This window comes from Humulus lupulus, chromosome 9 (assembly GCF_963169125.1).
Source record: "Humulus lupulus chromosome 9, drHumLupu1.1, whole genome shotgun sequence".
Taxonomy (NCBI): Eukaryota; Viridiplantae; Streptophyta; class Magnoliopsida; order Rosales; family Cannabaceae; genus Humulus; species Humulus lupulus.
This window is the reverse complement of record NC_084801.1, coordinates 37,367,270-37,439,358: the sequence shown is the minus strand read 5'-3', so window position 1 is coordinate 37,439,358 and position 72,089 is coordinate 37,367,270. Positions and strand designations below refer to the sequence as shown.

At 40.6% G+C, this 72,089-nt stretch overlaps 1 protein-coding gene and 1 non-coding gene across 2 annotated transcripts; both read right to left on the bottom strand.

The window, feature by feature from the left end:
• Positions 1–50,339: 50,339 nt before the first annotated feature.
• On the bottom strand, positions 50,340–59,174 carry LOC133801746 (coatomer subunit epsilon-1). Its single transcript, XM_062239997.1, has 7 exons — positions 58,884–59,174; positions 58,699–58,788; positions 58,218–58,369; positions 51,937–52,072; positions 51,692–51,847; positions 51,263–51,342; positions 50,340–50,780 (listed from the first exon to the last, which is right to left on the bottom strand). The coding sequence occupies exons 1-7, from the start codon at positions 59,055–59,057 to the stop codon at positions 50,687–50,689; spliced, it is 882 nt and encodes a 293-aa protein (XP_062095981.1). The 5' UTR covers positions 59,058–59,174; the 3' UTR covers positions 50,340–50,686.
• A 4,673-nt stretch (positions 59,175–63,847) lies between these two features.
• On the bottom strand, positions 63,848–63,954 carry LOC133802699 (small nucleolar RNA R71). Its single transcript, XR_009877444.1, has one exon. It is a non-coding gene; the product is annotated as a small nucleolar RNA R71 (small nucleolar RNA).
• Positions 63,955–72,089: the final 8,135 nt, after the last annotated feature.

The following is a 72,089-nucleotide window of genomic DNA, read 5'->3' as shown; positions in this document are numbered from 1 at the left end:
TTTTAGTTTTTCATGTTTTAGAGAATCAATATTCGCTCTACCACTCGACGCTCGCTATCCAGGTGTTCTCTTTCCCTGCTCTTTTACATTTATTATCTTTTGAGACATTGAGGACACTGTCAGATTTTGGTTGGGGGTGGTGAGCATATTCATGCACGTTCATGTTGATTTTTGTCATATTAATATTTTCACAGTCAAATTTTTTTAAAAAATTACTTATTTATTTTTGCAAAATGTTACTTTTGAGTCAATTTTTGTTATCTATATTACTAAGAATTTCTCTAGAGTTACCTAATGCACATGCCAATTGTTGTGGTAAGATGGTTGTTAGCACATATTTGCTTAGAAATTTGCCATGTTTAAGTAATTCATTCTTTTGTGTGAGAAGTGACTTGAGAAAACAACTTAAATTTTTATTGATTCTTAGAGATGGTTATAATTATTTGGACAAGGTATTGTGGTATGAATGGATGATGTTTTAGGGATAATATTTTCTATAGACAAATCTTATTAGAGAGCCTTTTATTATGTTATTCATGAAAAAAAAAAAGAAGAAGAAAAGAAAAAAATATATATAAAAAAAAAGAGGGAGAAAGACACAAGAGCAATATTTTTATCATTTTTAATTATGTTGTCTCTTGTGTCCAAAAAAAAAAAGAGTATGTTTATTAATTTCATGTTTTATTTTATGGCTCTTAGAATAAATGTAAAGATTGTCTATTTAACTTAAAATCCCGAAAAATTGGTTTTGTGGTACTCTTTATGGTGGTTGTCCAAATAGTTTATTTCCTATCTTCGTTTCAATAATTATTTAAGAGTTTGTCCTAAATTTATACCCATTCGATGAGTGCTTACTTCTTTTTCCAACTCCATGAGTGAAACCCTTAAACTTTAAATATTTTCAATTACATGAGAGGTTAATGGAGTTGAGACTTTTACTTGGCATAATTTCAAAGGCTTTATGTGCTATGGTTTGTGGTAAGAAGGTTCAAGTTTGGTGCACACACTCACAACTCTAGATTTATTCGAAGTAATTTTGATAACTCTTGTTGACTTGTTACTAACATTTTGTGTTAATACTTAAGTTCTTTTATCATTTTTTACCGGAAATATATCATGTTGACATTTATCATTTCGCTTGAATTGCTAGAGACTAGCAATAAGCTGGTTGGGGGTTGTGATTAGTGCTCAAAAATATCATTTTATTAATCTTAAAGTGTAAAATTAATTAAGTTTTAATTAATATTTTCATGAATTTATTGTCATATATTTTATATTTGAAAATATTTTAATTTAATTTGTGTTTAATTTTCAGGAAATAAAATATATTTTTGACACAAAGAAAAAAAAAGGAGAAAGAAAGAATTAAAATTGAAGAAATCATGAAAAAAAAATGGCATTTTTGAAGATGAAATGGCCCAAAACTAGGCCCAAAATGGAGCCTAAACGCAGCCAGCCGCCACTGACTCCGTCTGACACGACCTGCCACGCTGACACGTTCTGACGCCGAGGGTCCCATCAGCCTGACGAGCCGCCACCTGGCGCCGCACCTACACGGACTGCCACCTGACACGTGCGCCTGACGCGCCTGCTTTGTCTCCCACGGCCCGACCTTTACTGACGCCTCCAGCCCAACAGCGAACCATAGCCCGCCACGCGTCCCACTCGTCAGCCCATGCTCCCCAGCACTCGACCACGACCAGTCTGTGTCTCCCATTTTCATCAGCTTTTTAAGCCACTTTCCCACTATTTTATACACGGTTTTGCACGTTTTTGGGTCCTATTTACACTATAAATAGAGTACCAAATGGGGTAAAATCTCATCAGATTGTGTAAGGGAGAATAGAGAGTATTGGAGAGAAAAACACTTATTTTTCATATTTTTCTTTTACATTTTTGTGAGTGAAAACAATTCCTATTTTAGGCTAAATTTTCTTGTGGAAAGGCTAGAGTGGAATTCATGTGTTACATTATATTTTTAATATATTGATTCTTTATTTTGTTCTTCATTTCTATATATTTGTTACAATTAAATTTATTTTCTTCTAATTTTTGTTCTAAATTTATTATTATCTTTTACATAAGTCTAGTCATGCTCTTCTTATGTAATTTAGGTTTTTAATTTAATTTAGAATATTTGTTATATTATATGCTTTTTACTGCATTCTGCCAATGGTATTTTGTCGCTCTAAAGTATATAATATGATAGGTTTTTAAAATTAGAAGTTAGTATAATTTAATTAAAGAACATATTTTAAGGTGAGCTTTATTATATATATTTTCCAACTATAATTAATGGTGTAGAATTATAGTTGAGTATAATGAATCAATTTTATTAAAATATATATATGTTTGCATGAATGAAACATATGCCTTCCATACTTTCTTTCTGATTCTAATCCCTCGATTTTATTCATTTAATGTTTATATTCTTTTTCAAATTCACATTTTTCCAAAGTTTATTATTTTTAATTTACTAATCTTTCTTTTAATTTTGTACTTTACCTCTCAGTAGATACGACATAGCCCGATTACTACTGTGACCGCTTAGGAATTTATTGGGCGATATCAGCTAGCTTTTAGGTTTAATATTTTTTTAAAAATTAAAATAACATTACTGGGATTCAAACAAGGGAATTATTGTATATTTTATTATTTTTAAGCCTATTAAAACTTAATTTAATCAAAATTTTGGGGCCCTGGCTCTGGTGGCCCTAGGCACAAGCCTAATTTGCCTTAGCCCAGGGCCGGAGCTGCACATATTGTTTAATACTTTGGAGTCAAAATAGTAAACCACGGTAAATAAAAATCTTTCCAAGCAAGCCCTAAAAATAAATACCTTAAAAGTTTTTAAATGAAGGTGATCTATGTGTCTACCATTGTAGTGCGACTATGGCTGACAAAGGTGTAAATGACTTTATATATAGAAGAATTTGCTAATATGTATATCTATTCTATATATAAAAAAAAAATATGTAGATAACGGAAATTTTTGGTTTAAACGGTTGTTTTTGTTAACTTTAACGGAATATTACAAATATTTAACAGAATATACCTTTAAAAGTTATTAGAAATAAAATTTATTAAATATATTAATATAAATTCAAATATTATAAAATATTATTATATTAATATTTAAAAAAAACTAGATATTTAATAATTATATTAATATAAATCCAAATATTATAAATATCATTATTATAAAAAAATATAATACATAACCTTTGTTGACGGTAAGAACTCGTCAACCAAGTTAGATTAAGGATTTTTTGAATGGTAAAAGAAGTGAACTTAAGCTAACTAAATTTTGAATAAACTTCCTAAAGATTGCAAGAACACATAACGTAAATGCTAGAACTCTAAAGTGAAAAATAGAGAGAATGTTGAGTGTCTATTAGCAATAGTTAGTTACAAGTTTTTCTCCCAAAAATCCTCCTCTTTTCAGATGAAGGGAGGTCATATTTATAGTAGAGTACTAATGACTCTTAGTACACTGTGGTCCCTGGGGACATGACCCTACGTATGCAGTTTACAGGTGGTGGTAGTGCCAGGAGTGTGGTGGTCGGTTCTAGTACATGTTGAGGGTTTGTTGGAGCACCTCAAATATAGTACTTGGATGTACCTCCACCACTTGTTTAGTACAATTGTTAGAGATTGGCTAATGAGGACCACACCAGGTACCTTACTCGTACGACCACTACTTGTCCGACATGGGTGCCTAGTTCGTACCATGTGTTCTCCTGGACACATACGTACCTGGCCTAACATACTCTGTGCTCCGGCATTCCCCTCCTCTGTTATTTTGGGCCAGTTTGGCCTTGTCTTTGTTTCTCCTAACACTTGACAAGGCATATGTGTGACTTCCTTCTTAGGAGCTAATCGTAAGCAAGTTATCATGCTCTAGCAAGTGGGCCAAGGTGCCTTAATTGAATGATAGGCAAAGGATGCCTCACTGGTGGAATGAGGCTCAAGTAACACGCCATGCAAGATGCCACGGGGTGCGAGGTGCTGGTGGGCGTGCGAGGCAACGCACGCCAGAATGTGGCCCTTCGGACCTTCATCTGGGCGAGGCAAGGCGAGGCGAGGCATTCAGCAAGGCCCAAGGTGTCTAGCGAGGCGCAAGGGGTTCAGTGAGGCGAGATGCACCAGGGGTCACAGCTTCGCAAGGGCCTCGTGTGAGGCATGGGTCTCACGTAGGGCAAGACGAAGGGGCTTTGCAAGGTTGCTAGGCAGGTGAGGCGAGGTGAGGCATTCAGCAAGGCGCAAAGTGTCCAGCAAGGCATAAGGGGTTCAGCGAGGCGAGATGCAACAGGGGTCACAACCTCGCAAGGGCCTCGGGTGAGGCATGGGTCTCGCGTAGGGCGAGACGGAGCGGCTTCGCGAGGTTGCTAGGCGGGTGAGGCAAGGCGCAAAGTCACAGCTTTGCGAGGGCCTCGCGTGGTGCGAGATAGGGCAGTTTTGCGAAGGCCTCGCGTGGGGCGAGATGGGGCAGCTTCGCAAAGGCCTTACGTGAGGTATGTGCTCACGTGGGGTGAGACACGAGGTTGCTTGGCATGCCCGAGGTTACTAGGGGGAAGCCTCACCTTTTCTCCCATCTATTGACTGAGGCCCTCTCGGGATTATGTCTGATTTTCGGCATTCACACTTGCCCCCCGGTCTACGAGAGGGTCTTCAGGCTCTCTAGTAGACTTCAAGGTTCGATGTTTTTGGGCTGCACGAGAGGTATTAGTTTACTTCTTCATTTTTGCATTATAGAGAAACACACTTTGGAGTTAAGGACTATTATGAGATTTTTAGAGTGAATGTGAGCCTATCATTGTGCTTCGTGGATCCCAAGGCGAGTGCCAAGCCTCTTTCTTGACCATTGATCAAGCATTGGATTCAACGACTAAGATGAGTTTGAGCTTCTTATAAATAGACCCTCACCTCAAACCTAATATTTACACTTTCTTTTCTTAGCTTGGTGGTATTTGTGTCTTCACATCCTCCAAGAGGTAAGGGGTTCCATTCCTCACAAGGTCATTTTGGCTTTCTTTCCTCTTTATTATTCAAATTCCTTTTTTATGCAAACGTCTATATAGGTGCTAGGAGACTAAAACTCCTTCCTTCTTTCTTTTTGCAGACGTGTACTTTCGACTCTTTGCATTCCTTTGACTGTGACAGTGCTTTCGACCCTTTGATTTCCTCTGACCGTGACAGTGCTTTCAACCCTTTGTATTCCTTCGACCGCGACGGTGCTCAATTTTACCTGCTCAAGGTATACTTTCTTCCTTTCTTATGTTCAATGGGTTTAAATTAGCATTACTTGGGATGGGTTGCCTTGGCCGAAGCTCCTTGTGAGATAATCCACACACATGCCCTTGCTTGCACATATACCCGTCCTTGTACCCCGTAGTTGGTCATTTCGAGCACTTGTGTCTAGAGGTTTTAAGCTTACTCCTTTGTTTTGTAGCACCCTTTCCACCTACACTTGCACCCATATTACCAGCAAGGCGAGGTTTCATGGCATGTGAGGGATCGTCTAGCGTTCCTCCGGGGGTCAAGTTTGTAGACTTATCTTCAGACTCGGGGTCCCCCGAGAACAACCCTTACCAAGACTATGACACCTTGAGGAGGGCTTGTATATGCCACCTTGAGTGCATGGCCTAGCTTAGGCGTAAAATATGGGTGGTGGATAGTGAGATAGATTCGGTTTTGGGGGCTGATGGAGTCCCTTTCCCCTTTGACCTTAATGACCACATTGCAAACCTTAGAATGAGCATTTTTTATCTGCAAATGGAGTTGGAGTTCATGGAGGGAAATCTCCCTCCTGAACCTCCTGCCACATTCTCTCCCTATAGTGACCCTAAGGTCACCCCGAGTTCCCCTCAACCCTTATCTTCAATCCACCCATGTTCGATGCTTCCACACTCAACGCCTCGGTGGAAAACTCTCGCAAGAAGGAAAAAATGGAGGGTAAAGTGCCCTGTTTCGACCTCACATTTTTCCTTGGGTTTTGTAGATATGTCAAAGGGAATGCGACGACAGGTGGCTCCCGAGAAGCCAGATTATGGTCCTCTGTTGGCGTCCACTATCGTGTCCGACATGTCGGAAAACTGATTGCTAGAATTATCCAAAAAGTATCATATTGGCAAAGAGTAGCTATACGTACCCTCCAACAAGTGTCGGGTCAATAATCCCCCAAAGGGCTATGTGACCATGAGCGAGCACATCTTGAAAGGGGGTGGGACCATTCCCTTACACCTATTTTTTGTCATGGTCCTCAACCACTTTGACCTTGCTCCGCTTCAGCTGGCACCTAATAGCTAGCTGACTTTGAGCTACCTATTTATGGCGTTTGTGGAGCTTAACGGCCGTGCTCCTACGGCCCAAGAGGTGAATTTTATGTACAATCTCATGCCTACCCCTAAATCCAAAGGCTTCTACTTCCTGCAAAAAGCCAATTCTCAGGTCTTCCTGATAGAGGGTTCCGTGTCTAACCCAGGTTCTTGGAAGCAGGACTTTTTCTTTTTGAAAGGTCCCATTTCCGTCCGTGAACATTTTCGCTCATCCCCAAGTAAGTACTTCAAGCTTTTTCCTTTTACATTGAATTTTCTATTTCGGAACTTATACTCATATTGATAATTGTGTTGATTGTTCAGAGAGCTTCAGTATCTCCGTCGTTCCTGAGTCGGAGGCAGCACCAGTAGACATCTTTCTCGATGTTGACCCTGCTAAAAAAATGGTCGCCCGTCTCTTCACTGTGGCCAACCTTAACCACTATGGTTTATCCATGGTTTCAGAGCCCGATCTGCTGTGGCATATTTCCAAGCGAAAGAAGAGGGTGAATCTAGTCGAGCCTCACTTGGATGGGGGTGATACGGAATGGGTGCCTGGGGAGATTTCTCCAAACTCTAAGCGTCAAACCCAATCATCTCTGTCCTCCAGGGGGTGCCCTCCTTTTGTCCTTACAGACTACGACACGGTCTCTAATTTCTGCGGTCCACAGACCATGCCAGGGTGCTTCGTTGTGCCTTTCTCTGAGGACTATGAAAATCTTCCTTGCGCTCCCACTAATCATGACCATTCAAGGCACCCTTTTTCTGATGTTCCTACGCCTCCTCCTCCCTCGATGAGTGGGTCATATGTCCCCGCTCACCCGGGCGCTCCTGATTTGGAGGGGTCATCTTGGGTGAGTCGCACATCAGCTCCTTACGTGCAAAGGTATAATCGAGTCTCCAAAGGTATTCCCGAGACCGAGTAGAAAGGTCTCAGGAGTTTTTCCATGGCGGAGCTTGGGGAGACCCTTGTGCACTCCACCACTTAGGTGAGTTCATGTGTCTTACATTGGTCTTTCGTTTTTTTTTTTTTGGGGGGGGGGGGGGGGGGGTTCTTTGTTTGCTCACATTTTTTTTTCTTTTGCTTCCTTGCAGGCCTCTCTGGTGGCTCAACACTTCGCAGACTCGGCACAGGACCTCTCTTCATCAAACGCTGAAAGGGACCGTCTAGCGGCCAAAGTTCAGGAGCTCGAGGGACATCTTTCTGACACCAAGCTTAAGCTAGAGAAGGCCCTGGCGAAGGCCTCTTCGAAAAAGAGGAGGAGAGCAAAAGCCAAGGACGCGATGTTGCAGGGGAGGGTCACCCTCCTGGAAGCTGATTTGGGGAGAGCAGAAGCCAAGGCTGCGATGTTGCAAGAGAGGGTCACTCTCTTGGAGGCTAATTTGGCTGAGGTCGAGTACAAGTCCATAGAGCGCACCCTATATGGAATGTGGAGGCAAAATCCTAGCTTCGATTTCTCCTCCTTTGGTGACCATGTCATTGTCAATGTGGCTGAATGGAATGCTCGTGGCGGAAGGCCCTGAGATTTTGCTACTACAACTTTTACCTTTTAATTCAATTTGGTTGTATGCTCATTTGAACCTCATTTTTTTGGGAACTTTTTTAAGTCCAGCTGTGCTGATGCTGATTTTATCTTGCAATGTTATCGCAACTTTCTTTTCTTTTATATATATATATGATCATTTGCTTTTTCTTCTTTATGCTTGAGGTCCTTTTGAGCCCACCCCTGTATACAGGAGCCGAATGGGTTCGATAGGTCTCTCTTTTTCCTAATAACTCGTCAATTTTTTATTTGGACAAGTAGTGATGGTCTCTTTGGTGCACCTTAGTAGTATTTGTAAGGATATGTTGGCCCTTTGGGTTCTAGCCATCATTTTATATATTTTTGCGCGTTCTTGTTATTTCTTGCGAGAAGTGTCCTTCTCGTCGTTATGCATAGTACTATTTTTGCAAGGGTCTCTTTTATGACCCTTTTTGGCTAGACGTCTTGGTGGCCGCTCTAGGCTTATTGGTGGATGCTCTTCCTGAGGTCTTTCCTCTTGTGGAGGTATCATCCTTTATTAGGAGGCTCTTTCTGTAGGACCTTTTGACGGGTCTCTTTTAGGTCCCTTTTTGGCTAGATGGCTTGGTGGCCATTCTAGGCTTATTGGTGGATGCTCTTCCTGAGGCCTTTCCTCTCATGGAGGTATCAGCCTTTATTAGGAGGCTCTTCCTGTAGGACCTTTTGACCCTCTTGATGTTCATAAGGGTAGTTAACCCTTGTTAACCCAAGAGATGCCTTGCAAGGTTTTCTTCCTTATTTCCTCTTTTTTTTATAAGGGTCTCTCTTAGGACCCTTTTTTGCTTTGTACTCTGCCCCCCAAGTGGTTGGTGAGATTTATCTCGTCGGGCATTTTGATCATTTTGCTCATGCACTTTGATAATTCTAATTGGTGATAGGTACACAAGAGTTAGATATGTGCTCATGTAAATGAGAAGGGTATCATGCCAATAAAAAACATATTCATTAGAAATAATTAGAGTACATAGGCAACATTGTTTTTACTTCATATCAGGGCATCTAGGTTACCCCTCCAATCTATAGTTGCTTTTGAGGGGAGGACTCACAACTATGTTAGAGGGCTAACTATGGTAACCCTTTTGATTTATCACACTAAAAGCGGAGCTTTACCTAATGCTCTCTCCTAGGCACGTACGCACACCATCGCTTTTGATCTCCTTAGTAACTTTGGGATTGAACTCACGCGGGTTTGTGTTCCCATGTACTCCCATCGCCATTGGTTCTGGCGGTTTCATGACTGTGCGGAGGGACATGTTATAACATTCCCTTACTTCTTTCTGTTCCCCTTTCATGCTCGCTACTTCCCCAGGAGTTGGGAATTTTATGGCCAAGTGGTATACCAAGGTTATTGCCTTCAATTCTCTCAGGGAGGGTCTCCCTAATACTGCGTTGAAGGCCGAGGAACAACTTACTACAACAAAGTTTGTCATTACAGTGGTCTGTGTGGGCAGTTCTCCCATGGTGAGGGCCAACTCAATTGTACCCAAGGGTTGTATCAAGTCTCCTGTAAATCCATATAGGGAGGTATTGCAGGGCTTCAGGTGCCTGATGTTCAGTCCCATCTTTTCTAAAGCTGGGTGGTACAGGATGTCTACGGAGCTTCCATTGTCAACCAAGACCCGGTGCACCCTCATGTTAGCAAGTTGTACCGTCAACACCAAGGGATCGTTGTGAGGAAAATGCACACCTCGTGCGTCTTCTTCGGTGAAGGTTATCGAGTCGTTCTCCCCCTTAAAATTCTTTGGGGGGCGTTGCTTCAAACTTAAGACGCACGGAGGTGGACTTCACCTGGCCTCCCTTGCATACTTGTCTCGCCCCTTCCTCGAGTCTCCTCCGAACCCTGGCCCTCCAAAGATGGTCCCAACTTCTCCTTGCACCTCTGGGGCTACATCTCGTGCCCGTGGTGAGTGTACTCCTTCCTCCAGTCTTTGGTTTTCTTTGCGGACGTACTTACCCAAGTGTCCCCTGTGTATAAGCTCTTCGATTTCTATCTTCAAATGAGTGCATTTTGCGGTGGTGTGGCCAATGTCTTTATGATAGTGATAGTACTTTATGGGGTCTCTCTTTGACCTATCTCTCTTCATTGGTGGGGGTCTCCTGAAGAGAACCTGATTCTCGTTTGCTACGAAGATATGCTCCCTAGTATGTGTTAGGTCATTGTAGAAGGTGTGGGACGTTTGCCTAGGATCAGCTCCATGCTTGTGCTTCCTCTGGTGGTCATCCCTTGGGCCTTCATACACCCTTTTCTTTTTTGCGTCATTCGAACCCTCAAAGGCTGAGGACTTGACAAGTGATGCCTTCAGGTTCTCATGGCCATCTTTGACGCGAATGTACTTTTGTGCTCGTTCGTAGAAATTGTCTAAATCAATGACCTCCCTTTTGAGCATATTATCCCAAAGCTTACTACCTGGGCGCACTCCAGCCGTGATTGCCATCTTGAGTTCTCCCCTGGTCAGGCTTCTCACTTTAGTCGCCTCCATGTTGAACCTATGGATGTAGATCTTCAAGCTCTCTCTTTCACCTTGCTTTATATTAGCGAGGCTAGCACCTGGCAGGGTATAATCGCGTACGACATGATGTTGTTGGAAAAATTCGTCGGAAAATTTTTGCCATGACCTAATGGTCCACGGCCTCAGCCTCTTGAACCACTTGTATGCATGACCCTTCAGCGTGACTGCGAAACAGTGACACCTTGCTCTGCTATTGATTCCTCTCAGCTTCATTAAATCGTTAAAGGCATCCAAGTGGTACTTGGGGTCCGAGGTGCCCTCATATGGGGTCATATGAGGTTCTTTAAAGTTAGCCGGGAGCTGTTCCAACTGAATTTCTCGCGTGAAGGGTGACTCGTAGTCAAACTCTTCATCGGTAACGTGCCCCCCCGAACCCGTGATGATCTTGCTCTGAAGGCTCCTCATCTCGGTGTCTATCTCCTGTCGCCTCCTATTCAAAGAGTCCCTCAACTCGGTAGGGTTGGCCTTTCTCTTCTCTCTACCCTTCGGAGGGGCCACAATAGGTGTCTTCCTTAATTCTGACCTCCTTCTATTGAGCTTTTCTCTTAGGTCAGGTGGTGCCTCCTTAGAGGTGACTTCGGCTTCGTTATGAGGGTTAGCGCTATTCTTCTGCTCTGGCCTCTGGGGCTGCTTCGCCCGAGGGGTGTTACTAGTGGAGATTCGAGTCCTCCCATCATCGACATGGATGGTGGTTTCTACACCCTCTTGGCCTTTCTCCTTTCGTTTAGGAAGAGTCATGCTTGATTTTCCCTGCTGCAGGCCATTCAACACCTCTTGCATATTCTCCAAGGTGGTTTCTAGCCTTTGGTTCTTCCGTTGTAATTCTCATATCTCTACTTCGTAAAATCGAGACTTAAAGCTCGAGCTTATGGAATGTACTCGGGGACTCTCGTCTAGCCTGCGCGTTAATGGACCTCGATTTTTCCTGCTGAAGTTCGGGGCCTGCGGTGGCCTCGGGGGGGCGGGGGGAAATCTTTGGCATCTCTCGCGGGAGCAGCCGATGGTCTCGTATGGTTCTCATCAGGCTGGAAAACTGGGGACGAAGCCTCCCTTTCATCTCTAGGAACCATGGGCTCCTTTGGTTCACCCACATTTTCGAGTGGCAGAGGATTCTTCATGGATGCCTTCAGCTGATCTCCGTCGAGGTGGACCTCCACCTCTCATGGTTCTCTCAGTCGCTTAGAGCAGCTTGGCATCTTTCTCTGTCGGAATCAATGGAAGAACAGTGGCTTGGCACTTATCCTTCCCACAGACGGCGCCAAACTGTTGACGGTAAGAACTCGTTAACCAAGTTAGATTAAGGACTTTTTGAATCGTAAAAGAAGTGAACTTAAGCTGACTAAATTTCGAATAAACTTCCTAAAGATTGCAAGAGCACAGAACGTAAATGCTAGAACTCTAAAGTGAAAATAGAGAGAATGTTGAGTGTCTATTAGCAATAGTTAGTTACAAGTTTTTCTCCCAAGGGGTTCAGCGAGGTGAGATGCACCAGGGGTCACGGCTTTGCAAGGGCCTCGCGTGAGGCATGGGTCTCGCATAGGGCGAGACGGAGCGGCTTCGTGAGGTTGCTAGGCGGGTGAGGCAAGGTTAGGCGAGGTGAGGCATTCAGCGAGGCGCAAGGGGTTCAGCGAGGCGAGATGCACCAGGGGTCACGGCCTCGCAAGGGCCTCGCGTGAGGCAGGGGTCTCGCATAGGGAAAGACGGAGCGTCTTCACGAGGTTGCTAGGCAGGTGAGGCAAGGTGCGAAGTCACAACTTCGCGAGGGCCTCGCATAGGGCGCGACAGGGCAGCTTCACGAAGGCCTCGTGTGTGGCAAGATGGGGCAGCTTTGCGAAGGCCTAGCGTGGGGCATGGGTCTCGCATGGGGTGAGACACAAGGTTGCTTGGCGTGCCCGAGGCTACTAAGGGGAAAGCCTCCCTTTTTCTCCCGTCTGTTGACTGAGGTCCTCTCGGGATTATGTCCGATTTTTGGCATTCACAACCTTAATTTTATAATAATATGTAATACATAATCTTAATTTTTATTAAAAATTTATTATTTATATTTGGGATAATTGCGGCATAAGTACCCAATGTTTGGATTTTGTACGCGGCATAGACCCAATGTTTATTTATAGTGACAATAGTACCCAAAGTTAGTAAAAGTGTCATTCCGTTAGTCTCCTCCGTTAAGTCTGTTAATGAGCTGATTAGGCAAACACGTGTCACGTTTTTATTGGTCAAAATTATAATTATTTTTAAAATATTATTGAGCTGGACCAATCACGGAGTGACATGTGTTGGTTCAATCATCACAAAACGGAGACCTAACGGAGGATACTAACAGAATTATACTTTTACTGACTTTGGGTACTATTGCCACTAAAAATAAACATTGGGTCTATGCCGCGTACAAAATCCAAACATTGGGTACTTATGCCGCAAATATCCCTTTATATTTATAAAGAAAACATGTTTTTTATTAGTTAATGTAACTTAACTAAATATATATTCATATTAAATAACAAAAAATATTATAAATATATTATATATAGGTGTCGTGTGTACAAATAGTATGACTATGTAATTACATAAGAAATTATAATAATATTTATCTTCTATCAAGAATAAACAAGCTTCTTCTCCAACTATAAATGTGTGATTTGAATAATATCATGAATGTTTTATACAATAAATAGTGTAGTTTATGATTTAAAATGTTATCATATATATATATATATATATATTTGAAAAAAAAACCATAAACAATATTTAGATTTAGCTTTTCTTTTAAGGGTTTATACTTTTTTGAACCCTGTGTTTTGTCTCATTACCTGTTTGGACCCTGTGTTTTGACAAATTACTTTTTGGATCCTATGTTTTGTAAAATTGTTAAAATAGAACCCTAAACTCTATTTTGGTCAATGTTTTCTCAACTAAAATCACAAATAATTTACCAAACTAACAATTTAGAACAAAAATAAAATTATTCTGCTTAAAAATTGTGTTGTTATATTCAATTTTTTCTTCATCAAAATTGAGTTTAGGGTTCTATTTTAACCATTTTACAAAACATAGGGTCCAAAAAATAATTTGTCAAAACACAGGGTCCAAACAGGTAATGGGACAAAATACAGGATCCAAAAAAGTATAAACTTTTTTTTAATATGTATAAGTCATTCTTTTATATATATAATATTATTTTTTATTTAAAATTTATATGATAATCATAAAAATTTAATAAATTTTAAAATTTATATATATTTTTTTACAAAAGAATTTGCTAATATATAAAAAACAATAATGTGACAGAAAATTATTGACAAATTAATTCGCAAAAGATACATAGAGAGTTGTGGGAATCACCAGAGGTCTTACATGGAGAAACGAGAGGCTAATTTACCAATTTATTGTTCCTAGTATCAAAATTGAAAGATGTAGTTAATAATTTAAAATAATAAAAAAAAAAAAAAGATGGCTATGAAAGAATGATGTCTTTGGCTATATTATTTCTCCTCAATGAATACAATATCCAACGTTACAATTTATACAGCAGAATTGAATATTCTAGAATGGGAATATACTAGAATTTTGTACCAGAGTGTCCTTGCAAGGACAACACAACAAATAGCAAATCATTATAGGTGTACAAAAAGATAAGATAGTATAACAAAAATAAAAGATGCAGATATATAAAAAAGAGAGCAGCAGCAATATTGTTGAATTCTTGTCCTATTCTGACTTCTCAAAAACAGCTGAATATTGTTGAATTCTTGTCCTATTCTGACTTCTCAAAAACAGCTGAATATTGTTGAATTCTTGTCCTATTCTGACTTCTCAAAAACAGCTGATTCACTCTCAATGTCAACATTCTCTTCAACACGCCCCCTTAAGCTCAAGTTTGCTAAGGCCAAAACTGGAAGCTTGATCTTCAAATAATTGTGTTGAGCAATGGATAATGCTTTTGTAAGTATATCGGCAGTTTGTTCTTCAATAGGTACATAACCTATCTCCAGCTATTTGTTTTCTATTTTTTCTCTAATGAAGTGCACATCTATGTGTTTAGTGCGAGCATGGAAGACGACATTCACAGCCAGCTGCTTTGCACCTGAATTGTCACACCACAACATTGGTTTGTTCTGAATTTTGGCCCCAATTTCAGTATATAATGACTGTAAACATGCTAATTCTGCTGCACATTGAGCAAGTGCTTTGTATTCTGCTTCAGTGCTAGACCTTGCTATGGCTTTTTGTTTCTTTGAGCTCTAGGAAATTAAATTTCCACTTATGTAGACAACATACCCTGTTGTGGAGCGACAATCGTCCAAAGAACCAGCCCAATCTGAGTCACAGTATGCCTCAACTTTCAGAAATTTTGCTGGTGTGAATAATATGCCATGTTCAATAGTCCCTTTTACATATCTCAAATTCCTCTTACATGCAAAGGTTATGCCAGGACGACTTAATGTTAGATATTGCAGCCCCCCAATTGTACTCCAAAATAAGGTGAGATCACCAAAGGGATTGCTGTCTTGCAAGCACAATTTTGGACCTTGGCACATCGGTGTGGCAGATGGCTTGCAGTGTAGCATGTTACTTCATTGAAGCAAATCAAGGGTATACTTGGTTTGGGATAGATGAAGAGATTGAGGCCCCCTCACTATCTCAAAACCAAGGAAATAAGTAACGGAACCAAGGGATTTCAAAGTAAATTTAGCATTAAGAGAAGCAATGATTTTGGACACTTCACTTTGATGACTGTCAGTGAGGATAATATCGTCGACATAGAAAAGTAAATAGAGAACAGCAGGACCTTGCTTGTAAATAAACAAAGATGTGTCAGCTTGGGAGCTAACAAAGCCGAGATGAAGCAAGGTGTTACGCAGTGTAGCAAACCAGGCATGAGGAGCTTGTTTGAGGCCATAAAGAGCATGGTTGAGTTTCCAAATAGTGAGAGGATTGATAGGATCAACATACCCCTCAGGTTGGTGCATATACACATCTTCAGATAGAGTGCCATTAATTTCATTGTTGACATCCACTTGCTGAATGTCCCACCCATATGTGGCAGCTAGTGTGAGTATCAAGTGAATTGTAGAGGGCTTGACAACAGGACTGAATGTTTCAAAAAAAAATTGATGCCAGGAGCTTGTTGGAAGCCTTTAGCAACAAGACCTGCTTTGTATCGTTGCACTGAGCCATCAGAGTTGTGTTTAATCCTGAAAATCCATTGTTAGCAACAATATTCATATAGGGGGAACAAGAATCCAAGTGTTGTTGTTAGTAAGAGCAAGAAACTCATCTTCCATGGCTGCTTTCCATTTGGGGACAGTCAGAGCTTGAGAGACTGAATGAGGTTCAATATCATCTGTTAAAGTTGTTGATATCATGGGAAAATAGGTGTATATTTCGGGTTTGAAAATTCCAGCTTTGGAGCGAATGATCATGGGGTGAGTGGAGAGGGTGTTGAAGGTTGATGTGTGGGAATGGGCAGGTTAAATTGAAGAGGAATGGGTTCAGGTGAATCAGGAAAAGAGGAAGGTGAGGCAGAAGAAAAAAAGGGAGAGGAAGAAGTAGACGACTTACCAGTTTCAGGTTGATGGCGGTTAAGGACACCATTCGATGGAGATGCTACAGCAGGGGACATAGTAGAAGGCATGGAGTCTGCAATAGGAGATGAGGTACTAGTGTTGAACACTGGAATAGCAAACCAAGAGTTGGAATGAGATGAGGTAGATGAAGAGGAAGGACGGCTAGACTCAAGAAAAGGACCATGAGAGAAAGGAAAAACACCTTCATGGAAAGTAACACTATGAGCAATAAATACACGTCCAGAAGAGTGCAAGCACAAGTAGCCCTTGTGATTGGGATTGTATCCAATAAAGACACAAGGGACAGCTCTAAAATCAAGTTTATATTGATTGTATGCACGAGTGTGAGGAAAGCATAGAGAACCAAAGACCTTTAAATGAGAGTAATTCGGAATTAGATGAAACATTTTTTCAAAGGGGGACTGATTTGACAAAGTTGGAGTAGGCAGCAAGTTAATCAAGTAAGTGGCAGTGGAGAAAGCTTCCCACCAAAAAGAGGTAGGAATGTGAGCTTGGGACAACAAAGTGAGCCCTATTTCGACAATGTGTCGATGCTTACGTTCAGCGGTACCATTTTGGGGATGGTCATGTAGACAGGGATGCCGAAAGTGGATGCCTAGTTCTTTGAGAAAACTAGCTAGACTCCTGTATTCCCCACCCCAATCAGACTGAATAGTCTTGATTTTGGTGTTAAATTTTCTTTCGACCATTCTCTGAAAGTGTAGGAAGATGGTCCTAACTTCAGACTTGAGTTTCATGGGGAAAATCCAAGCGAAGCCTGTATGATGATCAATAAAGTGAACATAATAGCGAAAACCATCAAGAGATGAAATGGGAGCTGGCCCCCATACATCGGTATGGATAAGAACTAAAACAGAGTTGGCATGGTTAGTGGAACTAGGGTAATGCATACGTTTGGATTCGCCAATTGCACAAGCAGCACAATAATCAATAAAAACAGAAATGGGAGAATTTGATTTCATTGAAACTTGCTTCATTACATTTAAGCTTGGATGATCAAGACGCAAGGGCCATAGGCAACTAGGACTGACTTTTGGACTATGACCACCTAGAGTAGGACGATAGCTAGATGACACACTAGAACTACAAGCAACAAATGGTGAAGAAGAAGCAACGCAACAAACAGAGGAAGAGAACTCGGACGGAGGCAGGGTGAGACGATAGAAGCCCTCATGCGTGGTCCCTTGAAGTAGAACCCTCTTAAAAGTGATGTCCTTAACAAAACAAACATCAACAAAAAAAAAACTCAATGTAAATAGGATTGTCACGTATAAGTTGATATACATTAAGTAAGTTTTTTTTAATGGCATGTACTAATAAAACATTGGTTAAAAGAAGAGACGAAGAAGTATCAGCAAGGTTAACAAGTGTAGATCAAGAGAGACTGACCATTTCCAATAATATGACGTTGGTTACCTTTGTACTCAGACTTTTGAGACAGAGAGCTACAATCATTAGTTACATGGTGAGAAGCCCCACTGTCAAGGAACCAAGAAGCATCATGAGTAGTAGAGGGGGAGGCAAAGAGAGATTGTTGAGATGAGTGTGCAGGAGCAGATACGGCCTCAGTGGATGTGGTAGAAACTAAGGTAGTAGAAGAGCCCTAGAAAGATACATCAAACCGATGGTAACATTTGAGAGCCACATGACCAGGACGACCACATAACTGGCAAAAAGAGCGATTAGAAGAACCACGACCCCCAAAGAATCAACCACGACCTCGGCCACAAGAGATACTAGGCGAGCATCCAGAGGAAGAGCCAGTATAATTGTTCAGTGGAAACGGGCGAAGAGAGCCTTGAGCGACATTGGCCGAGGGAGCCGAAAGGTCAGGCGAAGGATTATTAAGCTGATCAAGACGAAGCTCCTGACTTTGGAGCAAAAACTGTACCTCTTGGATAGATATAGAGTCATGACAGGAAGTAATATTAACCACAACAGGGTCATACTCGTGACGAAGGCCAGCAAGAATGTATAACAATAACTCATCATCAGATATAAGCTACCCAGCAACAGTGAGACTTTCGGTAAGATTCTTCATCTTGAGCATATAGTCATGAATGGAGAGGAATCCTTTTTTAAGAGTCTGCATTTGAAGTCGTAGCTGCAGAGACCTAGATTTAGATTGGATGGTAAACATAGATTCAAAACAAACCCATATTTGGTTGGAGGTGAGACACCGACAACATGCCCCATCATAGTCTCTGTGATAGAGTTGAACAACCAGCTCATTAGAGCTTGGTCAGTGCGAATCCAAGTAGCATACGCTGGATTAGGGATTTGAGTGGGACTAGGCAACAAGGATTGAGGAGGGCCAAAGGTTTCAAGAAATCGAGAAGGGCAAGGGGTAGTGCCCAGTATGTAGCCATCAAGATCAAAAGCACGGACTGTGTTGAGGACTAGGGAGCGCCAGTAGGAGTAGTTTTGGCGGTCAAGTTTAATCGTAAGAGGAACCAAATGTTGAAAGAATTGAAGTTGAGGTGGTAAGGCAGGGATTGGAGTAGAGATGGGAGCAGGGACAATAGATTGTGGAGCAGAGACTTGAGGACGAAGACGGTGGGGAGTGTGAACTGGGGGAGGTGGAACGAGAGGAGAGGGAGGAGTGGAAGTAACAGGGGTGCCAGTGGAAGTAGTGGAGGAGTGAGTCGAAGGATCCATGGACGGAGGTCAGAGAAGGCTCGTGATACCAAATTTAAAAGAATAAAAACAATAAAGATGGCTATGAAAGAATGATATGTCTTTGGCTATATTATTTCTCCTCAATGAATACACTATCCAACGTTACAATTTATACAGAATTGAATATTCTAAAATGGGAATATACTAGAATTTTGTACCAGAGTGTCCTTGCAAGGACAGCACAACAAATAGCAAATCATTATAGGTGTACAAAAAAACAAGATAGTATAAGAGAAATAAAAGATGCATATATAAAATAGAGAGCAACAACAATATTGTTGAATTCTAGTCCTATTCTGAATTCTCAAAAACAGCTGTGTCACTCTCCATGTCAGCATTCTCTTCAACATTAATCAATCATGGGTTCAGATTCAGTGCACTATCAACATAAGTAGTTATATTAGTATTGAGCAAGAAACGGTTCACTTTCTTTTGAATCTGACCCTCAATTGCTTTGTGTTTCTTTTCAAGAGTAATTGGATGTGGACGTGGATTGGGATGAAAAAATATGTCTCGCAAGAGTAATGTAATTTGCTACTGCAAAGTTAATATTTTTTTGTCTTGAGAAGTAGTAAGTTGATCGTGAGTAGCATAACTATGCAAGATTCTCAAGACATTCAAATAACCCTTATTTTTTTCACAAAAATTAATACATTATTACAATTTGAAACTAATAAGAAAAGAATCCTTCAGATTGGCTCAGTTCTCTCTATATAAAAATATCAAAATTAATTTTTCTTAATTATCATAGCTCAAATTTTCTATTGCCAAAATCTTCATTTTTATTATACTTGCCAATATATGCAACAAATACTCGCAATATCAAATTGCTAACCTTGATGGGAAGGTATCACATTTTTGTAAACTTTCATCGAATAAGAGAAAATTCAAGTCAACAAATATTTTGACTACTTAAAATTATTAGAACTTCTGCTAATTAATTAGAATTATTTGGTACGCGCGTTGAGAATATTATGGTACTTTTTATGTCTTAAATTTTTTTGTTATGCTTAGCTTGGAATAATGCATACATACACTGTGAGGTCAAATCAAATCAAATGTGAAAATAATTAAGCAGGAAAAAAGATAATCTTTGCTTCTAATTAATCATAAAAGAAAAAGTAAGATATTGCTGATATCGAATTTAATTTAGAACCAAATTAAGGAGTCGTTTCAGAATATATTCACAATTAAGATCCTTAGAAGCTGAGATACATTTAAAGCAAATATAAAAGAGCAAATCTACGTACCAATTCAAATAGTAAAGCTCTAACGCGTGTTTAACCAAAACCAAAAACATTTTTCTCTACTGATCTATTAGACGAAAAATGAAAAAGAAATTAATGTGAAGAAAGACGAGAATAATTGTTGATCCAAGGCTGCTGCATTGTTGGTATAAAGAAAGATCACCACCGCACCACCAGTACCTCATAACCGTTGATCTCTTCATTGAATTGATGCAACTTGATTATACATCAAAGTACTGAAAAGACCAGAAAAATAAAAATTTATATTATAATCAAGAATACCTAAAAGAAATTAAAATAGCTAGGAATTAAAATTTATATATATCTCATCTCCAAGAAACCTTATACCACAATTGCCACAATTGATCACTGAAGAACTCCAATCGATCACCATTCATTAAAAACTGAAAATATACATACAAATATATTTATATATATATTTAAAGATGATAGAATGAATTGGTATATCTATATATATATATATATATAAATAGATATATTATATATTATATATATTTATTTATTTACCCATTAAATAAATTAATTTTTATTTTCTAACCCATATCCACACACATCCTCAAATATTATTTTAATGTTACCATTTTTTTTGTTGTACAAAACTAGTTAATATATATACAAAAATTAATTAATTAATTAAGAGGGTTAGATATTTCAATCTATCCTCCTTAAAAAAAATCGTACACAAAATAATACTGGCTAGCGCTCCTTCATGTGACATATATATGTTGTACTTGAATATTAGTGGAGACTTTGGATGTAGTCCCTCAGAGTCCTCGTTTGATATCAAAGATTAATTTTGTTTCTTATACTTAAAATAATGAAACGAAATTATCAAAAATTAACTTGTGACAGTGGCAAACACACATAATTTAGGAAAAAAATTATGATAAATAATAATATTTTATAGAATAATATAATAAATAAGGAAATTAATGAGAAAATTACAAATAAATTTAGATAACATATAAAATATAAAATAAAACAAACCTTCTTTAATGGTTAAAATTACTTCTAAATGAAGATTAGAGACTCCAAAAACTTATAGTTAATGAATACATTATATATTTTAAAAATTACAAGTAAATTCGGAATAATGTAAAATCAAAAATTAAAAAAATTAAACAAATAAAAATTTAGTGATCCATACTTATTTGGAAGTTCAAGAACACCTTTGAATGCTAAAAATCCAATTAAAATCACCCATGGTCGACCCTCTCTTAAACCCATGGCCAAACTCTATATTTTTATCTAAAATATGAAAATAAACTAGTTCCTATGATCTACTTCAACTTTTTTGATAACAAAAATAGATGAAAATGATAAAAGAGGAGAAAAAATAGTGGAAAATAGTGAAACTCTTGTTAATTAGTTTAACTAAAGAACATAAATCATAGTGACTTTGACAAAAGCCCATAAACTTGTTTGGAATTCCTAGTTAATGATACCCAGTGTTGACCTGTGAAATTGTCCAACGGTCGTGTGAACAATATACGACACCTTTTGAACGAAATAAATGACAGAGTACGATTATCTTAAATAAACACACAAGAATTTATAGTGATTCAGCCCTGTTCAGATGAACGGTAATAACCTAATCCACTTAGCTTTTAGTATTAATTGAGTCATTCGACAATTACAATGATGAACAAAAGTGTTCACTCGTTTCTCACTTGCCCAAAATTCCAGCAAAAAAGCTCTCTGAAACCAAGCTCCCTTTAATGAAGTCCTGGGTCATTTATTTATAGTACCCAAGAGCTGTTACACGACCAGTGATACTAGGATCGTGGTTTGGCACACGATTATCAGGTAATGGAGATACGTGTCTACCTTCCCATGATTATGAGATCATGGGTCTTCTTGTTGTCTTCTCTGGATCGTGGTTGATAATGCACGATAAACTTCTGGGAGATGTAAAGTCTCTGTTATTATATTAGACTTAGATGCTAGGCCCGACGACCACAACTTGGGTGCTAGACATGTGACCTTCTGGGTGCTGGACCTGTTGACCCTTTGGGTACTAGGCCTATTGATCTCAGTTTGAACGAGAATGATTATTTCTCAGTGAAGTGTACTTGGGGGTTTAGGCCGACCACCCTATGGAGGATAGGGTTAGGCCGACCACCCTAGGGGGTACAGGGCTTGCCTGGGCCGACCACCCCTAGGGGTATAGGGCGTGCTTGGGCCGCCCAACCCTAGGGGGTATAGGGCCTGCTTGGGCGATTTTCCTATAAATCCTGGACCTATTCTTTTTGCCCGTCGTTCTTTCCTCAACACTTTGTCGTTTTCCTTGATTTGTGATGTCACATGTCACATTCTCATTTGACACATCATCCTTGTATTTTTTATGGATAACACCCAGGTTGTTGTAGCATTCCCGTACCATTGATGTCAGTTTTTGCATATTCAAAGGTATTGACGCCGTTTTTCGTCAAACAGTGAAAGAAGAGCACATAAACAATAGTTGATAATGGCCAATTGAAATAAAACAATGTAAACACACGATTTTTACGTGGTTCAGCAGTTAAATCTGCCTAGTCCATGAGTCTTTGTTATTAAACTCAAGATTATCTCTAGGAATTCTTCAAGAATGAATTCTCCAGAGTTTTCTCGCAAGGATCAGAATTTCGGTCCTTTACAATGGTGCATGGCCTCTCTATTTATAGAGAAGGCTGCAGAATACTATCCCACATATTTTGGGTAGTTACTCTTTTTGTATAAATAAAATAAATGGCTTTAAATGCCTATAATCAGATATAAAAGGAAACGTCCCCTGAAGACCAGGAGACGTATAACTGACCAAATAATATCCCACGATTCTAGGGGATTTACAATAATAAATGAGGATTACATCTCATATTTATAACACTTGTAGATATTCAAGGTGGTTATCACGTATCTCTAAGGCTTTAGCTTCCCAGGTTTCCCGTCATCTATCGAGCTAGAAACATCTCCCGAGGCCACATGGCTTTCGAGATCGTACGTGCGTCGAGCTCGGGACCCCTGATCCGAAGTCGTCCCTGAAAATGAGTGTGTTCCCGGAGCTATCTTTCGAGATCATGAATACTTCGAGGTCACCATACTCGAGGTCGTCTATATCCTGCAAGCTCGACATACAATCCTGGAGCATGTTTCCAACCTTATGAGTCCACTTATTTGCGAATCCAACTTTCGAGGTCATAAATAACATAGCTCGAAATCTGGGTGTAACATCTTACCCCCTCAAAAGTATTTGTTCGAATCCTAAGAGAAGGAAACTTTTGAAATACTTTCTTTGAGAACTGTACCGTCATACACTCTTGAAAATGGACACGCGTCAATTGGGTATTGCTCATTTCTGGTACTTGAGTACCTTGGAAACACACCCACAATCGTCCGTCTGACACCTTTTCGGCGCCATCTTGTCATTGATCCCTGACCGTTGGATTTTGCAAGGATTTTGTTCAACGTTCCAAATTAATTCCTTTTTCCCACCTATATATACAAGACCCCACTCTTCATCTTCTTTTTCACTTTTGTTCACCATAAGCAAGAAAAGAAGAAAAAAAGAAAACCAGAGACCTTCCTAAAAAGCTTCTGTCCCGCGTATGTTTTCTCGGCCAAAGAAACAAAGAAATCCTGGTCTGTTCGAGTCAGTGAGTTCTTATTTGCTACCTCTTCTTCAATCGACAATCTCTCTGTCGTCGCCATTATTGTGTAAGTAAGCAATCTTTGTTTCCCATTTTGTCAGTTTTTATTCAAACTGTTCTTGCTGTGTATGTGTATATACTAGTTACATCCTTAGCATAATACGATAGGAGGTTTTGATCTGATAGACTCTTATGCTTTTTAGACTTCCGTACTGGATTTACATCACTGGCTTATACCCAGTTTTCATATTTGAGTGAGGTTCCAATTTTCTGGGTTTTGAAAATTTTTTAGGCGACGTTTCTTGTACACTAAGTTTTCGGGTAAAAAACATGGGCCTTGATAAATGCACGAAACCCAAGGTTGCCTTTCCTGGTTAACCGCCACTTTCTTTTCCCTTGACTTTCGGGATTTTCAAAAAATTATCCACACTCCTTTCTTTTTTCGTGGAACGCACACCCTGACTCTTCAATAAGGGTCTTGATATTTAGCTTGTTTCGCTCCTAAACCCCGAGCTCGGAACTCTTGCATGCCTGGCCCTCACCATTTTTTCTTTCTCGCTAGATGTCACAGAATCTGGAAAGACGGTGGGGGTCATTGCTGGCACTCCCTTACGAGCCAAAATCTCCGAGCCCAGAATCGTTATTCGCCCGTAATCAACGTCGGATAAGAGAATACGAGCTTGCGCGCGAGCAAGAGGACATTCGAGCTCACTACCGCCGCCAGATTGACGAGGTCATAGAGGGGAAGAGGAGAGTTCTTCGAGAGGCCCTCTATCCGGAATCCAATTCAGGACCTAGGCCGATTCCTCTCGATCCTTCGTTAAAGGTTACTGTCGCGTACCATCCGGGAGAGCTCAAATTCTCACTAATGGGGGAACCTTCCTCCTCGCAGCTGGGGAGAGAAATGTTTGAGGCCGAGCACTACTGGAGCTCGATTACCACAACTAGCCAGATAAGTGACATCCTGGCTTTCCACGGCCTTAGCCTGTCAGGCTCCTTGAAGTGTCGACCTCCAGCCAACCATGAACGAAGCTGCTTCGCCCCTGGGGGCCGCGACACCAGTGTGAAATACGCGGCCTGGAGCCAGGAACATATGAGGGCAGGAGCTCTGTTGCCCTTGAAGTCTTTTTTCAAGGACTTCACGGATTTCGTTGGGTTGGCTCCATTCCAACTCAACACCAACTCTTACAGGGTACTGTCTGTCCTGAGGTCCTTATACCACGAGATGGGGTGGAAAGGACCTTCGCCTCAAGAGATCTTGTATCTCTTTTGTCTGAAAAGTAACCCCTCCCGAGCTCGGGGAGGGGATGGCTTTTATTACCTTTCGAGCTATCCCAAGGAGAAGAAGGTCTTTGAAGATCTTCACAATCATCTGCCCGATTTCAAAAGGGCCTTCTTCTGGACAGATGGTCTGTCCCCGTCTCGACACTATTCGTTCAGGCGAATTCGTAAGTAGTTTTGTTATCTTTATTTCTGTGCTCGTGACTTTAGCTCTTAGACCCGTACTTAGTAGAAATATGTTGTCTTTCAGCCAATTTTCAGCGTCCCACTCTCGACGATACAATGAAGGAGCATAGAGAGACCCTGCTCCAACTCCCACATGGCAGGAGGTCCCTCTTATACCTTCTACACGAGGATTAGCTCTGAAAGTGCGGACTTTTGGGGGAGGGCCAGTCCACCTTTGACTGGTCCAATATAAAATATGAAAACTGGGAGCAGGTGCCACTGCCCACAGGCGCCCTTCCTTCGAGGAGAGAAACGAGGCCGCCACTTCCAGTTCGCCCAAGGAGCCCGCTGTCTAGGAATGAGGCTAATGATGAAGCCTCGAGCTCGGATTTGGATGAAGGTAAAGTCCTTCCTACCTCGAGAATGTGGTCCCCGACCTTACTAAAACACAGGCCCAATAGGTTAGTCTCGTGCCCACAGGATAGATACCACTTCTACATATGGAGTTGGGTAGATGACTGTGTCCATAGGTTTGATAGTGGGCTTGGGAAATACGACACCATGTACACCACGGACGAGATGTGGAATGGGATAGCCGTTCAGTATGGGACCAACGATTATAGGGACCTCTCGAGGTTATCACCCACATATAGGGAAGGCACTCCCCCGCCTCCTCTGAAGACGGGGGAATTTCATGGTCCCCAAGTTCGAGCTCGGGGGAGAGTTCCAGTTAGGTTTTTTCTTTACCTGGTTTCCCTCTCTTTCCAAACTTATTATCATTGTCTAACTTATTGGAACTGCGCAGGTGCCATGAATCCCGACCTCGACGCTGTGCTCTTTAGCGATGGGGGAGCTGGCGCCCAGAAGAGCAAACGTCCGAGAATACCACGGAGGTCCGACCGACCATCCAAGGTACCCAGACGCCACGAGACGACCCCCACGGCCCAAACTACTGCGAGCACAGCCACGGAACCGAATGTCTAGGTTGATGCGTCTGGCTCGACCGCGCCCATCTCGCTTCCTCCGACCGAAACTCAAATAACAGTTGTTCGGCCCCCGAAGAAACCTTCTATCTCCAAGGTTCAGCTGCCGACGGCCCGAACTCATATTGAGGAGTTTGTGCTCGATGGCGCCGCCTGGACAGAAGGGGTTGTGCTCAGCTCGGATGTCCTTTCTCGAGTGGGTCAGAGCTTTTCTGGCTTCGGCGCCGACCACTGGGACCTCGTGCGCAAGGCCTCGGACTGCAATACTCTTTATGATAAGAGTATCGAACTCACCGCCGCGGTAGCCTTTGCAACTCTATTTTAAATATTTGTGCCTCAGTTCGCAATTCTGATTCGTTCTTTGTGTTTCAGGCCCTTGTCGTTTCAGCACAGCTCAACTATAAACTGACCAACGAGGTGCAAACGAGCATGTCTCTGGCCCAGAAGTCGAAGGATCTCGAGCTTAAGATGGCTGACGAGCTCAAAGACTCGAAGTCTGAACTTGAAAAAATGAAGACCCGTCTCGAGGAGCTGGAGAAGTCGAATGCCGAGCTTGAGCAGGCGAGGACTTGTCTCGAGAAGGCCAATGCCAAGCTTGAAGAGGAGAAATCTGCCACCTTCGACTTCATGGAGAGCGAGAAGGCCCGCCTCCTGGATGAGTATAAGGAGCAGAAGGAGAAAGCGGTCGACCAAGCCACATACAAACTTTGGGCTGATAATGCCGACCTCGATACCAGCTTCCTGGGCCCTCTCGAGGCCACATATGTTGAGCGGTGGAATGCCCGTCTTGAGGCAAGTGAAGCTGCTAGAGAGGCAGCTCAGAAGGATAGTCATGCTATTCGTCCTGGGGGGTCCGGTGCTACTGATGCTAAGAAGGCCAAGGAGACTCCTCTTCCTTAAATCTGATCTCGGGGAAATCATTTATTGGGGCTGCGTCCCCCTATTTTTGTAACTATCTTAATTTATGCCCACGGGGCTGATACAATTTCTTTAAATATTACTTACATGTGCTTTACATTTCTTGGCTCGAAATATTTTGCACATTTTTTATGGATGAATCATTTATGTTTATTTATTCATACAAACATATCGTGGATTTAGGTGCGAAGCTCAATGCATTCATGCATAGTTTGTTCAAATTATCCGCTTTCGACCTCGTTATTTTTCAAAGTCGGGTATTACTTTAACCATGAACCCAAAAGTACTTATATGGTATGTAATGTGAATGATTTGGTTATATCTTTTTTTGTTTAGTCACTTTTACTCATCCTCAGTTTTTGTTCCGAGGTTAAGAGTTCGAAACTATTTTTCTTTAAGATATTCCAGCCTCGATCTCGACTTGTTTCGCAATAGGTTTAGGTTCCTACTTATCATCGATTAATTTTTTGGCTGGTTTGTTCCAAACCTGTTAAGTTTGCACATCTGGTTAACTCCAAATGTTTTAGGTTTTTGGTAGTTCGGTTATGTCCGAACTATCTAAGCTCGCATACTTGGTTATCTCCAAATACTTTATGTTTTTGATAATTCGGTTATGTCCGAACTATCTCAGCTCGTGTATTTGGTTATATCCAAATACTTTATATATTTTTGATAATTCAGTTATGTCCGAACTATCTAGGCTCACGTATTTGGTTATATCCAAATACTTTATATATTTTTTTTTTGCATATGTTATTTTATTTTTTAAGCTGATGGTATATGTACCAATGATGCCCCCTTAATATCCTATGAGTGTGACCATAGGTTATTAAATTAAGAGAGATTGCAAAAATGAAAAGAAATAACATATTTGAATGAAATGGAACTTTTATTTGATGACATTCAAAAACAAATAAGCTAATACAAATAGAAACTCATGGTTATAGGCAACACTTTTCCTATACTACTGATAGTAAGGTCTAAGGTGTTCGCCATTCCATGCTCGCGGTACTAGGCTCCCGTCCAATCTCGCAAGTTTGTACACACCAGGTCGGATGACTGACTCTATCTGGTATGGTCCTTCCCAGTTCGGCCCGAGCACTCCAGCTTCCGGATCTCGAGTAGCCAAGAATACGCGTCTTAACACCAGATCTCCCATTCCGAATTTTCGATCTCGAACCCTCTTGTTGAAATATCTGGTAGTTTGTTGCTGGTAGGCAGCATTTCTCAGCTGGGCCTCTTCTCTTTTTTCTTCGATCAAGTCTAAGGTTTCCTCGAGCTGAGTATGGTTTGAACTTTGGTCGTAGGTCTGAGTTCGGATCGTTGGGATTTCGACTTCTATGGGCAACATTGCCTCGCAGCCGTATGTTAGAGAGAACGGGGTATGTCCTGTCGAGGTTCGAGCCGTTGTCCTATATCCCCAAAGGACTTGGGGCAATTCTTCGGGCCATCGTCCCTTCGCTTCGTCCAACTTTTTCTTTAGTGAACTCTTGAGAGTTTTGTTCACAGCTTCGATCTGGCCATTCGCTTGAGGGTGGGCCACTGATGAAAAACTCTTTATTATACCGTTCTTCTCACAAAAATTGGTGAATAGGTCGCAATCGAACTGAGTTTCGTTGTTGGATACGATCTTCCTCGGTACTCCATATCGGCACACGATGCTCTTTACAACGAAATCAAGGATTTTCTTTGAAGTTATAGTTGCCAATGGTTCAGCCTCCGTCCATTTTGTGAAGTAATCCACGGTGACTACAGCATATTTTACTCCGCCTTTGCCAGTCGGGAGAGAGCCTATGAGGTCGATGCCCCATACTGCAAAAGGCCATGGGGATGTCAACATGGTCAACTCGGATGGTGGAGCTCGGGGTATCATGGCGAATCTCTGGCATTTGTCGCATTTCTTCACATACTCGAAAGAATCCGCTTTAATGGTTGGCCAGAAATATCCCTGGCGTATGATCTTCTTGGACAGGCTGTGCCCCCCAGTGTGATCTCCGCAGAACCCTTCATGAATTTCTTCGATGATTTTCTTAGCCTCGGGAGGGGTTACGCACCTGAGTAACGGCATGGAATATCCCCTTCGGTACAGCCTTCCATCCAAAATTGTGTAACGGGGAAGTTGGTACATCAACTTTCGAGCTTGGTTCCGATCTTTTGGAAGAACTCCGTTTTTGAGATAATCAACTATCGGGGTCATCCAAGTCGGCTTTGTTTCGATCATACACACATCATCCTCTTCTGGCTCGTTTATGCTAGGTGCTGATAGGTGTTCTATGGGTACAACATTCAGCTCTTCGTTTTCGGTGGATGTGGCGAGTCGAGCTAAGGTATCTGCATTTGAGTTCCGTTCTCGGGGGACTTGTTCGATTGCATAAAACTCAAAATACTCTAATGCAGATTTTGCCTTCTCCAGGTAAGCTGCCATTCTTGTGCCTCGAGCCTGGTATTCTCCCAAGATTTGATTAACCACGAGTTGGGAGTCACTGTAGCAATGTATAGCTTTAGCCTTGAGCTCTTTTGCTATTCGTAGTCCCGCGAGTAGAGCCTCGTACTCGGCCTCATTATTCGATGCTTTAAAGCCAAATCTTAAAGCGGAGTGAAATTTACTCCCTGCGGGGGTGATCAGAATAACCCCTGCCCCTGCTCCATTTTCATTTGACGAGCCGTCGACGTAAAGTTTCCATAGCTCGTGGGCCGTGGTTATTACCTCATCGTCGGCTATTCCAGTACATTCCACTATAAAGTCCGCCAGTGCCTGTGCCTTAATGGTCGTCCTTGGGTGGTAGGTGATCTCGAACTGTCCGAGCTCAACAGCACATTTAAGAAGTCGACCTGAAGCCTCTGGTTTGGATAGGACTTGCCTAAGTGGCTGATCAGTCAGTACATGAATGGGATGTGCCTGAAAGTAAGGGCGGAGTTTACGGGATGAATGAACTAAACTGAGCTCGAGTTTCTCCATCAGTGGATACCTTGACTCTGCCCCCAGTAATCTTTTACTGATGTAGTAAACGGGTCTCTGTACCCTCTCTTCTTCTCGAATGAGCACTGCGCTTATCGCGTGTTCGGTGGTTGAGAGGTATAGGTACAATACTTCTCCCGTTTCAAGTTTTGATAGGATGGGCGGTTCCGCTAGGTGCTTTTTGAGCTCCTAAAAGGCCAGCTCGCATTCCTCTGTCCATTCAAATTTCTTACCTCCTCTCAGTAAGTTGAAAAATGGAAGACCACGATCCGTAGATTTCGAGATGAATCTGCTTAGGGCCGCCATCCTGCCAGTCAGACTTTGGACATCCTTGTGCCTTCGAGACGAGGGCATGTCAATCAGGGCCTTGATCTTGTCGGGATTAGCCTCGATTCCACGGGAGTTCACAATAAAGCCCATAAATTTTCCTGAAGATACCCCAAAAGTGCACTTCTGAGGATTTAGCTTCATGTTATACTTTCTGAGCACGCCGAAGCACTCTTCGAGGTCATCAACATGGTTCTTGTTGAGTTGAGACTTTACAAGCATGTCATCAACATAAACCTCCATGTTGTTCCCAATTTTTTTCAAAAACATCATGTTTACGAGCCGCTGGTATGTGGCTCCGGCATTCTTGAGCCCGAATGGCATGACATTATAACAATATAGCCCTTTATCCGTGATGAAGCTCGTATGTTCTTGGTCTGGGGCGTGCATGGGAATCTGGTTATATCCAGAATAGGCATCCATGAACGACATCAGGCCATGCCCCGCTGTGGCATCCACGAGCTGGTCAATCCTTGGTAACGGAAAACAGTCTTTTGGGCAAGCTTTGTTGAGATCTGAGTAGTCAATACAGGTTCTCCACGTCCCATTGGGCTTTGGGACCAACACCGGATTGGCTACCCAGTCAGGGTAAAAGGTGTCCCTAGTGAAATGGTTTGCCTTTAACCTGTCAACCTCCTCCTTCAGTGCTTTCTTTCTGTTTTCGTCCAGTTGCCTTTGCTTTTGTTGCTTTGGGGGAAAGCTTTTGTCTATGTTTAGAGCATGGCTTGCTACATTCGGGCTTATCCCCACCATGTCGGAATGCGACCATGCGAAGACATCCTGGTTTTTCTTCAGAAAGCAAATTAATTGCTATTTTGTCTCATCTGGGAGGTGTTTCCCGACCTTCACCTTTCTCAAGGGTTCAGCTTCCTCGAGCTGAATTTCTTCGAGCTCCTCTATAGGTTCGAGGTCAACTTTCTCCTCAATCCTCGGATCAATCTCCTCGTCGATTTCTAAGACCGTTCCATCTTTATTTTTTATGATAACGAGTGCCTGAGCGCTCGTTTGCTTCTTTCCCCTCAAAGAGATGCTATAGCACTCCCTCCCTGCCAGTTGGTCCCCTTTTAATGTCCCGACTCCGCTAGGGGTCGGGAACATAAGGGCCAGATGCCTTACTGATGAAACTGCCCCCAGCCCGACCAGGGCGGGTCTCCCGAGCAGCACATTGTAGGCAGATGGCAAGTCTACCACCACGAACTCCATTATCTTGGTCACCGAGACTGGATAGTCTCCCAAGGTCACGGGGAGATCAATGGATCTCATGCAGGCAGTTCCTTCTCCTGAAAAGCCGTACAAAGTAGTTGCACATGCCTTCAGGTCGCGAAGGGAGAGTCCCATTTTCTCGAGGGTTGCTTTGTAAAGAATGTTGACTGAGCTCCCATTATCTATGAGAACTCGGTGGACTCTTTTGTTGGCGAGCTGAAGAGTAATAACCAGCGGATCATGATGTGGGAACTGAACATGGGAGGCGTCCTCCTCAGTGAAGGTTATGGGTTGTGATTCAATCCTCTGGTTTTTAGGTGCCCTAGGTTCGGGTTCATAAGGAGACCTGTCCCCTGTCTTAAGCTCGTTAACATATCTCTTTTGGGCATTCCTGCCCCCTCCTGCGAGATGAGGCCCTCCCGAGATGGTTATTACGTCCTCTCCATCTATCGGGGGGGGCCTATCCTCTTCCCGAGATCGGGAGTTATTATTTTGTGTCGTCGGAGGCGCGGCTACTCTCTGGCTTGCGGCCGTCTGACCAGTATTCTGGTTTTTGACATACTGCCGGAAGTAACCTCTCGAGATCAACCCTTCAATCTCGTCCTTCAATTGTCGACATTCATCAGTTGTGTGCCCGATGTCTCTGTGGAACCGGCAATACTTACTGGAATCCCTCTTGGACTTTTGATTTTTCATTGGGTCCGGACGCCTGAAGGGGACCTGGTTTTCATTAGCCAGGTATATGTTTTCCCGAGACTCATTGAGCTCGGTGTGCACTTTATACACGGAGAAATACCTCTCTCCTTTCTTTTTCTTTCCTCCCTCAGCTTCGGGATTACTTCCTTCGTTCTTTTTCCTCTTGGATGGGTTCTCCGAGGCAGGCTTTGGTGCCACTGGGTCCGCCGAGGTTGAGGCAGAGTTGATGTTTATCGTTGTAGTTTCGGACTGGGAGGTCGCTTTGAGCGTCGACCTCGCTTCCTCTACATTGACAAACCTCTGCGCTCGTCTGTTAAACTCGGTTATTGACCTTACCGGTTTCCCTTGCATGTCGTCCCAAAGGGCACTTCCCGGTAATACGCCAGCTCGGATTGCCATTAGGTGTCCACTGTCATCCACATCCCGAGCTCGGGCTACTTCCAGATTGAATCTTGTTAAGTAACTCTTCAATGTTTCACCTGGTTGCTGCCGGACGTTAGTTAAGGTGGATGCTTCTGGTCTGACCCCTACCATTGCTCTGAACTGCTTCTTAAAGTCTTTAGACAACTGCTCCCATGAGGTTATTGAGTGTCTCTTGTACTTTTCAAACCAACTTTTGGCGGGTCCTGCCAATGATGTTGGAAACAACATGCACCTAAGCTCATAACCCACGTTACTGGCTCTCATGATAGTGTTGAACGTGCTCAGGTGACTACATGGATCGGTCTTTCCTTCAAACGTTGGGACGTGAGGAATCCGAAACCCTTGAGGAAATTGAGTGTCAGAAATATGGGGAGCAAACGGTTCGAGCTCCTCATCAGAGTCCTCATATCGACTCAATCCTCGTTCATTCTTCAAAAGCCTAAAGGCTCTTTCGAGCTGATCGATTCTTTCTTGGACTGGGTCAGTAGGAGGTGCTGTCTGGAATTGACTGTCATTGATCGTGATTCCAGGCTTGTGTCTCCGCGAGGGATCTCTACGCCTATTCAAGCGATCCCTCAGGTCTGGATTTGTTTGATCTCCATTCCCCCGACTCTGATTCAGATGATTGCGCAGGTCGGGACGATTCTTGCGACTTCCAGTATTCTTACGACCTTGGTCGTGTTTGCTGACGGACCTGGTCTCTCCGGATTCGTCACTGGTGAGACTCATTGCTCGGTTGTTTCGCGATGGATTCTTTCCACGTCGCCTTGTCTCCGCGGTGCGAGACCGAGACGTCTGATTTCTCTCAGATGGAGCGCCTCTCCGCTCCTGGAAAGTCTCCCTGTTTCCTTGTCCATCCCCTGCACGCCCTTGATCCTGATCTCGAACAGGTTGAGCGTTTCTGCGGGGTGGCGAAGGATATCTTATGGGTGACGGAGGGAACCGTATAGGCGACGGTGGCTGCCACCCTTGTCGCGGCCTAGAGGGTCCAGAATTTGCCCAAGATGGGTCAGTCGCGTTCGGTACGCTCCCAGGTACCTGAGTCCGAGCCTCTGCATGGGTTCGGTTATTCTCAATTCCTGCAGGCACTTCCACAGGCGGGTTAGGCGGGACCTGAGCTCGGGTACTCCTCTGGGGCCTAGGAGGAGCAGATGGCTCTGCTGGCGCCGAAGGTTGAGTCGGCCTCCTTGTGGCAGCATCCTTTCGTGGACGCCCACGGGGCCTCCGGGGAGGAACATGCACGTCCCTTGGAGGAGGGACTTGGTTTTCGCGCGGAGGCGGGGGCTGAGCCACCTGCGCCTCTGCGGCTATCCTAGTCAACTCCTCATTCTGTTTGTTGGCCTCTGCCAATAGCTGTTTCAACTGCCGGTTTTCCAGTTCTACAATAGGAACGTAACGCTCAGGATTGTAGTACATATCCTCATCCCTTGGTGGAGGCGGTGGTCCCCAGGAATCAAAAGACCCACTCCTCTCCTCAACATCTGGGTTCTCCATTGGTTGTTTTCCAGGACGTCTTGGGTAATTTTCTTCAAGCGTGTTCTGATTGTTTGTGGCCATGATTTTCTCAGGGATGAATGGTTAAGGCTCTCAATGAAAGCACCAAACTGTTGACGCCGTTTTTCATCAAACAGTGAAAGAAGAGCACATAAACAATAGTTGATAATGGCCAATTGAAATAAAACAATGTAAACACACGATTTTTACGTGGTTCAGCAGTTAAATCTGCCTAGTCCACGAGTCTTTGTTATTAAACTCAAGATTATCTCTAGGAATTCTTCAAGAATGAATTCTCCAGAGTTTTCTCTCAAGGATCAGAATTTCGGTCCTTTACAATGGTGCATGGCCTCTCTATTTATAGAGAAGGCTGCAGAATACTATCCCACATATTTTGGGTAGTTACTCTTTTTGTATAAATAAAATAAATGGCTTTAAATGCCTATAATCAGATATAAAAGGAAACGTCCCCTGAAGACCAGGAGACGTATAACTGACCAAATAATATCCCACGATTCTAGGGGATTTACAATAATAAATGAGGATTACATCTCATATTTATAACGCTTGTAGATATTCAAGGTGGTTATCACGTATCTCTAAGGCTTTAGCTTCCCAGGTTTCCCGTCATCTATCGAGCTAGAAACATCTCCCGAGGCCACATGGCTTTCGAGATCGTACGTGCGTCGAGCTCGGGACCCCTGATCCGAAGTCGTCCCTGAAAATGAGTGTGTTCCCGGAGCTATCTTTCGAGATCATGAATACTTCGAGGTCACCATACTCGAGGTCGTCTATATCCTGCAAGCTCGACATACAATCCTGGAGCATGTTTCCAACCTTATGAGTCCACTTATTTGCGAATCCAACTTTCGAGGTCATAATTAACATTGCTCGAAATCTGGGTGTAACAAAAGGAATTAGTTATTCTAGCTTATTGCATTCTCTATCTTATTTTTTTTGTTTATTTTATTTACTTTATTGATTAGTTTTTAGGATCAACCAAATTTATTTTCACTTGTTTTGTTCCAAGTTGTTTAGTATTGAATTTTGCATAATTAATTTATAATTTAATCACTGTGGAGACGATACTCATTCTTATCATTTTATTATTTGTTGTATGTGTACACTTGCGCATCATTCTATAATTTTATCACAATAGTATATCTAGCAATAATAATTAAAATGTGAAATAATTAAAACAACTAATAACATATGTTAAATCTTGTACCAAAGAAGAAGTCTTGAGCATTTCAATGCAAAAATACTTAGAGAGTGAGAATTAGCGTAGATAACATAATAATGACAATGTACTCAAATATTTAGCTTATGTAAGAGCATCTTCAATGGAGATGCAAATTTGTGATGCATTGCTAAAATATAGCACACTTCAAATAAAAGTTTCTCCAATGATGTGCTAAAAGTTGTGTCATATTTGGCACATACTAAAAGTTTATCTAAATTTGGATCAAAATATAACATGATCCAAATTTGGATCACTAATAAATGTTCGCTTTTTTATTTACTTTTTTGCCATTACTTATTATTTTAAATATTTTTTGATATCTTATTTATTGTTGGCATTAACTGTTCATTTTTTTTAGGGAAAATATCAGTTTGGCCCATGTATTTTTTCCAAATACGCGATCGGCCCCTGTGTTTTGTTAAATGACAATTCGGACCTTGTGTTTTACAAAATGGATCAAAATAGTACCATATATCCAATTTTGGTAAAAAAAAAAATTAAATATTATCTTTCATTCTCAGCTCCTCCACCACTTTCACCGCTTCTCTGAACTCATCGCATCACTAACGACCCGAGAATTGATCTTATAATTGAAAATATATTTTGAACAAAATCGTGTCTAGGGTACTTTTTTGATCCATTTTGTAAAACACAGGGTCCAAAGTGTCATTTAACAAAACACAGGGGCTGATTGCGTATTCGGAAAAAACACAGGGGCCAAAATGATATTTTTCTTTTTTTTATTTACTTTTTTGTCATTACTTATTATTATTGGTATCTTACTTATTATTAGCATTAAATGTAGACTTTTTTACAACAATTTTACATCTATGTATATTAGACCATCTCCAATGCATTGTGTATAATTTGTGCCAATTTTGGCCCAAAATATGTGTCAATGATATATTTGACCCACCTTTTGTATTTGTACTACAATGCATAAGGTGCAAACTAGCTAAAAAAAGTCAATATAACTATTAATGTTTATTGAAAATATACAGAAACAATTAATTTTTTTATAAAAAGCCAGATTAAAAATTAATAATTTGTATTAATGAGTGGCAGAGAAGTAATTAAAAAAAATGATATTTATTGTAGACCAAATTTAGCCCATACTATATTTTGTGCCAAATTTGGCACATATTTTAGACCATCATTGGAGTTCAACTTTATGAAGACGGGCTAAAAAATGGATATATATCACTTTTATAACACTCCGTTGGAGATGCTCTAGAGCACAATTGTAAAAGTTGTGCCAAATATGTCATTTATTAACTTTTTGTGCTAAATTTAGTACTAATTTTTCTTCTTCCATTAGAGATGGTCTAATATAGAAGGGAAATTTCATTATTTCTGCATAATAGTGTGTCTAATTACTAAATAATACCAACACTATTAACTTTTTCAAATTGGTACTAAACTTTCACCAAGTATCAAAAATACTCCTCTCATTTTTTCCCCCACAAACTCTCTCACTCTCTCTCTATCTCTTTGTTGCCCTCAAACCCCGAAAACCCAAACCGAAAGACAAACCCCCCAAAACTAAAACCCACCCAGAATCGATCTCACCCTCAATCTTTCTCTTCTACGACGTCGGCCACCGTCGCAACCCACGAAGCTTGAAAACCCACGGCGGCCACGAAGCTCGAAACCCACGAACCCTTCGAACCTGTCGAAGCCATCAATCGAACCCATCAATTTTAAGGTAAATTCTTGAACCCTCGTGATGATTATTGTTGTTTTGATCCCTTTGAATCTGGTGGTGTGGAATGGTTATGGAAGTTCTTGGGTTTTTCTCTGGTTTTTCTGATGGGCTCGATGGGTTCGATGCAACCTCGATATGAGCTCTATGGGATGAAACATTAGCCTAACATTCGGTTAGATTAGAGCTCGATAGAGATCGATAGGGATCGATAGAAGTTCGAGATAAGCTCAATAGGTGCCAAAGATGATTTCTTGATGGGGTATGGTTAGGCTCGATAATTGCTCGATATTAAGCTCGATGGGTAGGTGGTTAGGCTCGATAGGAGCTCACTATAAGCTCGACGTGAAACTAATTGGTTAGGCTCGATAAGCTCGATAGTTGCTCGATTTTTCTTATTAAGGCAGATTAGAATTTGTTATATAAGTTAGCTCGATATGAGCTCGATAGTGACTCAATACTAGTACTCGATAAGCTCAATAGAACTCAACAGAAGTTCGATGACCCTATTTATTACAGATGCTTGATGAATTTTTTTTGAATTTTTTCCAGATTCTGTTTGACATTCTGTTTTCTTACCAATTTTTTTTTCATGTGTTGTTGCAGATGCCTAAGTTGCTTGTTCCGTTTAGTGATCGCTTTCCTGGTCAAGTTACATATTGGGGTAGTAGCACTTTAAATCACATTAAGACTAGGTTTGTGGACCTCGAGCTGATAGAAAGGGCTAAGGACTCCCCTTTCAAGCAGTTCTTTTTGGCTTCAGAGTTTAATTCCTTCGGAGTTTTGGTGCATCAACTGCTTTTGAGGAAAATCGCTAGCAACAATGAAGATGAGGTGCATTTATTCTTGGGGTCGAAGTCTTATAGATTTGGCATGGGAGAGTTTGCCCTAGTGACGGGGTTGAATTTCAGTACCTTCCCGTCACTAGAATAGTTGGAAGAGCGCAATCTCAACGACCGCTTGATAAAGGAGTATTTCAATGATGCTGAGAAAGTAAAGCTCTCACAGGTGGACCATGCTTTCAAGACTTGTACTGTTGTGGAAGATGTGTACCAGCTTGGTCTATGTTTGTTGGTTGAGGGGGTTTTGGATGCCATAGAGGGCAAGTTGCATATATGGAGAGATATTCTAAAGATGGTTGAGGTCGTAGACTACTTCTTCAACTATCCATGGGGGAAGTACTCTTATGGGAGGCTATTGCAGTCTTGTAAGAAGGACATGGGGAAGCAAAAGGCCAACTATGACAACAAGAAGGATGCCAAGGTGCAGCAAGATTCCAAGTACAATATGTATGGTTAAGCCCTGGCCTTACAGTGTTGGGCATATGAGGCTATCTAGCAACTTGTGACGGAGTTCGTTGTGAGCTCGGGAAACATGGTCCCGAGGATGCTTAGTTGGTCGCATCGGAAGAACAAGGATTTTGTAACGCCTTACTACCCAAGGACTGTTATGTTGTGCATTTTAAACAGTGCTAAACTCCCTAACTAAGTCATTTGGCCATAATCGTGTAACTAAGTATGACTAACGGTTTAGGGTTAAAAAATTTGGTCAAAGATACAACATTTCACTAAAACGTTTACTATATATACATTGGGATCCCAAATATATATTTTAAAGGTTAATTACAATAAAATATTTAGAATCAGCCGACCTAAGCGGAAAAATAGGGTTTAACCCTAGTTCTTCTTTAAACCATCGGCCGTGGTGGTGGAGAAGCCGCATATGTACACATCGTCACCTAAGCTCTCCAACTCAAGGATGGTCCAGCTTTCTTTTGACTTTACATGCACCACATAGCACCGTGAGCCGGGGCTCAGCAAGAAAACTCAATATGCTCATGAACAGGTAATAACATGTCACTGAATCATAATAGGCATGCCTAGCAATAATAGTCCTATTCATGCAGGCAAGCAAGTCCAAATAAATGATTATGGGCCCTGCCCCCCTATATAGATGACTATCAAGTCAATCTGGGAATAGATGGCTAATGTGTCCATCTTTGAATAGGTGACTAATGAGGCACACACTTGGGCTCCACACCCTAATCGAATACGTGACAAATAAGTCACGCACTTGGGCTCTGCACCCTAATCAGATAAGTGACAAATAAGTCATGCACTTGGGAAATTCCACCCCATTTTTCTCATCCTTCCTTCGTTTTGGGAAATTCCTCTTACGGTGCCCAACCATTCCACAAAAGAAACATACCCTTGCTCGGCATTCTCCCCGATGACGCCTCTTACACCTAGTGCATTCTGGGTAGACTTTCCAATCCTTTTCCTCGCCCGATTCAATAAATGGAGGTATCACTGTCTGAGCTCCGCGCTCTCCAGCACTCTCCTTCTCAATCTCATTTCATGTCCTCTCAACAGTAAGAGCCTTCCCTACCACTTGAGCGTAGGTAGAGATTTCATGCACTGGGGCAACTCTGATTCCCTGAGCTATCCTGGGATTCAATCCCTGGATAAACCTTTCCTTCCAAGCTACATCCATGGGTATCATATCAAAAGCAAACATGGCCAACCCATCGAATCTGTTAACATACTCGATTACTGTTGCATTCCCTTGAACGAGCTTTAGAAACTCATTCATCTTAGAAGTCTTGACTGCATCACAGTAATATCTTTCATTAAACAACTGCCTAAATTCTTTCCAAACCATCACAGTTGTATCTCGTGTCTAGGATACTACTTCCCACCATGTCCAGGCATCATCCCGCAATACATATGTAGCATAGATCACCCTATCGTGACCTACCGCCCCCATATTGTCGAGGATGGAACTGATCATGTCCATCCATTGCTTAGCTCTGAATGGATCTAGGCCTCCCTCAAAAACTGGAGGGTAATACTCCTGGAATCTTCCACAAAGAAATTCCCACCTGATCTCAACCCTAGGCTGAGTCAATACTGGTGCCACTCCTGACAACTCAAACCTTGGCTGTAATTCTCAGCCTCGGTATAACCACCACCAGGTCTCATTGACTGCCTTAGATACATACATGCTGATTGAATCTGCAGTCAATAACTTGACCCATTAAACATGATGAGCATATTAAAAAACCTTCCCCACGGGAACAATCTTATCATACCACATTCACAACCCACTGCAGTGCTAAAAACATGCACATGGCATTCATACATCAATTCATAATCCCTGCTCTTCCAACATACTTACCATGCCTCCAACTCCAGCATGCAAATAACACATTTATATAATCACGGAGCAGCTAATCACATAATCATATAAATATTCAAGGGCTAAGCCCTAACAAATCTCATGCTCCCTAATACAATATGCAAGTAAAGCATTTACATTCTATTTAAGCAGTTAAGCACATAACCACATAAATAGTTACCATACCCTGAGTGAAGCTTGTCTTTAGTGACGAGTGTACATGCCCATCTTGTCTACAGGCACCCTTAACCTTGGCACGCTCTGATACCAAGTTTGTAACACCCAACTACCCAGGGACCGTTACGTTGTGCATTTTAAACAGTGCTAAACTCACTAACCGAGCCATTTGGCCATAATCGTGTAACTACGTATGATTAACGGTTTAGGGTTAAAAAAATTGGTCAAAGATACAACGTTTCACTAAAACTTTTATTGTATACATTGGGATCCCAAATATATATTTTAAAGGTTAATTACAATAAAATATTTAGAACCAGCCGACCTAAGCGGCAAAATAGGGTTTAACTCAAGTTCCTCTTTAAACCCTCGACCATGGTGGTGGAGCAGCCACATATATACACATCGTCACCTAAGCTCTCTAACTCAAGGATGGTCCAGCTTTTTTTTGCCTTTACCTACACCACATAGCACCGTGAGCCGAGGCTCAGCAAGAAAACTCAATATGTTCATGAACAGGTAATAACATGTCACTGAATCATAATAGGAATGTCTAGCAATAATAGCCCTATTTATGCAGGCAAGCAAGTCCAAATAAATGATTATGGGCCATGCCCCCCTATATAGATGACTATCAAGTCAATCTGGGAATAGATGGCTAATGTGTCCATCTTTGAATAGGTGACTAATGAGTCACACACTTGGGCTCCACACCTTAATCGGATACGTGACAAATAAGTCATGCACTTGGGCTCTGCACCCTAACCAGATAAGTGACAAATAAGTCATGCACTTGGGCTTCGCACCTTAATTAGATAAGTGACAAATAAGTCACACACTTGGGCTCCGCGCCCTAATCAGATAAGTGACAAGTAAGTCATGCACTTGGGCTCCACACCCTAAGCCATGTGACGTTATAGTCACTTGAGCCTTTTGGCCCTGGCTCTAAGTAACTAGCCTTTAGACTAGACAAGCGCTTTTAGTTTTCATCGAACTTGGGGTCAATCAAGCATTTAATGCTTATGTTGATTAGATCTAATCATTTCAGCTCTGTGTTCAATACGCTTATGCCGCTCTTGACTCATAGGTCAATTCCATACGACTCATGTCGTTTCTGACTAATGAGTCAATACCACTCACAAATAAGCAATGCACCCGGGCATATATCATATGTCAAATATCCAAATATAAGGCATTCAACATGCTACTCAACATTCCCTAGCATAACTATGATCATGCACATTTATAGAGACTCAAGCTCTGATCAATATCATATTCAACATTCATGCCATGCCCTAATCACATGTATCTTATGCATCACATGCATCGCATACTAGGTGCAGTTTTCTTACCTTTGGTCCAAGCACAGGTTACCAATAAACGACCCACAAGCACGACCTGTTTCCAAGCCCCTAGCGATAACCTAGTCACAACCATAATATAAAACCTCATCAAAATGAGTAAATAAATACTTCCGGACCAAGTCCTAGCCTCCAAGACATCGAATCCTATCCAACTGGGTAGTAGGATTGATCCAGAGCCCTTAGAGTTAAATTCCCACGACTAAAAACCAAATATGGGCAAAACTTCCCTTAAGCGTCGCGGCCCTCCCCTAGCTTTGAGCCGCATCCCGCCTCCAAATAGAGGTCAAGCTCTTCTCTGCTTGTGCCTAGCGTCGTGGTGCGCCACCTTGCATCGCGGCCCTAACTGCCCATCAGCCAACTTCACCTTCTTCGTCAAGCCTGGGCGGCAGCGCCCAAGAATAGGGTCGCAGCCCGACCTCAACCCAACCATTTTTTCCTCGTTTTCTTCATTTAAAAACCTTCCAAAAACCTATCCAAACATATCCAAATCCCAAAATCAAAGTTCCCAAACATCCTAATTATCCAAAACCATCAAAACCCAAATCTCAAATCATCCAAATACTCATCAAAACATCAAAATCCAATCAAAGCTTAAAAACTTGAAAACTTAGAACTTAAAACTCGGATTACCTCCAATTAAGTCATTTCCCAACTAAATCCTCCGGCTAATAAGTATCTAATCTTTCCTATAATCGCTATGCCTCGATCCTTGCTTGAATCCGAGTCCTAAAACTCGAGTTTCCTCTGAAAATACGATCGGTGTCAAAAAGGTAACAGGAGAGAGAGAGAGAGAGAGAGAGAACGTTCTAAACGTTCTTTTTATAACTCTGACAGGTTACTTCGAGCTTAAGTAACCTCAAGCAAATCCTAATGCTCGGGGTCCCGTAAACGCCCCCTTGGGGTAAGATAGTCAAAATTCCCATAATTTCTCCTTGATCTCACTAACTACTAATTTATCATCAACTATTTATTCACATTACCCAATATCCCGGTAATGTGCTCAATACCCAAAATACCCCTTGACTCACTCCGAGTCAAGTATGGATCCCGTTGTGACTTTCCCACTGGCTTGCCTCCTAGGATTGCCTCGTACTGAGTAACCCTAGCATAACCAAATAATAATGAAGTACCACACACATACCACATATATGCCAAATATACCCATAACGGGCCAAATTATGAAAATTACCCAATTAAACAGAAATGGTTCCACATGCATATTTAATACACCTAAACATGCATATCAAATCATATTATGATATAACTCACATAATCACATAATGATGGACATAAATATTGTATAATCACATAATTCCACAATTTGTCATCTTGGCCCCCTAATCAAGGCCCTAAGCCTTATTAGGAAATTTGGGTATTTACAGATTTCCCCAAGTCTGTCCTCTCATCGATGTTATCGAAGAAGAATGTAAGTTATATTTGATTGAAATTAAACAATTATTTTTTATCTATATGCTTATCTTTTATGATTATTTGAGTTAACCAAATGTTTTATGTTGTTTGCAGTTGATCGTCCTTCTAATGTTGAAGCCTCGACTAGTAGAAAAGGACTATTATTTATCGTTGATAGAGGGAGATCTTCCCCTTTATCCCGGGCTTGACCAGGATCCTGGGGACGCTGATGAGGAGGAGGATGTGACTTTTGATAAAGTCGCCAAGATAATTTCTCAGGCAACGAAGATATTTGTTGATGTTGTCCCAGAGGAGGAGGAGGAGGAGGTTGCAAGTCCCATCCCTCCTGTTGCCCCAGCTACAGCCCCAGCCTCAGCCTCAGCCCCAGCCTCTGTGCTCGCTGAGTTGGTCAAGCGGTTGGACAAAGTCGAGGGTCGACAGGAGACCCTCCTGAAGAATCAGTCAGTGATCCTAGACGCAGTCAGTCAGATCCTGACGTTTATTGAGGAGAGACCGAGGGGCTCCAAGGAAGATTCAGACTCAGAGTCACTGGATATTCCTCTGGACTATGTTAATGATCCAACCATGCCTCCCACCATCATTGTGACACCTGATGCTGGGACTCCGAGAGTCGTTATTGTTAACCCTAAGGATGTTGCTGGGGTTCGGTTTCAAAGTACTAGACGCCAAATACGCAAGCCAGATTGGTTTGAGGACTACATGGATCCCATGAGGAAAAGACCTTGCACTAATGCAGCTATACTAGAAAAGGAGGCTACACAGGTGAAAACCCCTCTCAAGAAGCCAGATCGCAAACAGTATAGGATAGTGTCTAAGTGGTTGCTTGGAGACATCCCCAACAAGACCCTGAGGGATGTAAAGACTGGGAATCATGGTCCAGCGTGGTTTCTGACGTGGAAGACACCCCAGTCGTGGCTCAATGATGGGATAAGCCATTTATACCTAATGGTAAGAAATTATGTTTTGTTTTCAATTTTACAAGTTATGTTTTAATTGAATCGATGGGAGCTCGATAGGAGCTTGATATGGGGTTACATTGGATCGATAGGGGTGTTAAACTATGGTTGTTGCTTACTGTTTGAGATTAGCTCGATAGGCGCTCGATGGAGCTTGATAGTAGATCAATGGGGGTGTTGTAGGGCTGTTGTTTACTATCTGAGATTAGCTCGATAGGAGCTCGATGGAGCTCGATAATAGATCAATATGGGTGTTAAACTAGGGTTGTTGTTTACTGTTTGAGATTAGCTCAATGGGAACTCGATGGAGCTCAATAGTAGATCGATGGGGGTGTTGTAGGGTTATTGTTTACTGTCTGAGAATAGCTCGATATGAGCTCGATGGGGCTCGATATGGTAGTTCGATGAGCTCGATGTTTAGTTCGATGTAAGCTTGATAGTGCTCGATTATAACTCAATTTATTCGTTTATGCACTATTTTTTAGCCATTTATGATGGTCTTTGCTAACTTTTTATACCGTACTCTCTTTGTAGCATATTGATGCAGCACAACGCATGCTTCATATGTGTCGCAAGTATTTTCCCAACACATATCGCTAGAATGCTGTTGTGATGAACATTTATTTCTCACAAGTGATACCTACCCGATATGATCAGTACAAGAAAATTTCCGACAAAACAAAGTACACGTGGGATTCTGACGTTATGTCCATGTTGACCGGCATCGAGTAGCATCATCTGGCATCTTGGGGAGGAGTTGAGGATGTATATTGGTGCCAGAACTATGAACAACAATATTGGTTTGCCATTGAGGCTTTTATTTCTAGTTGGAATCTCACTGTTTATGATTCAGACATCTCGGTGATTAGTGCAAAGATAGAGGAAATTATGAATCCATGGTGTTTTTTTTTTCCTTCTCTGTTGATGTAGAGTAAATTATTCACTGATAGCTTGATGTTGAAGATTCCTGCAGCAGGAAAGAGGTCGCATCAATTCACATGGCGTCGCAAATAGAAACACGAGCTCACTTAGTCAAAGAGAAGGCAACAAACATCATCTTCATACTATATTTGTTTCTAAGTAAAATTATAGTATTGTACACTTAATGTTTATATTTTTTTTTACATTGGGGATTGTGGTGTGTATGATGTCAAGCATATTGAGCATCTCATGGCCGGTCTTCCATTGGAAACCATCTGCGATGAAAATATAGAGGTGTTCAGGAACAAGTGGACCATAGACTTGTGGTATCGAAATTTGTTACCTTGGTGATTGTATATTTACAAGGATTTACATGTGCAGTTTTTTGTTCACATTTTTTTGTAACTTTCACTTCCCTGTATTGTTATATCGAACATTATCGAACTAATATCGAGCTATATCGAACTGTTATTGAACTAATATCGAACTTTAATCGAGGAATATCATTTTCATATCCATTATCGAGCTGTTATCGAACTAATATCGAGCCATATCGAACCATTATCGAACTACTATCGAGCTATATCGAACCATTATCAAACTAATATCGAGCTAAGATTTGAAGTCAATTTAGAAGCTAAGTTAACAACCATATTATCGAGTTCATATTGAGCTACTATCGAGTTAGCATCAAGTTCATGTCGAGCTACAATTGAGCTCATCGAGTTTACATCGAGCATAACATAACTTTTAAGAAAAATAAAAGAAAAAAGAAGGGAAAACAAGCTAGGTTATTAATACAACAAGTCCAAATGGGAAAAAAAGGTTTATTGCCTAGCTTTGCATGTAGCCCTGTTGTGGCCAATACCACCACACATACTACACTTGCGCTCTTTGCAGTGAGTAAATGTTGACATCGCGTAGGATGGCCGCAGCCACACCATGAACACAAGGATAACCCATTATCAACTTTAAGTTCCTTGTGCAATATGTCAAGAAGTTGCAAGTACGTTACATATCCTCCATCGGTATCACCATGCATTGAGGGTCCTTGAAAATCCACTTATTCCCTTGTAATTCGCAAACACCATTGTAAGATACAAAAACGTAGACAATGGAACCTGTGTTGGAAAAAAATATATATTAAAATTGTTAAAAAAACTCTCAATTTTTCACAAAAGTCGTGAAAAAAAGAATATTATCGAGCTTCAATCCAACTCTATCGAGTTATCATCAAGCCCTCAACGAGATCTTATCGAGTTCTTATCGAGCTAAAAGTTCTTAAACCGAACATAAAACCTAACCAAAACCTTCATCGAACCCCTATCTAGCACATATCGAGAAAACAAGTGTAACGACCCAAATTCGCTAATAAGGCTTAAGGGCCTTGATTAGTGTGCCTGGAGGGCATAATGGGACTTATGTGTGACTTTAATGAGTAAGATGCATGATTATAATTTAAAGCATGTTATATGACTATTTGAATATTTGAAATGCATGACTATGTGTATTAGTATGCATGTCGGCCCTGACTAGGTTAGAAGGGCATAATCGTAATTTTGGCCAGTATGGGCATAACTGTATTGATATATGTGATAATTGTTGAGACCACATTATTATGTGGATATATCTGTGATCTGTGACTCGAGACGATCCTAGTGAGTAAGTAGCGAAAAAGTCATGGCAGGGATTTATACCCGGCTCGGGGTGAGCCTAGGGGTATAAATGGGAATTTAGTGAGTATATTGGAGTCTATTTTGACATCGAGGAATATTATTGGTGATTAGTTAGGTATCGGGAATTAAGCGGTAAATATTTGAGACACTCGAGGAATTAGCGGGAATTGGGTAAAATGACTAGAATGCCCTTAAGTGGATTAAAGGGTTAGAAATAAAGGGGAGGACATTAAGGTCATTTGGCTTGCAAGGGATAAATATGCTGAGGCTTTATGTTAGTGGAAGTTGTAGAAAAATATAGAAGTCTGAAAGAAAGGAAAGAAGGAAAAGAAAGAAAAGAGAAAAGAAAGGGAAAACAGAGTTGTATTCTCTAGGGTCGGTTTGTGGTTCTCTCATCACTTTTCTTGGGTTTTCTTGGAGCAAAGCTAAGAGGAGAGCTGGGTTAGGCTGAGCATCAAGAATCCTAAGCTAGGCTTGGAGAATTGGCAGAGGTTTAGCAAGAACACGCTAACATTTGAGGTAAGGTTTTGTAGTTTCCTCAGTTGCTGGTTTTGGTTTTTGAACTATGTGTATAAGCTGAGTTTGATGGGAACTTTAGGGAATTCAGGCCAAAGGGTGAGGAAGAGCAAGCTAAGGAGATGTAGAGGTTGTCTTGAAATCGGATTCCCATTAAAGGTATGAAGTTCTGAGCTTTAACTTTGATGTTTAACTGATTTCTGCTGGGTTTTGATGTCTAGAGGTGGCCATGGTGAATTTTGGGATTAGGGATGCATGTGATTGGGTTTTGAGTATTCGGGGTACTTGGGATGAGTGGAGTATGTTCATAAGGTTGTTTTTGAGTTTGGTGAAGGTTTGGAGAAGTTTTGGTTGAGTTTGGTTCGAGGAAATCGCAGGAAGAAAAACTGAGGCGGTGCCTGTCTGTGACTAGCGCTACAGCGCTAGTCTTTGGGCGCTGTAGCGCTAGGCCATGCCTGCTGAGGGGATTTTGCTTCTGTTTGTAGCGCTGTAGTGCCCTCCTAAGAGTGTTGTAGCGCTGCCCTGTTTTCAGGAGGGGATTTTAGGGTTGTTTGCAAGGGTTTTTGACCAAGGGTTTGGGGTTTGATTCCACCACCTTGTTTGGTGGAACTAGGACTTCCCGGGGGCTCGGGATTGTCCTCGAGGCTAGGTTTTGGACTTGAGGATTGATGATGACTTTGACCTATGATTATGTTTAGGTGAGCGCTAGGGCTCGGGAGGGATCGTGCTCAAGGAGTCAAGTGATCAAAGCTAGCGAATCGAAAGGTAAGAAAACTGCACCCGGTCATATGTTTGTGATGGGACTAAGTGCTCCCGAAGTTGTATTATGTCAATGATGGAATTACGCCATGGGACATGTGATAGCGGCCTAAGGGTGCCGTACACTATATTTGCGCACAGGGCGCGGCTCGGCCACTGGTAGCCGAGGACAGCTTAATATTCACTGAGCTCGGTTTAAGCGGGCCGGAGTCAGTGGGATAACGGAGGGAGCGGCCCGAGGGCACTAGCCCTAGTTATCATTTGTGAACTGTTATATGATATGAGTTAATATGTTAGTATGTTGAATACTTGATTATACTGTATGATCATATGGTTGAGAATATGTGATGCAATATGAGATATTGATTTGTCTGTTGATTGCTTATGCTCTGCTGTTGTGTTTTCTTGCTGGGCCTTGGCTCACGGGTGCTACGTGGTGCAGGTAAAGGCAAGGGGAAGTTGGACCAATCCTGAGATGGAGAGCTGCGGGGTTGAATGTACATAGCCAGCTGTTCGATCGCCATGGTCGAGGAGTGGATCAGGACAGGGATTGCCTAACTGTCTGTTTTGCCTTAATATGGCTTGATATTGTATTTAAACCTTACGTCTTTTGTAAACGGTCTTTAATCTTAATGATTTTGGGATCCCATGTTAACAGGAAACATTTCTTAATGAAAAATATGACTTTTGAGACCAAAACATTTTAACCCTAGTTCCTTTAGAGTTTCAATAACACGTTTTTAATTAAATGACTTGATTAGCAAGTCTAGCACTTAATAAACACACAGTGTAGCGGTCTTGGCTATCCAGGGCGTTACAACAACTACACCAAATATTTTATGGTCCAATCAAACCCTTATTGAGTTTCCATCGAGCACAATCGAGCAACAAAGCCTAAAACCATCGAGCTATAATTGAACTATATCTAGTAGCATCGAGCCCATAAAAGAACCTTCGTCTACATACTATCGAGCCCTTATCGAACCGTTATCGAGCTCCTATCGAGCAAAAAAGTTGCAGAAAACCCAGAAAAATGCAGATCGCGAATTCTCTCTAAAAACCAAAAAAACACACTAATATAGGCTCATATCAATTCGAAATGGGCAAAAAAATGTAAATAAATAATACCCAACACATAAAATGAACAATCTTCTTACCCGTGTTTTTTCTCCTCCAAAAACCCTCAAAATGGATGTTGCCTTTGATATTAGCAACTTCACAGAGACAATGGAAATGGCTAACAATGATTTCAACAAGAAAATAATACAAATCTGTGGGTTTTAGGGAGGATTTCTTGAGAATGAAAGAGAGAGAGGGAGAGAGAGAGAGAAGAGATGGGAAGATAAGGTTTTAAGATTCTTGATATAATGGAAGGGGTATTTTGAGTATGAGAAGAATGTTTAGCATCAAATTGAAAAGATTAATAGTATTATAATTTTTTGGTAATATTAGGCACTATTAAGTATGAATAGTGAAATTTCCCATATAGAATGATTTCCATATAAAATGCACAAATAACATGACATAATGCCATCCAATCATGTAATTATTGGCCTTCATGACTATTTTAGAAATTGGAATGTTCGCACGGACGGATTACTCTTTTGTCTCAGCCCCAGTGCACTATCGAAAACCTGAAAAAGTCTTTGTTTATTGCTCAAGTAAAAATCTTTTGATTGAATTAAATAAAAGTAATCTTTTTTATTAAGCCACACCACAACTCGGAGCCGGGGGCGTGCGTGTGGTGGTCTTCTCTCTCTCCTATACAAGTGGATATCCCCTTTAGGTACACCTCCAGGTTGGCTCTGTAAACACACCACCAAAGAAGTGTTAAAAAGCAATGTGAGACTGTTATAACTAAGGAGACTCAAAAAACTATTCATCATTTTTTTTAATAATTCATATAAAGTCCAACATATTTTAGAGGAAAGAAAATTGGAAATGAACCTAAATAGAAGTGAATTAGGGATCGATGGATTTATTTATAGTCTCGTAGAAAATTAATTTTGTAAGTGTTTGTTGGATCGAATAGAAAAATAAGTTGGTTTCCAAGATACACTTGTTCATTTGTTTTTGTATGAATAGGCAGAATCATACAGTGGTATCTGGTGTAGTGGTATCAAGTGCATCTGGTGTAGTGGTATCATAGTACCCTCCCTTGGTACTGACCATTGACCAAGATGCGCATTACTTTTTACTATATTGTTTTAATTGGCTATGAATTATAAATCTCATTGGGATTCAATAAATTGAAAAATATCCGACAATGAAATTATGAAAAAAAAAAAAAACTTAATAATGTAAATTTTAACAACAATATCGCCAAGAAATATTGTGAAAAAAAAATGTCGTGTTGGACTTTCTGGAATTAGCTAAATTTTTCTAACTCGCAAATTAAAAGAAAAAACAATGAAGTTGTGTAATTTCAATTCTCAATAGCATTGAAATGTGAAAGGGGTACAGAATTTGGTCACATACTATTTAATACTTTGAAGTCGAAATAGTAAACCATTGTGAAAGAGAGAGATCATGAATTTACTGGGGTATATTATATGAAGCACATCACCCAATATTGAGAGAAAAAATAATACTTGGGATTGGGTAAAATTTTGAATCTTTCACAAACATGTCAAATTTATTATTCTAAGCTACAAAACCAAAACGAAAAATGCCCACAAAGGATAAAGGACAACGCAATGACAAAGGTCCTCTCTTCTTCCATCTCTTCTTCCATGAGAATGAAACCATCTTTACCTTGGTCTTCAAGCAACTGTCTGAACTGCTCTGTCAAAGCTCTCTTCGGCCGATGCCGACCTTTTAATAAGGATGTGATCAGGATGTGCAAGTTTCAATTGGCTGCAAAAACAACATACTCTTTATTAAACAAAAAATCAACTCTCTGAACAATTACTTCGGTAAGTGGTGGAATTGTAATTCTGATGGGTCACATCAGAATGAATATAAAGTGGGCAAGAAAAAGCAATTGAAACACACTGAAATCAATAGCCAGTAAAATGGGATTTATGTGGATTTTCTCAAGCATCTTGATGAAAACTTAAACTTCTAAATCAGCAAATAAAAAATAAAAATATTTCCAAGCAAGCACTACAAAATAAATACTTTAAAAGTTTATAGATGAAGATGATCTATGTGTCTACCATTGTAGTATGACGACAGATGACAAAGGTGTAAATGACCATATATTTATAAATATATGTGTATATATTTTGACAAAAGAATTTACTAATATATAAAAACCAATAATGTGGCAGAAAATTCTTAACAAATTAATTCCCAAAAGATACATAGGCAGTTGTGGGAATCAGCAGAGGTCTTACGTGAGGAAACGAGAGGCCGATTTACCAAGGTGAAGACAGCACACAATTAGATTGGCAAGAGTTTCTGGATCCTTAGCATCCTGTCAAATAAAGGAATAGCACCATACAATATTTAAACTTCGTGCATTATTCATGTTTTCAGTACCATTTTGTCATGTTTTAAAAGCGTCGTTTGAAACATATAGTAATTTCTTTTAGAGGTATGAATAAAATTTCAAAGGGAAAAAAGGCCATAAAAGCAACAAGGAAAATAGAAAGAATAAAACACTAAGTTGGCTTGAAGTATAAAAGAAGTTTCATTCTTAAAGCATTTTTTTAAAGACAGAGAGGAAGTAATCACATGTTATTGTAAAATATCATCTAAAGAAACAAAAATTGTGAAGGGGGCATGGGAAACAACTCCAGAAAAATGACTAATTAGATACTTGCCTTGTTAAGTGCTTCAAGCAGCAGAGTTTCAGCTTCATCAAAGTTATTCATGTGCATGCAGCAAACGGCTTTCCCATTAAGAACCAAACTGGTCATCTGATATTTCTCAGAGAAATCTTGGAAGATAAGATATGCTTCTTGTATTTTAGAGCCACCCTGTTTGACATGCATGAAATATGAATATTGGCAACATCCCATTCATTCAGAGGGAAATTATAAAACAATAAAGCTATGTATATACATACCACGGCCAGATTGAGCCACGATGTTGCAAGTTGTGTTAGTGTGTGATCCTCATCTATCTGTTGCATGACTCTAAGCTGTCTCTCTGCATAATCTGCCCTGTGCATCTTGATGAATATTTGGACATTCAATGCATTGCTGCAAAAGCAGGAGCAGCAATAATTAGGCTCGAGAAACTGACAACTTCTAGTAAGAGCTTTCATGCCTTCTGCCTCAGTATCATGGTTTTTAAAATCGTTTGCAGCGTACACCTCGAGGTGAGGCAGTGAAAATAACGCCTCTGAGGCTTACCCTCAGCAGTCTGGGACGAGGCATAACACAATTTTTTTTTTTTTTGAAACAAAGCACCACAACTTGTATTATTACTGAAAAGGATAATACAAACAGAATAATGTGTACAAAGATTGTACAACCATCTTACCAAGAAAACATAAAACAGTGTTAATAAAATACAGGAAACACAAAACTTACAGGAAGACAGAGAAAGGCACATCTCTAAACTCTTTCGTATTGAAAAGCCAAATAGCTACCCAATATTTTATTTTATCCCGTAAAGCTTCTGCACTATTTTCTACCCATTCAAACAGTCTAATAGGCTCGAGATACGCTTCACCTATGCTAGGAGAGGTAGGAGGGTGAGTGGCCAAGAGTAGTGTGGTATAGGCCTTACTTGTGTGGGAAGGGTATTTTTGTAATTGTTGAGTTAGTTATGGGGTGAGCTGATATAGGGTGTGGGATAAGTGAGAGAGGTATGCTTGAGCTAGTATTTGTTCATTGCATCTGCAGAGTCCCAGTCTCTCAAATCCCTGTGGAATTTGTAACCCGAGACTCTATTTTCCCTAATTCAATAATAGCTTCCTACCTTCCAGTTCATCTTTACTACTGTGTGTACAGTTCTATTGGTTACTTACTCTTCTGCAGATGATCAGGGCACATCAATTGGTATCAGACCAGTCGTGCTTATTGACAGTGGGGCCACCCACAACTTCATCATTTCCGAGCTGGCGTCTAAGTTGGCTCTTCCAATTTCCTCCACCGAGGCTTACAGGGTGCAAATGGGCACAGGTCAGGCAGTAAACGGAGGGGGCATTTGCCGAGCAGTACCTCTAGTCTTGCAAGAGCTGGAAATCGTGGACGATTTCCTTCCGTTTCCCCTCGGCAGTACAGATATTATCCTCGGTATACAATGGCTAGAGAGGTTGGGCAGCACCTATCACCACCGGAAGGATCACATCATGAAGCACAATGTCAATAGCAAATCGATCACCCTCCAAAGCGACCCTTCCTTACATAAGACTAGGGTGTCCCTCAAGTCTATGATGCGGCTCCTCCATGTACGACAAGGGGTTTGGGACAAGTTGTGTACTACGATGGATTCTGAGACCTCTGCACTACCCGCACCCATGGCAGGTCTCTTGCAACAATTTTACTCCGCCTTTGAGGTGCCCACAACATTGCTGCCCATTAGAAGCCATGATCATGCTATTCCTTCGCGAGATGGCGCATCCTCGATGAGCGTAAGGCCATACAGATATGCCCAAATTTAGAAAGATGAGATCAAGCACTTGGTTGGCAAGATGTTGGCAAACAGCTTTATACAACCAAGTACCAATCCTTTTTCGAGCCTAGTGCTATTGGTCAAAAAGAAAGATGACAGTCGGCACTTTTGTGTTGACTATCGCGCTCTCAACTGGGAAACGGTGGCAGATAAGTTTCCATCCATGTCATAGATGAGCTCCTCAATGAGTTGCATGGGGCACTAGTGTTTTCGAAGCAGGATTTGAGGTCGGGTTATCACCAAATCATAGTTTCAAGCCTTATCTACATCGTTTTGTGTTGGTTTTCTTAATGACATACTGGTCTGTAGCCCCGACGAAGCTACACATGAAAAGCATCGTTCGACAGTGCTTCACACCTTGGCCACCCATCAGTTGTACACTAACCTGAAGAAATGTTGTTTTGCACAGCGCAAATTGGAGTGTTTGGGGCATATTATCTCGGGTGAGGGAGTGGCGGTGGACTCTTCCAAGATTCAAGCTATGATTGACTGGCTACTGCCCACTTCGATCAAGGAACTTCAGGGGTTCTTGCGGCTTATGGGTCACTATCGGAAATCTGTCGCCGGTTACGTGGCCATTGCTCGGCCCCTCACGAACCAGCTCTCAAGACGAACCACTTTGGGTGGACAGAGGCTTCCACTACCACATTCAATGCCCTTAAGTGACCATCATTCCCGTCCTAGCTCTTTCGGATTTCTCCAAGACGTTTGTAGTGGAAATCGATGCTTTGGGCTATGGGATTGGCACGGTTCTGATGCAAGATGGGAGGCCACTTGCATATTTCAGTCAAGTGTTGAAGCCACACGCCCAACTCAAGTTCATCTATGAAAAGGAATTGAAGGCCATCGTCCTAGCCATTCTTAAATGGCGGTCGTACTTGTTGGGTCAGAAATTTGTGGTGCCTACCGATCAGAAGAGTGTGAAGCTCCTGCTGGAACAACGCCTTGTGACTCCAAAAAACCAAAAGTGGTTGGTTAAGCTACTTAGTTATGACTTTGAGATACATTATTGACCTGGAGAGGGCAATCAGGCAGCTCATGTGCTGTCGCGAGTGGGGTCCATCGAGTGTTCTATGCTCACTTCGACCTCTTGGTTAGATTGGGATACTGTGGCCAATGAAGTTCGACAGGATACTTTCCTTTCACGTATTCTCGTCGACTTGGAAGTCGGCAAGGAAGTAGTGGGCTTTGCTGTTGAACATGGTCGCTTAGCGTATTATGGCAGGTTGGTCTTGGCTACGACATCTACCCTCATTCCTCATTTCTTGCGGGACTATCATTGTTCTTCGATTGGGGGTCACTCTAGGGAGTCATGGACTTACCAACGACTGTGTGGAGATGTGTTTTGGACGGGGATGAAACACATGGTGAGTGAGTTTGTGCGGCAATGCGAAGTGTGCCAACCCAATAAGCACATGGCTATGTCACCCGCGGGCCTCTTGCAACCTTTGGCGCTACTTGAGCAAGTGTGGTAGGATTTGACAATGGATTTTATAGAGGGGTTGCCTAAATCGAAGAACGTGGATACTATTTTTGTGGTGGTGGATCTGCTGAGTAAGTACAACCACTTTATTCCTCTCAAGCATCCCTTCAATGCTCAAATTGTGGCTGAAGCATTCCTTCAACATGTGGTCAAGTTGCATGGAGTACCTCGCTCCATTTCTGACCAAGACTGAGTTTTCCTTGGTCACTTTTGGTCAGAACTTTTTTGGCCACTTTTGGTCAGAACTTTTTTGCTTACAAGACACGGAGTTATGGGACAGCATAACCTCCGCAAACTGATGGTCAATCTGAGGTGGTCAACCATTTCCTTGAGACATATCTTTGTTGCTTTGCTTCTGACTGACCTCGAGTGTGGGCCAAATGTTTGGCTTGTGCAAAGTATTAGTACAAAACATCCTTCCATTTGTCCTTGGGATGCACCCCATTTAAGGTTTTGTATGGTCGAGACCCTCCTTTGGTTCGCCATTCGGCAGGGTCTACAACCATCTTAGGCATGGACCAATGGTGGGAAGAACAAGATGCCTTCCTTGATGATTTGAAAATGCACCTGCTGCGGGCCCAACAACAAATGAAGACCACCGCTGACTCTTCCCACCGCCATGTAGAATTCCAGGAAGGTGACCAAGTTTTTGTGAAACTCAGGCCATATCGTAAGAAAACATTGGCAGTCGCAAGAATGAGAAACTCGCAGCTCGCTACTATGGGCGTTTCAAGGTGTTGCGTCGTATTGGTGTCGTGGCCTATTGCTTGGATCTTCCCGCGTCTTCAGCTGTTCACCCCGTGTTCCATGTGTCTCAACTCTGAGCTGTTGTGGGCTCTGTTCATTCTTCTCCGACCTTGCCTCCCACTTTGACTGCTGATCTAGAATTAATTGTGGAACCCGCTGAAGTTTTGAACGCGCCTCGTAGTACCATAGGGTCTGGACAACACTTGGAGGAAATTATCAAATGGAAGAACTTGCCCCTTGTTTGAGGCTACTTGAGCTGATATAGTGTCTATGGGATGAGTGAGAGAGGTCTGCCTGAGCTAGTATTTGTTCATTGCATCTGGAGAGTCCCAAGCTCTCGAATCCAGTGGAATTTGTAACCCAAGACTATTTTCCCTAATTCAATGAACTCCCTACCTTCCAGTGCATCTTTACTATTGTGTGTACTGTTTTATTGGTTACTTACTCTTCCTCAGGTGATCGGGGCACATCACAGTCTTTCATTTCTTTCCAACCAGACAGCCAGTCCCTAACCACCATAACAATTTTTTAGCTTCAATTCCTCATGCAAGATGAACAATAAACTTCCCACAACTATTAGGCACACACCGTTGGCTATTGAAGGACTTAAAAAATCTTGACCATATGTCCATAGTAAAAGCACAATGGATAAAAATATGATTAGAATCTTCCTCACTATTCTTGCATAGAACACACTTTCCAGGTGAGAGTGAAACATAAGGCTTCCTCCTCTGAAGAGTGCCATGAACGCTTAGATGATCTAAGCAAAGTAGCCACCAAAACACCCGAACCTTTGAGGGCATCGGACTCTTCCATATCACTTAAGCCCATAAGAACCGATAATTAGGGACATCTCCTACAACCATTTTGAAAGTTGACTTACATGAAAACATCCAGTTGAATCACCCAACCAAACTCTTCTATCTTTCAAAACTAGGCAAAACATATGATGTTTCAGCCTATGAGTTAACTCGATACAATGGGGAACTTCTCTCTCACTAAGGTTGCATTTGAAGTTAAAATTCCAATCCACAAAATGGGAATGCAAGAGTTCCTCTTCGTCGAAAGACTAGCCAGACTAGGAAAATCAGTTCTAAAATTGTTATCCCACACCAAATTCCTTCCCAAAACTGAACCAACCTCCCGTTCCCAATTTTAAGCGTAACACGTCTGAGGCGTAACACATCTAAAGCGTAACACATGAGGCTTAAGCCTTATACAATAATAGTCATGCCTGTGTTTTACTAAAGTTTCATGGGCTTTTTTTTTCTAGTACTTTTTTTGCACTTTTTAAAACCTAATTTGAACACATTAAAAAGCCTGGTAAAATCTGAAGAAAAAAAAAGTAAAACCCTATCTTCCCTCTCTCATGGCAGCTCTCTTTCTCACTCACGGCAGCCCCTCTCATTCTTCTCTTCCTCCCCTCATCTCTCTCCCTCCTCTCATATTATTCACTCACATACTCTCTCTCCCTTTCCTCACCTCAAACACTCTTTCTCAGCCCCCATCTCTCAAGTGGCAGCCCCTCTCTTGTTTAGTTCTACTCTTCATGTTTAGAAGGTCTCCATTAATTAGGATTTTTCACTTGAACCTTTAATGAATTTAGTTTATGATTTTAAGATTTATAACTAGTAATTTCATGAATTTTATGCCTTTGTTATGGAATTATGTGTTGCTTGTTATGGATTTTATGATATCTTATGAAGTGTTTTTCTTATTGTTGAGGCTTACGTCTCGTGGAGCTATGGGAAGACACTTCTATTCCCAATTTAGCCTTTTAATACCTAGCTCAGCATGCTGCCAGCACAAATAATAGAGAAAAGGAAGAAAGACAGGTAGTAAGAAGAGTATGAAATCCAGGTATAATTATCTAGGGTCCTTACCGACTCCAAGAAGTACTCATTACTATGTTTTGCTACATATTCTAGACGAGATGCTTTGCAGATTGATATTTCTTGGGTGTGTTTTGCAAAAGAACCTATGTGAAAAAAGAAAAAAAAAAATCTTGTAGTCGAGGTACACCAAAAGCTAGTGGTCCATTAATCCACTTCGACTTCTAAAAATGTAGGGCCGTCCATAAGAATGTAATTGGGAAACAATATTCTACTAAAGGATGATTTTGCCAAACTCGATAAATGGGACAACCATACTATAAACACTTAAATTATGGTTCAAACAGAAAAGCAGTAATATGTATCCTGGCAGTTCAACAGGACACATAAAGCACTACAATATGGCATAAAAATCTTGTATCTCACATTGTATTCTCTCTCTCCGAAACAAAAACCCACCCAGAGCCCAGCCCACCCTACTACAAACTTCAGCAACATTAACAGATCTACATTTCAAAACTCAAATATATTTGGCATCCCTCAGAAGTGGCAGGAAAAATTAAGGTAGCCCTAAACTTGGTCAGACTTCCATTTAGGAAAGGTGGAAAATAATGCAAATACCTTCAAACATAAAAAAAAAATTGAAGGTAAGATTAAACTCACAGTTCCATGGTCCCTCCAACATTAGTATGTTTAAGGGCCTCATTATAGTCCTGTTCATGAAAGAATATAGTCCCAGCAATCAGTCTGAGGATAGGGTTGTTTCCAATAGCCGGATCTGCCAACCACTCCTTCAGACTTGAGATTGTAGATTCCTGCACAATTTGGTGCAATACAATTAACCATCATTACAATACCATTGCAATTTATTGGTTCTTCTACAACCTAAATGTATACAACACTTGAAGAAATAACAGATCTAATGAATTTAAATCAAATTCAGAAACCTTGCATTCTAAATTGAAATTTTTTACATATTATTACAAAGCACTAGTCACACAAATCAAGCACGAAACGTTACCAAAGGGAATGTAAAATAAAAACAAAGAAATCTCAGATCAGAGGCCCAAAATCAACCATTAGTATCCAATCAAAAATGGAAAAATTCAAGATCAAGCTGAGAGAGAAATTGAGGGAAAAAAACCTTGCTCTCGGGACTAGAGAGGTACATAGCAAGCAACTTCACAGCTTGGAGAGGCGTAGCCGCAGAGGAATCGATCTCAGTGATCACAAGCTGAGATAATCGCAAGAATCGAAATTCATCAAATTCCGGGAAAGATGATCAGATATTAAATCGAGTGCTATAGAAAGAATGAGAGAAAGAGATACCTGGTAGCTTCCGAGAGCGATGTAAGATCGGTAGACGAGGCAATCGCGCTCGATGGCATCTTCAGGGGAGAGATTGGGGAGGTCGCTGTTGTTTATGGCAGCCTGGTAAGCTCCCAAGTAGAAATGGTTTCTCAAATTGAACAAGTAGTCAGGCGTTGCTGCTGCTGCCGCCATTGCTGTTTCGAACTTTTTCTTTAGCTTTTGCAGTTACAGATCTCAAACCCAAACCAAACCAAAATGAACTCACCAACAGTGATGACGATGAATGAATAATAATAATAAAAAAAAATATAATTTCTCTTCTGTCAGTTTGGTTCTTCATCCTAACAGGGTCTCGGACTGGGCTGGATCCATTCTACGCTTGGATTCGGCCCAATTTTTGGCTCGTAGCCCATTACGCGCACACACCAAATTCATTTTGATTCTTATTATTGTGGAAATTAGATCCACAATTATTTGAAATGATTCACTTTAATTTATATTCACTATTTTTAATTTTTATTTTAGTACTCAAATTTTCAATTAATATACTCATTATACTCCTTCAATTACATTTTTTTTCCTCCTTAAACACGCTACAATTAGAATGCATTTCCAATTTAACTATAACATGACACATATAATACACATTACAACAACACTTAGAACTATGTGCTCAAATAAAAGTAATTTGGGAAGTCTCATCATAATAATGGGTAAAGTTCAACTAAATATATTTAGTGTATAATTTTAGTTAACTACTCCTAAAAAAAAGTAGTTTTCAACTTTTCCCATTCTTATTTGATTTTTGGGTGAGGAAATTACACGGAGGTTTTTCAAAAGTATACAAAAATATGGGATTTTAAACATTGCCTATTTTTTTTTAATGAAAATAGCATATTTTAAACTAAAATTTGGAATTATTTTCCATATTTTTGTATTTTGTTGATATAATATTATGTTCTTATTAGTAAAGTAGTTTTATTCTAGAAAGTGTTTGATGTGTTGTATTATGTCATATTGTATTATATTATAATAAATTATGTTTTATAACATATTTTTATATAATACTGTTGACGCGGCTTTTTGCCAATAGTGGACTAAGAAGTCTGAAATAGAGAATTAGGCTTTTTAGGTAAACCGTAAGTAAATCTTGCTCGATGATTTTTTACGTGGTTGAGTGAATCAAATTCACCTAGTCCATGAGTCTCTGATGTTACTTTGTGATCTCTGGAAAAATTGTTTAAGACAATTTTGGCTGAGTTTTTCATACAAAGTTTGATCCTAGATCCATCGTTTCCCCTTTATTTATAGGGGTATTGTTGGCGCGATTTTTTGTCAATAGGAGATTTAGAAATCTGAAACAAAAAGATTAGGCTTTTTGTAAACCGAATGTATTAGAAATAACAAAAGCAAGAACACGAAGCACTCACACGATCTTACATGGTTCGGTGGTTAAAATCTACCTAGTCTACGAGTCACTTTTATTGATCTGTTTTGGACTCTTGATGAAATTGTTTATGACAATTTCAGCAGAGTTTTGGCATACAGAATGTTGGGGGGTAGAGGTGTAAATATGGGCCGGGCTTTCTAGCACGGCACGAAACCAGCACGAGCTCGGGAGGCACGAGCATGACACAGCACGAAAAAATATGGGCTTGGGCCAAGCATAACACGAATTGAAAATTGGCACGGCACGTTACGACACGGCATAAGCTTGAGCACGGCACGACAAGCCCGAAGGCATGACACGAAAGCACGAACAAATTAGCCCGAAAGCACGACACGATAAAAACCCAATATTTTGACATTAATAATGATAATAAATTTTTATTTGTCAATTATCTATAAATTAAAATGATAATAAAAGTCTATTATTTTTCTCAATGTTTATAATTTTATAATTATATTAATTTATTTTAAGATTTGTGAGTTAAAAATTTTAGCATTTATTAGTAGGTATTCAAATTCTAATAATTATCTTTGATATAATTTTGTGTAAAGTATTGTTGAAAAGTATATAAAAATATCTCAAACTATAATTTAAATAAAGAAATGTATTTGGATTGGTTGTGAGTCCATTGATTGTTAATGAGGAGGTGGAGGGTTCAATTCCCCATCCTCACATTTTTTGGCAATAATAAAATGGGCCAAAAAGTGGGTCCGAATTTGGGCCCGACACGGCACGAGCACCGCACGACATGGGCCGAGCCTATGGGCCGTGCTGGGCTTACTCTTTCAAATATGGGTCGGCCCCGCCTGACACGAATTTAAATACGGGCCCGGCTCGACCCAACCCAAATTATTCGGAGGCACGAAAATGTGGGTCGTGCTGGGCCAGGCCGGCCCACATTTACAGCTTTATTGGGGGGTCCATTTTACAATCCATTCCCTCTATATTTATAGGGAAAATGGTGGATAGTATTGGGTAATTGTTCATTAATATGGTAACTGACAAATTTGGGTAACTTCTTGATTAGTGCTCAAAAATATCATTTTCTTAGTCTTAAAAGTGTAAAATTAATTAAGTTTTAATTAATATTTTCACGGATTTATTGTCATATATTTTATATTTGAAAATATTAATTTTAATTTAATTTGTGTTTAATTTTCAGGAAATAAAATATATTTTTGACACAAAGAAAAAGAAAGGAGAAAGAAAGAATTAAAATTGAAAAAAATGATGATAAAGTGGTATTTTTGAAGGAGAAATAGGCCCAAAAAGGAGCCCAAACCCAAGTTTCAGCTACTCCCTCTCGCTGCCACGTGTCAATCTGCCATTCGTCCACTCCAGCTTGACGCCAGCCGAGCCGAGCCGAGCCGAGCCGTTCCTCCATCTTACGACACGTGTCCCACCAGCAGCCTGACGAAGCTGCCGAGCCGCACGCCAGCCGAGCCGCCAGCTGCACCACAGCCCACCTGACGCGTTCTGCCACTCGTCAGTTTCTGTCCCCACGTGCCTGACACGGTCTGACGCACGTCCCATCAGTCTGCAGCCGCCAGCCACCTGATCCAACCGGAGCCTGCCACGTCAGTCCATGCTCCCCAGCACCCGACCACGACCAGTCCGTGTCTCCCATTTTCTTCAGCTTTTTAAGCCACTTTCCCACTATTTTATACACGGTTTTACACGATTTTGAGTCCTATTTACACTATAAATAGAGTACCAAATGGGGTAAAAATCACATCAGATTGTGCAAGGGAATAGAAGAGAGTATTGGAGAGAAAAACACTTAGTTTTCCATATTTTTCCTTTACATTTTTGTGAGTGAAAACAATGCCTATTTTAGGCTAAATTTTCTTGTGGAAAGGCTAGAGTGGAGTTCATGTGTTACATTATAATATATTGATTCTTTATTTTGTTCTTCATTTCTATATATTTGTTACAATTAAATTTATTTTCTTCTAATTTTTGTTCTAAATTTATTATTATCTTTTACATAAGTCTAGTCATGCTCTTCTTATGTAATTTAGATTTTTAATTTAATTTAGAATATTTGTTATATTATATGCTTTTTACTACATTCTGTCATTGGTATTTTGTCGCTCTAAAGTATATAATATGATATGTTTTTAAAATTAGAAGTTAGTATAATTTAATTAAAGAACATATTTTAAGGTGAGCTTTATTATATATATTTTCCAACTATAATTAATGGTGTAGAATTATAGTTGAGTATAATGAATCAATTTTATTAAAATATATATATGTTTGCATGAATGAAACTAATGCCTTCCATACTTTCTTTCTGATTCTAATCCCTCGATTTTATCCATTTAATGTTTATATTCTTTTTCAAATTCACATTTTTCCAAAGTTTATTATTTTTAATTTACTAATCTTTCTTTTAATTTTGTACTTTACCTCTCTGTGGATACGACATAGCCCGATAACTACTGCGACCGCTTAGGAATTTATTGGGCGATATCAATTTTTGGCGCCGTTGCCGGGGAGGTAATTCTACAATTAAAGGTTTGCCTAGTAAATTAATTTTTTTCTTTCAATATATAAAAAAAAAGTAGTGTAATTTTTAATTTCTCTTTTATTTTATTTTTCCTTAGTAGTTTTATTTATTTTATTTATTCATTTTTTTTAAATTTTAAGTTTAGAATTTTTATTTTAGATTTAGGTTTTTTACGAAAACAAAAGAGCATAAAATTTTAAATCATAAAATTTTTAAAAAAATCAAAAAATCAAACAAAGTATTGAGAACATTTGTGTAATTTTGGAAATTAGTAAAAACCAAACTTGTTCTGTCTTAGAAAAATTGGTTCTTAAATAAGGTATGTGTTAGCGTTACCCTCCAATCTTTTCTAAGAACCTCGGGGAGTTCTAGAAAAGCTCTTGGGCCTAAAGTGGTACATTGGCAGCCTTTCCAATTGGCCTGGGAACATTTTGGTGTATACTTATTACATTATTACACATTTGCGCTTATAATACTTACAAAATAAAAAATAAAAAAATATTTATGCCACGAAACAGAGACGCACTAGGGAGATTTGTGAGACAACAAGTAGAAACTTTAGAAAACTCTCCTAGTTCGTCGTTTTCTTCCATTCGTTCAAACACTCCTGATTCACCGAGACTTCCCGAACCACCCACGATGGCTCATCAAGATGAAGTCCAACCATGAACGCTACAGGAATATTTACATCCTACGCGTACAGCCACACCTTCGTGCATAATGTATCCCAACAATATGCCAAATTTCGATTTCAAACCCGGCATGATTAACCTCTTACCAACCTTCCATGGGTTGGAAAATGAGAGTCCGTACGTGCATATACGGGAATTCGAAGAGGTGGTGGCTACATTCAACAACCGAGCTGATGTCACCAACATTGTGAGATTGAAATTCTTTCCTTTCTCACTCAAAGACAAAGCAAAAAGCTGGTTGTATTCCTTAAGGCCTAGATCTATCAGAACATGGGACGAAATGACAAAAGCATTCTTTGCCAAATATTTCCCGCCCCATAAGACTAGCAGCCTTAAGAGACAAATCTCTACCTTCATCCAGAAAGACCATGAAACTTTCCATCAGGTTTGGGAGAGGTTTAGAGATTTGATAAATCAATGCCCACATCATGGATACGAAAGCTGGCGTTTGATCAGCTATTTCTATGACGGTCTCACAACCGGACAAAGACAATTCGTACAAATGATGTGCAATGGCGAATTCCTTCAAAAAGATCCCGATGAAGCTTTCGAGTACCTCGACGATCTTGCTGAAAAATCCTACACATGGAATGGACCGAGTCCTATGGACAAGCCACGATCAACTGGAATCTACCAATTGAAGGAAGATGACAACGTCAAAAGCCAAATTGAATCATTGAGACAACAATTCGAGGCTTTCAAATCTCAAGAAGGTAGAGGAATCCACATGGCTGCAAAGGTAGAGACACGAGATCCATGCTTCATCTGTGGAGGGACGGAACATCAACCGCAAGAGTGCCCAACTCTTAGTGAGTTAAGAGGAGGAAAAGAGGAACAATGCAATGCTTTAGGGGATTACAAGAAACCTTATAACCCTTTCTCAAACACTTACAATCCCGGTTGGCGCAACCATCCAAATTTCAGCTGGAAGGATTCGAACCAAGCATCTGGGAGCCAATGGAGGCCTGAGCAGCAACAACCACCAAAATCATACAACGCTCCTCAAAATGTCATGCAGTCAAGTAATTCTCTTGAGAGTACTTTGCAAATGCTTGCACAAACTCAAATAGCCTCAACTCAAGAGCTCAAAGCTTGTTTCACACAAATGGTAGAGGAAATGAAAGACATGAAAGTCCAAATGACAAAGCTAAACACTACTTTGGCAATTCAAGAGCATGGGAAACTTCCCGCTCAACCTCTAATCCATCAAAAAGGGCAACACATGGCACAAACCTCCTCCTCTACAAATACAAATTTCAAAGAGGTTAATGCCATCACTACTCGAAGTGGTCAAAGTACGGTTTCACCGTTAACTAAGACAACGAGTACGTCAATGCCCGCTCCAGATGATGATGTGCCAATAAGCATTCCAGTAAAGGCACCCTTTCCTCAAGCTTTGAAATCTACTGGAAAGGTACTGGAAAATCATGGTGAAATCCTAGACCTTTTAACACAAGTGAAGATCAACTTGCCATTGTTGCATGTGATCAAACAAGTGCCGGCTTATGCCAAGGTTATCAAGGATTTGTGCACCGTTAAAAGAAAGCATCATGTCAAGAAATCTGCATTCTTGGCAGAACAAGCTAGCGCGGTAATTGACTGCAAGACACCACCTAAGTACAAAGATCCTGGTAGTCCCACCATCTCATGCCAAATAGGGGAACAGGAATTTGGTCAAGCCCTTCTAGACTTAGGAGCAAGTGTAAATCTCATGCCGTATTCAATATACTTGCAATTAGGTCTAGGAGAACTCAAGCCCACATCTGTGGTGCTACAATTGGCTGATCGATCAGTTAAGAAACCTCGGGGAATAGTAGAAGACGTTCTGATTCAAATTGAAAAATTCTATTACCCTGTTGATTTTCTCATCTTGGACACTCAATCTGAAGTGAGTATAGAGTCCAAAATTCCCATCATTCTTGGTAAACCTTTCCTCGCAACAGCTAATGCACTCATTAACTGTAGGAATGGTCTCATGAAAATCTCTTTCGGGAACATGACTCTAGAAGTGAATGTTTTCCACATCGGAAAACAACCACCTGACAACGATGAGTGTTTCCAATCCTATCTGATTGATACACTTATTTCGGAAGAGGTCGAATCGAAATACACGTCTAATCATTTTAATCACCTCTTCCAAATTTCAGAAAGTTCTGAGCCCGATGAGTCTGCAATCAACCCTGAAATCGTCAAACACTCACAGGCTAAAAGAACCATGTTTTGGAATCCAATCTTTGAGGAACTCCCTCAAGATCGAGAAACACCAAAACCATCTATTGAACAAGCTCCTCAACCAAAGTTGGCCCAACTTCCTGACGGTCTTAAGCATGTTTTCCTGGGAGCTGACAACACTTTTCCTGTCATAATATCCTCCAAGATCACTGCTACACAAGAGCGCCAACTCATCAATGTGTTGCAAGAACAAAGAGATGCATTAGGATGGACGATAGCTGACATCAAAGGTATTAGTCCATTAATTTGCTCCCATCACATTCAATTGGAAGACGGGGCTATACCACGTCGTGACCCTCAAAGAAGATTGAACCCAATGATGAAGGAAGTAGTAAAGACTGAAGTCTTGAAACTTCTGGATTCTGGCATAATCTATCCTGTTGCTGATAGTAAATGGGTCAGCCCAACTCAGGTTGTTCCCAAGAAATCTGGGGTAACAGTGGTACCAAATGAAAAAGGGGAACTTGTTCCTACCAAGGTCACAACTGGGTGGCGCATGTGCATTGATTATAGAAAATTAAATGCAGCCACCCGCAAAGACCATTTTCCACTTCCATTCATTGATCAAATATTGGAACGTGTGGCAGGTCATCCTTTCTATAGCTTTCTCGATGGTTATTCAGGGTATTACCAAATCGAGATTGCCTTAGAAGATCAGGATAAGACCACATTTACTTGTCCTTTTGGTACTTTTGCCTTCCGGCGTATGCCATTTGGCCTTTGCAATGCTCCAGCCACTTTCCAGCGATGCATGATGAGCATATTTAGTGATATGATCGAGAAATGTATGGAAGTATTCATGGATGATTTGACAGTATTTGGAGATTCCTTTGAATCAAGCCTTCTCAATTTGGAGTCTGTGCTTAAACGTTGCAAAGAGAAAGGCTTGGTACTCAACTGGGAAAAATGTCATTTCATGGTGCCATCAGGCATAGTCTTGGGGCATGTCGTGTCGGAACGAGGAATTGAGGTTGGTCAATCAAAGATTGAACTCATATCAAAGCTGCCCACCCCCAAGACTGTTAAAGACATTCGTTCTTTTCTTGGGCATGCAGGATTCTATAAGAGGTTCATACAAAACTTTTCGACAATTGCTCGCCCTTTGTCAAACCTCCTAGCAAAAGATGTTGTGTTCAGTTGGACACCTGAGTGTGAGGAATCTTTCCGAACGCTCGTTGCAAAACTCACTTCCGCCCCTATCATTCAGCCACCAGATTGGAACTTACCGTTCGAAATCATGTGTGATGCTAGCAATTATGCTATAGGGGCTGTCTTAGGCCAAAGAAGGGAAGGGAAGCCCTTCGTTGTCTATTACGCAAGTAGAACTCTTAACAGTGCTCAAATGAACTATTCTACCACTGAAAAAGAGTTACTTGCTGTAGTGTTCGCACTTGACAAGTTTCGTTCCTACCTGATTGGTTCACCTATCACAGTCTTCACGGACCATTCCGCCTTAAAATACCTCCTTTCCAAAAAGGATGCTAAGCCGCGTTTAATTAGGTGGATCCTTCTGTTACAGGAATTTGATCTGACCATAAAAGACAAGAAAGGAGTTGAAAACGTGGTAGCGGACCACTTATCTCGTCTTGAATTTTCTGATTCCGCTGATGGCCCAGCCATTCGAGATGACTTCCCTGATGAACATCTCTTCGCAGTCACTAAGTTGCCATGGTACGCTCATATCGTCAATTACTTAGTGACTGGCGAACTTCCAACTGCATGGAGTGCACAAGATAAACGTAAATTTTTGGTCGAGGTTCGTAACTTTTATTGGGACGACCCATATCTTTTCAAGTATTGCCCCGACCAAATTATGAGACGTTGCATTCCAGATGATGAAATTTTTAGTGTTTTGAACTTTTGTCATAATGAAGCTTGTGGTGGTCATTTTTCTATGAAAAAGACTGCTGCAAAAATCTTACAGTGTGGTCTTTATTGGCCCACTTTGTTCAAAGACACTAACAATTTCTGTCGATCATGTGAAAGGTGTCAGAAATTAGGTGCCCTGTCCCGACGACATATGATGCCATTAAACCCAATACTTGTAATAGAAATATTCGATTGTTGGGGGATAGACTTTATGGGACCATTTCCACCTTCTTCTGGCTACCTTTACATTCTCCTCGCCATAGACTATGTCTCAAAATGGGTGGAGGCTGTGCCTTGTCGAAATAATGATAACACAACTGTTGTGAAATTCTTAAAAGAAAATGTGTTATCTAGGTTTGGCACACCTCGCGCTATCATAAGTGATCAAGGCACCCATTTTTGCAACTATTCTTTCGAGACCTTAATGCAAAAATATGGTGTAATTCACAAGGTTGCATTGCCTTATCACCCACAGACAAATGGCCAAGCTGAGTTAGCCAATCGAGAAATTAAGCAAATTTTAGAAAAGACGGTTAATCCTGACCGCAAAGATTGGTCCTCACGACTTCTCGATGCTCTCTGGGCATACCGCACTGCTTACAAAACTCAACTTGGTATGTCTCCTTATAGGCTAGTCTATGGTAAAGCCTGCCACCTTCCTGTTGAGCTGGAACACAAAGCTTATTGGGCAGTTAAATGCCTAAATTTTGATCTCAAGGCGGCAGGACTCAATCGTAAGCTTCAGTTGTCAGAAATTGAAGAATTAAGAAATGATGCTTACGACAACTCTAGGATCTACAAGGCTAAAATGAAAGCGATTCATGACAAGCAGATCCTAAGAAAAGAATTTGAGCCAAACCAACGAGTGCATCTTTATGACTCTCGTCTGCATATCCACCCTGGCAAGCTGAGATCAAGGTGGACTGGCCCATATGTTGTGAAATCTGTCTTTCCCAACGGTGCTGTTGAGGTCATAGACCCAACTGATGGGAGAGAATTCAAAGTAAATGGCCAGCGACTGAAACACTACATAGAGAGGGTGACCCAGCCTGAAGAAGTCACTCTCGTGGAACCGGTTTACCAAGTCTGAGTAGTGTTCCAAATTGTTTGTACATAGGTTTGTTTTCTGTTCATTTCCCTTTTGTCATTTTATTTTATTTATTATCATTTTGTGTTTTCAGTTTTTTATGTTTTAGAGAATCAATATTCGCTCTATCACTCGACGCTCGCTATCCAGGTGTTCTCTTTCCCTGCTCTTTTACATTTATTATCTTTTGAGACATTGAGGACACTGTCAGATTTTGGTTGGGGGTGGTGAGCATATTCATGCACGTTCATGTTGATTTTTGTCATATTAATATTTTCACGGTCAATTTTTTTTTTAAAATTACTTATTTATTTTTGCAAAATGTTACTTTTGAGTCAATTTTTGTTATCTGTATTACTAAGAGTTTCTCTAGAGTTACCTAATGCACATGCCAATTGTTGTGGTAAGATGGTTGTTAGCACATATTTGCTTAGAAATTTGCCATGTTTAAGTAATTCATTCTTTTGTGTGAGAAGTGAGACTTGAGAAAACAACTTTTAAATTTTTATTGATTCTTAGAAATTGTTATAATTATTTGGACAAGGTATTGTGGTATGAATGGATGATGTTTTAGGGATAATATTTTCTATAGACAAATCTTATTAGAGAGCCTTTTATTATGTTGTTCATGAAAAAAAAAAAAAAATAGAAAAAAAAGAAGAAAAAGAAGAAGAAGAAGAAAAAAAAAATAGAAAAAAAAAGGAGAAAGACACAAGAGCAATATATCTATCATTTTCAATTATGTTGTCTCTTGTGTCCAAAAAAAAAAAAAATGTGTTTATTAATTTCATGTTTTATTTTATGGCTCTTAGAATAAATGTAAAGATTGTCTATTTAACTTAAAATCCCGAAAAACTGGTTTTGTGGTACTCTTTATGGTGGTTGTCCAAATAGTTTATATCCTATCTTCGTTTCAATAATTATTTAAGAGTTTGTCCTAAATATATACCCATTTGATAAGTGCTTACTTCTTTTCCAACTCCATGAGTGAAACCCTTAAACTTTAAATATTTTCAATTACATGAGAGGTTAATGGAGTTGAGACTTTTACTTGGCATAATTTCGAAGGCTCTTATGTGCTATGGTTTGCGGTAAGAAGGTTTAAGTTTGGTGCACACACTCACAGCTCTAGATTTATTCGAAATAATTTTGATAACTTTTGTTGACTTGTTACTAACATTTTGTGTTAATACTTAAGTTCTTTTTATAATTTTTGACCGAAAATATATCATGTTGACATTTCTTATTTCGCTTAAATTGCTAGAGACTAGCAATAAGCTGGTTGGGGGTTGTGATTAGTGCTCAAAAATATCATTTTCTTAGTCTTAAAAGTGTAAAATTAATTAAGTTTTAATTAATATCACGGATTTATTGTCATATATTTTATATTTGAAAATATTAATTTTAATTTAATTTGTGTTTAATTTTCAGGAAATAAAATATATTTTTGACACAAAGAAAAAGAAAGGATAAAGAAAGAATTAAAATTGAAAAAAATGATGATAAAGTGGTATTTTTGAAGGAGAAATAGGCCCAAAAAGGAGCCCAAACCCAAGTTTCAGCTACTCCCTCTCGCTGCCACGTGTCAATCTGCCATTCGTCCACTCCAGCTTGACGCCAGCCGAGCCGAGCCGTTCCTCCATCTTACGACACGTGTCCCACCAGCAGCCTGACGAAGCTGCCGAGCCGCACGCCAGCCGAGCCGCACGCCAGCCGAGCCGCCACCTGACGCGTTCTGCCACTCGTCAGTTTCTGTCCCCACGTGCCTGACACGGTCTGACACACGTCCCATCAGTCTGCAGCCGCCAGCCACCTGATCCAACCGGAGCCTGCCACGTCAGTCCATGCTCCTCAGCACCCGACCACGACCAGTCCGTGTCTCCCAGTTTCTTCAGCTTTTTTAGCCACTTTCCCACTATTTTATACACGGTTTTACACGATTTTGAGTCCTATTTACACTATAAATAGAGTACCAAATGGGGTAAAAATCACATCAAATTGTGCAAGGGAATAGTAGAGAGTATTGGAGAGAAAAATACTTAGTTTTCCATATTTTTCTTTTACATTTTTGTGAGTGAAAACAATGCCTATTTTAGGCTAAATTTTCTTGTGGAAAGGCTAGAGTGGAGTTCATGTGTTACATTATATTTTTAATATATTGATTCTTTATTTTGTTCTTCATTTCTATATATTTGTTACAATTAAATTTATTTTCTTCTAATTTTTGTTCTAAGTTTATTATTATCTTTTACATAAATCTAGTCATGCTCTTCTTATGTAATTTAGATTTTTAATTTAATTTAGAATATTTGTTATATTATATGCTTTTTACTGCATTCTGTCATTGGTATTTTGTCGCTCTAAAGTATATAATATGATAGGTTTTTAAAATTAGAAGTTAGTATAATTTAATTAAAGAACATATTTTAAGGTGAGCTTTATTATATATATTTTCCAACTATAATTAATGGTGTAGAATTATAGTTGAGTATAATGAATCAATTTTATTAAAATATATATATGTTTGCATGAATGAAACTAATGCCTTCCATACTTTCTTTCTGATTCTAATCCCTCGATTTTATCCATTTAATGTTTATATTCTTTTTCAAATTCACATTTTTCCAAAGTTTATTATTTTTAATTTACTAATCTTTCTTTTAATTTTGTACTTTACCTCTCTGTGGATACGACATAGCCCAATAACTACTGCGACCGCTTAGGAATTTATTGGGCGATATCACTTCTCATTTACATAAACACATAATTGCCTATTAATTCTATATATGTTATATCAGGTAATAAATACATAATAAAGTATGGGTATTTATTAGGCGTTTAAGGAATCTCTGAGTCTTTTGGGATCATTCACTTTGCGTCGATCAGGCTTCCACAAGCTGAACACACTCCTCGAGTGGGACATTGTAAGACCAATGCGAACTGACGTGGGTCATGTTCGGAGCTTCACGAGGACGACCTAGTCGATATGTACCTCGAACTAAGTTGTTGGCGTAAGAGGCGATTTGTAGACTTGGGTTGTCACAGACTATCAAGTAAGCTCGAGATATTCACTCTGGATTTGAAGGAAAATACTTTATATGTATATTTTATCCATACGCTTGTCTGCCAGTTGTACCTCATGCTGAGTAATTCAGCTCGTATTTTGGGGGTACAACACTTGCCCCCCAAGCTCTTGCTCGTGTATGATGTCACTTCTGACAGGCACAGTAGGGGATTTTTAGCTTCTGTTATGAGAAAAGGTGCCCACCCATTCACTCGAGTATGGGACACGTGTCTGTCTGTCATAGGCGCATGTTCGGGTTTCACGTACTGTGATAGTTGTCTTGTCAACTTTTTTTCCGTCGTTTGGTTTATTAAATTC

Excerpts from the sequence above, each read along its gene's own strand:
- LOC133801746 (XM_062239997.1), bottom strand. The coding sequence starts at position 59,057 with ATGGCGGCAGCAGCAGCAACGCCTGACTACTTGTTCAATTTGAGAAAC. Across the intron at positions 58,370-58,698 it reads TCTCTAGTCCCGAGAGCAAG|GAATCTACAATCTCAAGTCT; the intron begins GTTTTTTTCCCT and ends CAAATTGTGCAG. Across the intron at positions 52,073-58,217 it reads GTTGGAGGGACCATGGAACT|CAATGCATTGAATGTCCAAA; the intron begins GTGAGTTTAATC and ends CTGCTTTTGCAG.